Source organism: Lithobates pipiens, unplaced genomic scaffold (genome assembly GCF_037356315.1).
Source record: "Lithobates pipiens isolate NorthernLeopardFrog02 unplaced genomic scaffold, aLitPip1_a1.2 Scaffold_8, whole genome shotgun sequence".
Classification (NCBI taxonomy): domain Eukaryota; kingdom Metazoa; phylum Chordata; class Amphibia; order Anura; family Ranidae; genus Lithobates; species Lithobates pipiens.
In genome coordinates, this window is record NW_027507903.1 from 684,788,594 (window position 1) to 684,860,682 (window position 72,089).

General features: G+C 48.3%; 1 protein-coding gene across 1 annotated transcript; it reads right to left on the bottom strand.

The window, feature by feature from the left end:
- Positions 1–27,020: 27,020 nt before the first annotated feature.
- On the bottom strand, positions 27,021–58,272 carry LOC143962166 (phospholipid scramblase 3-like). The gene is made up of 6 exons (XM_077471495.1): positions 58,181–58,272; positions 50,185–50,212; positions 49,480–49,664; positions 39,062–39,223; positions 34,555–34,716; positions 27,021–31,769 (listed from the first exon to the last, which is right to left on the bottom strand). Exons 1-6 carry the CDS (start codon positions 58,241–58,243, stop codon positions 31,728–31,730), a joined length of 642 nt encoding a protein of 213 aa, XP_077327621.1. The 5' UTR covers positions 58,244–58,272; the 3' UTR covers positions 27,021–31,727.
- Between the last annotated feature and the right edge of the window lie 13,817 nt (positions 58,273–72,089).

Below are 72,089 nucleotides of genomic sequence, written 5' to 3' on the forward strand. Positions count from 1 at the left end.
GCGTGAGCTCCCAGAGAAAGAGTTGCGGGTACCAATCCAACAGCGCCTGCAAGAAAAGGAAGGGTTGAAGATGTGTTGGTGACTTCTGATATGAGGTCATTCTTTCAGCCGACCCATCGACAGGTCTCATCCAGATCCAGCATCAGGGAACGCCTAGACCGACAGGTGTCCAACTACATCAGGTTAACGGCCGATGTGGACTCTCTGAGAAGTGATAAACCCCTGGACTACTGGGTGGGCAGGCTTGACCTCTGGCCAGAGCTTGCCCAATTTGCAATGGAACTGTTGGCTTGCCCCTCGTCCAGTGTCCTGTCCGAAAGGACGTTCAGCGCAGCAGGGGGGTTCGTGACTGATAAGCGCACTCGCCTAGCACACGACAGTGTTAACTACCTCACATTTATAAAAATGAATGAGGCATGGATCTCGAGCACACGGACCTTTTTTCTACCTTTGACTCACTTCCTTGTACAAAAAAAGCACACCGTACTATATGCCTGTTCCCTCCTGTTTGAAGAGGTTGAGCGGTGTCATATTTTTGGGTCCCGCAGCGAGTTGCTGGTATCAGTGCTGCTGTCAGTGCTCTCTATCTCAGTGCTGGTGTCAGTGCTCTCTCTCTCTATCTCGGTGCTGGAGTCAGTGCTCTCTCTCTATCTCGGTGCTGGTGTGGTGTCAGTGCTCTCTATCTCGGTGCTGGTGTCAGTGCTCTCTATCACGGTGCTGGTGTCAGTGCTCTCTATCACGGTGCTGGTGTGGTGTCAGTGCTCTCTATCACGGTGCTGGTGTGGTGTCAGTGCTCTCTATCTTGGTGCTGGTGTCAGTGCTCTCTATCTTGGTGCTGGTGTCAGTGCTCTCTCTCTTGTTGCTGGTGTCAGTGCTCTCTCTCTTGTTGCTGGTGTCAGTGCTCTCTCTCTTGTTGCTGGTGTCAGTGCTCTCTATCATGGTGCTGGTATCCGTGCTCTCTATCTCGGTGCTGGGGTCAGTGCGCAGACTTTATTGCGGTGCTGGTGTCAGTGTTGTATCTCAGTGCTGGTGTCAGTGAGGGAGATGGCAGCATAGAAGCCAATCAGCAGGCAGTTCCAGCACCATGGCTGAGGATCAGCACTGGACTGGCACCTCCGTACCACCGCAGTGGAGCCCTGAATAGGTGGGGGTAAGGGCCGGGCAGAGAGAGGGGCTCAAGCACAGGTTGGCACACTGGGACATTGGCACAGGACTGCACTACCCTGACTGTGGCACTGATCATCTCCTGCACCCCCTTCATAGCCTGACCTGACCTTGCCTCTCCTCCATGGCCTTCATGCGCTCCTGAATTGTCAAAATTTCACAGATAAAAAAAGAATGCTTGTCGTTGTCGATCCCAGATTCACTTAATACTTTTGTAATGTCAGTGTCCATGTGTGCACAGCTAGTAAGTATTTTGTGGCTGAAAATATGACCTGGAGGTTTTTAAGGTTCGCCTGCCATTGAAGTCAATGGGGCCCGCCACAAACTTTGCGGTTCACGAACTTTTTCCCGCGTTCGCGGTTCACGTTCGCGAAACGTCCCGTCTGAAGTTCGTCCATCTCTATTCTCCACCACCAGGGGGTCGTCCACTCCTTTACTTCTTTAGCACAATGATGTGAACACAGATAACAAGTGAAACGTCCCGTCGGAAGTTCATCCATCACTATACCAGTGTCCATCACCTGAAGGTGCCTATATACCCACACCACATAGTAATTACTATGGTGCTCTGTGTCCCATGATGTATGTAGTGGTGGCACCTGAAGAGCATGCGCTATGCGGTTTTTCTAAAATTAAAGTTGCCTAAACTGGAGTTTGGTTTGGGTGTAATTATCTAAATTGGGTCTCGGTATCAGTCTGACTGGACTGTGAGATGTTCGGCCTGGCCACAGGGGGCACTGTCTCTTCTGGCAGGCATGGAACTGTGGTCTGGTGAGGTGCCTAAGTTACTCTCTCTTGGAGCCCCCCCATTGGGAGGGGCGCTCTCGCTGTGCTTTCTGTAAGAGGGTACTTAAGATGCAGAGGTCACGTGGTTTGGGGGTTCCGGTCCAGTATAATGTGCTGACTACATGGTCCAGGTCCTCCTGACCAGCCCCCAGGAAGGCTAAAGCCTAGGGTGCGGATCCACCCGACTTTAATGTTTTGGGGCTGGCTAGCCCAAGGCAAGGAAACTAAAGGAGGATTCTGAGGTGGATGGGTGCCGTCCCCAGTCCGGGAGAGACCCAGTGTACTTCAAGCATTCCAGGGAAGGACTCTTCAGAAGAACACCACGTACGGGTTGGTTTTCTTAGCAAGAGCCTGGAAGGTCTGAAGTAACCGAGAGAATCCGGTCTTGTGGATATCGCCAAGCAGGCTGAAAGATCCAGGTATCCTACAAGTGTTATAAAGCTTAGTTTCCACTACGGGTTTTACAACAATGTCTGTGTGGCAGAGACTTTGTTCTTGAGTAAGCACCAAGTTGGCTGCTAGGCCTTGTGAGAGAGGGACTGTCCAACCAGAGTGATCATCCAGCTGCGAATGGCTATTCTCTGGATGCAGTCAAAGTAAGCAAGTTCTTCAATGTGTTTTGGACTTTGATACTAAGAGTACCTGAATTTCCCTTCCAACCCTCTGATCCCAAGTTGAAAGTGGATCTATTATCAGTAGGGATGCACCGAAATTTCGGCCGCCGAAACATATCGGCCGAAAATGGGCCTTTCGGCAATTTGCCGAAAGGAAAAATCGGCCGATAATTGAGCCGAAAATGGGGCGGGGCCTGGGCAGGGCAGAGCTCCGCCCCTGCCCCTGGTGCCGCCCATCACGGGAGGTGTATAGCGCAGGAAAGCCACCTCTGCCGTCTGGATCAATAGAGCGCCGGGAACATCACAGCTTTAATTTTAATAGCTGTGTGTTCCCCCGTCGCTCGCTGTCGCATACAGCCCCTCCCCCTCATTCGGGGAACTGTGATAGACAGATCACCTGTCCAGATTGGACGGGGGTTCTGTCTATCACAGATCCCCGGACAAGGGGGAGGGGCTGTATGCGACGGCGCGCAACGGGGGAACACACAGCTATTGAAATTAAAGCTGTGATGTTCCCGGCGCTCTATTGATCCAGACGGCAGAGGCGGCTCTCCTCTCTTTCTGCATCACTGACTGCACAGGGGACAACACACGCTGCATGAGGGGACACAAACACTGGCTGCACGAGGGGACACAAACACTGGCTGCACGAGGGGACACAAACACTGGCTGCACGAGGGGACACAAACACTGGCTGCACGAGGGGACACAAACACTGGCTGCACGAGGGGACACAAACACTGGCTGCACGAGGGGACACATACACTGGCTGCATGAGGGGACACAAACACTGGCTGCACGAGGGGACACAAACACTGGCTGCACGAGAGGACACAAACACTACTGGCTGCACAAGGGGACACAAACACTACTGGCTGCATGAGGGGACACCACACTTATCTCTTTTATCATGTCGCCAGTCTCTGACCACCTCCTGTACCATGTCACCAGTCTCTAACCACCTCCTGTACCATGTCGCCAGTCTCTGACCACCTCATGTACCATGTAGCCAGTCTCTGGCCACCTCCTGAACCATGTCGCCAGTCTCTGGCCACCTCCTGAACCATGTCGCCAGTCTCTGGCCACCTCCTGAACCATGTCGCCAGTCTCTGGCCACCTCCTGAACCATGTCGCCAGTCTCTGGCCACCTCCTGAACCATGTCCACCTCCTGAACCATGTGGCCAGTCTCTGGCCACCTCCTGAACCATGTCGCCAGTCTGGCCACCTCCTGAACCATGTCGCCAGTGTCTAGCCACCTCCTGTACCATGTCCACAGTCTCTGACCACCTCCTGAACCATGTCCCCAGTCTCTGACCACCTCCTGAACCATGTCCCCAGTCTCTGACCACCTCCTGAACCATGTCCCCAGTCTCTGACCACCTCCTGAACCATGTCCCCAGTCTCTGACCACCTCCTGAACCATGTCCCCAGTCTCTGACCACCTCCTGAACCATGTCTCCAGTCTCTGACCACCTCCTGAACCATGTCCCCAGTCTCTGACCACCTCCTGTATAAAAATATTTTTTTAAAACAGTCATTTTCGGTATCGGTGCTGTTTCGGTATCGGTTTCGGTTTTCGGCCTAGTGTATTTTTCATTTTCAGTATCGGTTTCGGCACCAAAAAAACCCATTCGGTGCATCCCTAATTAAATCAGTTACTGGGCCACCTACCACGGGACATCCTCCTAGACGTGCAACAAGAAGAACGGAGGGTAACAATAAGCTCAAAACTAACCAGCAGCTCCTTCCGGGGTTAGTGCTACATGTTCAATAAAGAAATATATCTTTTTTTCTAAATAGTTTTTTTTTTGCAGTGGTGATCAAATACCAACGAGAAGAAAGCTTTATTTGTGGGAAAAAAATTATATATTGAATTTATGTACAGTGTTGCATGACTGCGCAATTGTCAGTTAAAGTAACACAGTGTGGTAACATAAATAAAGGCCTGTCATGAAGGGGGTAAATCTTCCGGAGGTCAAGTGGTTATATAACCAATTTCCTTTTCATCATGATGTACTCATCTCCACTTTTCATGTCATTGCACTTAGTGCTCCGCATGTCTTCTCCACATCCGTCTTTCCCTCTTTCTCTCTTCTAATGTTGGGAGGTATAATTCTCATTACTACTGCAAAACGAATCTCCTCCCTTCTGTACTCTGATCTCCGTGTCCTATAATATTCATCCAGCCTCACCCTGTGTAGGAGGACGTCACCCCTCCCCCATCCACATTCCTCTCCGGTGTCAGAGACTTTCAGTCTTGTTTCACTTCCCCTGTCAGCGATGGCGTCTGGTGATCTGAGAGCCGAGCTGAAATGTTCCGTCTGTCTGAACATTTATACCGATCCTGTAATGCTGAGATGTGGTCACAACTTCTGCCGGGTCTGTATTGATCGTGCGCTGGATACACAGGAGGGGTCTGGAGATTTCTTCTGTCCTGTATGCAGAAAAAGGTTCAGGAGTCGTCCTGCACTGCAGAGGAATATAGCACTACGTAACATAGCAGAGACTTTCCTGTCTCCTCATCAAGATCGGGAGGAGTCCGGGGTCTTCTGTACTTACTGTGTGGACTTTCCTGTACCTGCTGTTAGATCCTGTCTGCTCTGTGAGGTTTCTCTGTGTGATAAACACCTGAAAGTGCACAAAAATTCCCCAGAACACGTCTTATGTGACCCCACCTTGTCCATGGAGAGCAGGAAATGCTCCGTCCATAAGGAAGTTTTGAAGTATTTCTGCACTGAGGATGAGACCTGTATCTGTATTTCTTGTTGTATGATTGGAGAACATAAAGGACATGAGATGATATCACTGGATGAGGCTTCTGAGAAGAAGAAGGAGACACTGAGGAATGTTCTGCAGAAACTTCTGACAAAGAGAGAGAAGACGGAGGAAAGAGTCCAGAGTCTGCAGGAACATCGGAGGAAAGTAGTAGAAGAAACATCCGGTGACACCGAGAGAGTCACTGCCCTGTTTAGAGATCTCAGGAGACGTCTGGAAGACCTGGAGAAGAGAGCCCTGAGGGACATCTCCGGGAGGGCAGAGCGGATCTCCATCTCCATCCGGGATCTGGAAATACAGAAGGAGGAGCTGTCCAGGAAGTTGCGTCACATTGAGGAGCTGTGTAACGTGACGGATCCACTGACTGTCTTACAGGAATCAGACACAGGTGACTTGTGTGATACTGAGGATGGAGATAATGAGGACAGAGAGAGACATGAGGAGCTCCTCCATGATGGAGGGGGTCTGGATGTGGCGGGGGTCTTACAGAAAGGTTTATCTGATGTAATAACAGAGGTAAATGTATACTATATACAGGGGGCTGCAGACATATTACTGGATGTAAACACAGCTCATAATGATCTACAGATATCAGATGACAGGAAAACTGTATCCAGGTCAGATATAAAGCAGAATTACCCAGAAAGACCAGAGAGATTCCAGGATTGTTCTTCTCAGGTGATGAGCAGTCGGAGTTTCTCCTCAGGGAGACATTACTGGGAAGTGGATGTCGGGGGGTCAGATTGGTTTACAGTCGGGATGTGTTACCCCAGTATGGAGAGGAAAGGGAAGGTGTCAGAGATTGGATTTAATAAGAAGTCCTGGGGATTGGACAAGGATGATGATGATGATGAGTATTCGGAGATTCATGACAGTAAATGGACCTTCTTATCCCCCAATCCCTCCAGTAACAGAGTCAGGATATATCTGGATTATGAGGCCGGGCGGATCTCCTTTTATGATCTGTGTGACCCGATCCGACACCTCCACACCTTCACCACCACCTTCACTGAGCCCCTCCATGCTGTGATAGGTGTATGGAGAGGTTGTATAAAGATATGTGGGGGGGAGGCGGGAGATGTGAGAACTCCGCCCACAGTCTAGTGATGTCAGACGAAGGAGGGGAATTCATTTAATATTCATCCAATAGTATATAGCAGTGGGCGGGGCTTCCTGCAAGTTTTTCTACTATAAATAAATGCGAGATTGCTTACTGACCGTTGTGATTGGGTAGAATATCTGTCCAATTATTGGAGTAACAATAACATGTTCCTATGGCAGAGTGGGTCAGGATTAGATCCCCTGTCAGGTTTTTTCTTCACACCTATGCAGGTTGCTTTCCAGCCTTTCTGCTGAGCTTTCCGCAGGATTTTTTTACCATGATTTGTGTTTTGTGGGGTTTTTTTTTTTTTATGCATTTTTTTTTTTTGGTTGGGGGGTTTGTGTTTTCTTTTTTTTATGCATTTTTTCGTTGCCTGGCAAATTTGATCAAAGATTGTATGGCTCAGAGCAGTGGGAAACAAAGTCTTACTTTGGAAGTTTGCAGTCAGGGTGTCCAAGCTGAGGTGTCCTCCAACACACCGACAGACAAACGGTCATCGAATAAAAGCAGCCGATAACGCCGTAACATCTAGCATATTTATTTTCAAGCCTTCACAGTGAGTACGGTCAGCAGCAGACGAGTTTTGTTCAACAAGGCTTATCCCCGAAACTCGTCTCCCACTGACGGTACTCGCTGTGAAGGCTTGAAAATTAATACGCTTGATGTTACGGAGTTGCCGGCTGCATTTATTCGATGACCGCTGGGCAGATTTAACCTCTTGGTGCCCACACTATAGCCGAACGCACTGTCTTAAAATGCCGGGAGGGCGTCCATGTACATCCTCCCGTTCTCACACTGCCCGCCCCCCTTGGGATTCCGCTGATCGGGTAAAGGGCCAATCACAGCGAGCCCTTTACCACATGATCGGATATCAGCCAATGACAGCTGATCCATTGGATGACTTTTCTAATGGATCCTAATATAATGTATCATTGTGATGTTGTATCTTATAATCACTAGATGTGTCCTGGTGATGAGGGAGGAATTAGGAAAAGAAATGTTAATGTGAAATAAAGATTCTTCTGTATGTTATTATTATTCTTCTTATTATTATTATTCTGGGTTTATACAGAGCCAACATTTTCCGCAACGCTTTACAACATAGGGGCAGACATTCCATATAGAATGTAATACAGGAGGAATCAGAGGGTCCTGATCATTAGAGCTTGCAATCTAGAAGGGAGGGTCAAGAGATGCAAAAGATAATAACTGTGGGGGATGGGCTGATGGAGAAAATAAATGTCCAGCTGTTAGGTGGGGGCAGGATAGGTCTCTCTGAAGAGATGAGTCTTCTGAGATCGTCTGAAAGTGAACAGAGTAGGAGATAGTCAGACAGATTAGGGGTACTGAGTTCCAGAGGATGGGAGAGGCTCTGGAGAAGTCGTGGAGGAAAGCATAGGAGGTGGTGATAAGGGAACTAGAGAGCAGGAGGTCTTGGGAGTAAGCATGAGCCGAACACACCACCCCCGCTTTGGTTCGCAACCAGAACCTGCGAACAGACCTAAACTTCGTGTGAACTTTAGAACCCTATTAAAGTCTATGGGACTCAAACATTCAAAATCTACAGTGCTAATTTTAAAGGCTAATATGCAGGTTATTGTCCTAAAAAGTGTTTGGGGACCCGGGTCCTGCCCCAGGGGACATGGATCAATGCAAAAAAAAGTTTTAGGGGGGCGCATGTTTCCCATGCTTAGAACTGTCCCTGCACAAAGTGTCATTTCTGCAGGAAAAAAAGTCATTTAAAAATCACTCGAGGCTATAATGAATTGTCGGCTCCCCGTAATACAGAGAACACTCATTGAAAGTCATTGATTAAAAAAAAAAAAAGCGTGGGGTTTCCCCAAATTCAATTACCAGGCCCTTCAGATCTGGTATGGATATTAAGGGGAACCCCGTGTCATTTAAAAAAAAAAAAAAATGATGTGGGGTTCCCCCTAAAAATCCATACCAGACTCTATATCCGAGCACGTATTTCACAAAGAAACTGTAAAAAATAGTTAAAAAAGACACACACATCGTTGCAAAAGTCCTTTATTAACCACTTAAGGACTGCCGTATTGCCAATGTACGTCATCACAATGGCACAGGCAGGCACAAGCACGTACATGTATGTGCCTGCCTTCCAGCGGGTGGGGGGTCCGATCGGACCCCCTCCCGCTGGATACGGCGGTCCGGTTCGCTCCAGGAGCGATCCGTGATGAGGGGATGGCCGTTGGTTTCTGGCCACCCCCTCTGGATCGCTCCTGGCCAAGGAGAAGCTTCCTCCCACTGTGTATTGTTTACACAGGAAGGAGGAAGTGATGTCATTCTCTTCGGGGCGGTCTTTTTGACCGGACTACGAGGAGAAGACACAAAGTAAGTGTGCACCAACACTACACTGACATTTAGGTACACACAGGCACACAAACCCCCCCCCCGATCCCCCCCCCCCGATCGCCCCCCGATCCCCCCCCCCCAGTCACAGTGTCACTGATTGCATTGATCATTTCTTTACTGATCACTGCATTCAGTGTCAGTTGTAAAAGTAAAAACTGTCAGGGCAGTTAGTGTTAGGTCCAGGGTAGCCCCCTATCACCCCCCAATAAAGATTTAACCCCCTGATTGCCCCTAGAGTTAACCCTTTCACCCCCTTTTGCCAGTGTCACTAAGCGATCATTTTTCTGATCGCTGCATTAGTGTCGCTACTGTCGCTAGGTAGCTAGTTATTTTTTTAGGTTCACCGCCAGGTTTTTATATCGCTAGGTACCCCGATATACTACCCAATAATGGTTTTAACCCCCTGATTGCCCCTAGTTAACCCTTTCATCCCCTTTTGCCAGTGTCACTAAGCGATCATTTTTCTGATCGCTGCATTAGTGTCGCTATTGTCGCTAGGTAGCTAGTTATTTTTTTAGGTTCACCGCCTGGTTTTTATAGCGCTAGGTACCCCGATATACTACCCAATAATGGTTTTAACCCCCTGATTGCCCCTAGTTAACCCTTTAACCCCCTTTTGCCAGTGTCACTAAGCGATCATTTTTCTGATCGCTGCATTAGTGTCGCTAGTGTCGCTAGGTAGCTAGTTTTTTTTTTTAGGTTCACCGCCAGGTTTTTATAGCGCTAGGTACCCCGATATACTACCCAATAATGGTTTTAACCCCCTGATTGGCCCTAGTTAACCCTTTCATCCCCTTTTGCCAGTGTCACTAAGCGATCATTTTTCTGATCGCTGCATTAGTGTCGCTAGGTAACTAGTTTTTTTTTTAGGTTCACCGCCAGGTTTTTATAGCGCTAGGTACCCCGATATACTACCCAATAATGGTTTTAACCCCCTGATTGCCCCTAGTTAACCCTTTCACCCCCTTTTGCCAGTGTCACTAAGCGATCGTTTTTCTGATCGCTGCATTAGTGTCACTAGTGCCGCTAGGTAGCTAGTTATTTTTTTAGGTTCACCGCCAGGTTTTTATAGCGCTAGGTACCCCGATATACTACCCAATAATGGTTTTAACCCCCTGATTGCCCCTAGTTAACCCTTTCACCCCTTTTGCCAGTGTCACTAAGCGATCGTTTTTCTGATCGCTGCATTAGTGTCACTAGTGTCGTTAGGTAGCCCCTAGTTAACCCTTTCACCAGCGATCACAGTATAAGTGTCACTGGTGACGCTGGTTAGCCAGTTAGTTATTTAGGTTCCCCGTCAGGTTTTTATATAGCGCCAGGGACCCCCATATACTACCTAATAAAAATTTGAACCCCCTGATTGCCCCTAGTTAACCCTTTCACCACTGATCACTGTATAAGTGTTATGGATGACTGTGATTAGTTTGCTTTTTATAGCATCAGGGCAATAAAGGTTTAACCCCCTGATCACCCGGCGGGTGATATCAATTAGGTTTTAGGGTCAGGGTCTGCGTCGCCCCAGGCAGCGCTAGGTTAGTGCCAGTACCGCTAACACCCACACGCAAAGCATAAACCTCCCGTAGTGGTATAGAATCTGAACAGATCAATATCTGATCTGATCAGATCTATACTAGCGTCCCCAGCAGTTTAGGGTTCCAAAAAAATGCATTGTTAGCGGGATCAGCCCAGATACCTGCTAGCACCTGCGTTTTGCCCCTCTGCCCAGCCCACCCAAGTGCAGTATCGATCGATCACTGTCACTTACAAAACACTAAACACATAACTGCAGCGATCACAGTGTCAGGCCTGATCCCTGCGATCGCTAACAGTTTTTTTGGTAGCATTTTATATTTAAATCCGGAAGGCAGTGCTTGGTTTTCGGGGTCCCGTACGTGGCTAGGCTCCCAAAAAGTCCCCCACATGTAGTATCCCCATACTCGGGAGAAGCAGCAGAATTTATTTTGGGGTGTAATTTGACTTATGCCCATAGCATTTAGTGACAACTTTGTGCAAAAAAAAAAAAGTTTGTAATATTCCCGCAATTTGTGGCAAAATATAAAATATTCCATGGACTCAACATGCCTCTCAGTAAATAGCTTGGGGTGTCTACTTTCCAAAATGGGGTCATTTGGGGGGTTTTGTGCTATTTTGGCATTTTATGGCCTTCGAAACTGTGATAGGTAGTGAGGAGTGAAATCAAAAATTTGCACCCTTAGAAATCCTGAAGGTGGTGATTGGTTTTCGGGGTGCCGTGCGCGACTAGACTCCCAAAAAGTCCCACACATGTGGTATCCCCATACTCGGGAGAAGTAGCGGAATATATTTTGGGGTGTAATTCCACATATAACCATGGCATGTGTGAGCAATATATCATTTAGTGACAACTTTTTGTAAAAAAAAAAAAAAATTTTTTATTTTTTGTCATTATTCAATCCCTTGGGACAAAAAAAAATATTCAATGGTCTCAACATGGCCCTCAGCAAATAGCTTGGGGTGTCTACTTTCCAAAATGGGGTAATTTGGGGGGGTTTTGTGCCATCTTGGCATTTTATGGCCTTCAAAACTGTGATAGGTAGTGATAGGTAGTGAGGAGTAAAAGAAAAAATGTATGCCCTTAGAAATCCTGAAGGCGTTGCTTGGATTTCGGGGTCCCGTACGCGGCTAGGCTCCCAAAAAGTCCCACACATGTGGTATCCCTGTACTCAGGAGAAGCGGCAGAATGTATTTTGGGGTGTCATTTCACATATGCCCATAGCATGTGTGAGCAATATATCATTTAGTGACAACTTTGTGCAAAAAAAAAAGTTTGTAATATTCCCGCAACTTGTGGCAAAATATAAAATATTCCATGGACTCAACATGCCTCTCAGTAAATAGCTTGGGGTGTCTACTTTCCAAAATGGGGTCATTTTGGGGGGGTTTTGTGCTATTTTGACATTTTATGGCCTTCGAAACTGTGATAGGTAGTGAGGAGTGAAATCAAAAATTTGCACCCTTAGAAATCCTGAAGGTGGTGATTGGTTTTCGGGGTGCCGTGCGCGACTAGACTCCAAAAAAGTCCCACACATGTGGTATCCCCATACTCGAGAGAAGTAGCGGAATATATTTTGGGGTGCAATTACACATATAACCATGGCATGTGTGAGCAATATATCATTTAGTGACAACTTTTTGTAAAATTTTTATTTTATTTTTTTTGTCATTATTCAATCCCTTAGGACAAAAAAAAAAAATATTCAATGGACTCAACATACCCATCAGCAATTTCCTTGGGGTGTCTACTTTCCAAAATGGGGTCATTTGGGGGGTTTGTACTGCCCTGCCATTTTAGCACCTCAAGAAATGAGATAGGCAGTCATAAATTAAAAGCTGTGTAAATTCCAGAAAATGTACTCTAGTTTGTAGACGCTATAACTTTTGCGCAAACCAAAAAATATACGCTTATTGACATTTTTTTTGCTAAAGACATGTGGCTGAATAAATTTTGCCCTCAATGTATGACTAAAATTTAGTTTATTCGATTTTTCTTATAACAAAAAGAAGAAAATATATTTTTTTTCAATATTTTCGCTCTTTTTCCATTTATATCGCAGAAAATAAAAATCGCAGAGGCAATCAAATACCATCAAAAGAAAGCTCTATTTGTGGGAAGAAAAGGACGCAAATTTCTTTTGGGTGCAATATTGCATGACCGCGCAATTACCAGTTAAAGCAGCGCAGTGCGAAATTGGAAAAAGACCTCTGGTCCTTAAGGTGTTTATTGGTCCGGGGCTGTAGTGGATAAGAACAAGGAGGTCCCCTTAGTCTGCCTGTAAAGTAGTGCATCTTCCCCATATTTATAACAGCAAAATGACATTTCTAAAGGAAAAAAATGTCATCAAAAACTGCTTGCGGCTGTAATGTATTGTCTGATTCTGGCAGTCCATTACTAGGCCCTTTGGGTCTGGTATGGATATTAAGGGGAACGCCATGGCAAAATTAAAAAAAAAAAATGTCATGGGGTCCCCCAAAATCCATGCCAGGCCCTTCAGATCTGGTATGGATTTTAATGGGAACTCTGCACCAAATAAAAAAAAAATGCTGTGGTAGCCCCCCCCCCAAAAAAAAAATCCATACCAGTCCCTTATCCAAGCATGCAACTTGGCAGGCCGCAGGAAAAAGGGGAGGTGACCTCGCTCCCTCTGATGTCACATGACATCAGAAGGGGGGCGGGGTCACCTGGTTACATCACCGGGTGGCACCGCCCTTGGCTATATAACCGCTGTCAATGCGAAAAGACGGCAGTTGGTGGGGCGCCTCCTATGGAGGCAGAGCTTTTCCGAGGTTTTTTTTTTCTCTGGGTCGTTGGTGCCGTGATTGACGATGGATTTACATTGCAGAAAACTTTTTTTTTTTTTTTACAAGGAATTGGCAAAAACTGTCTGCTGTCGTTTTTTATGTTTTTGACACTTTTTTGGTGAATGGGTAGGTGTACAATGTACCCGATACCCATTCACATGGGGTCGGCGGGATCTGGGGGCTCCCTTGTTAAAGGGTGCTTCCAGATTCCGATCAGCCTCCTGCCTGCAGACCCTCACAACCACCGAGCAAGGGTTGTGGGGATGAGACCCTTGTTCCCAATCAACATAGGGACAAGGGGCTTTGGGGGGGGAAAGGATATGGAAAATTTCAGCCCAAAATGATGTGGCTAGTGGGCAGCTCCAACAAATATAGAGATGTGTGTCATTGTCAGGGCAACCACAAAAACAAGCAGAAGAGTAGGATGAATCATTTGCCCTTACTCAAGATGGCTGCTGCTAGAAATGCTAGCGGGGTATTTGATCAAAGTGTTTAATAAAGAACAGAGACATTGATGGATGGTGGAGATTGCTTTGAATATTAAAAATTAATGAAAAATAATTTTGGATTTGTGGTGCTCAGATACAGTGTAGGGCCGATTCAAACTTTAGCAATCCCATAGTTGCCAACGGTCCCGATTTTTCCCGGGACAATCCCGATTTTGGGACCCTGATTGGAGGCCGTCCCGATTCGGGATTTTGCCTTTTGCCAATGGAAAAACTGGAATGTTTGGCTCTACAGCAGTTTCCGGCTCCTGGCTCCAACAAAATGGCTGCCAGCGCAGCCCGCGAGAGCTTTCCCCTCCTGATCAGCTACATCTCCTCTCGTTCCTCATGTTCGGTGGAGAGGGGAGGGGCCAATCCGTGCAGCCAATGAATCGGCTTCTCTCTTCTCAATTCTCCAGCCAGGGTTAGCTGCACGGATCGGCCCCTCCCCTCTCCACTGAACAGATGTAGCTAGACTGCAGCCAACACTGGGGGCACTGGTTTAAGAGGCACTCCACTGCGGGGACTGATTTAAGAGGCACTCCGCTGGGGGCACTGATTTAAGAGGCACTCCGCTGGGGGCACTGATTTAAGAGGCACTCCGCTGGGGACACTGACTGCTGGGGACACCTGATGTAAGAAGCACTCCGCTGGGGACACTTGATGTAAGGAGGGACTCTGCTGGAGAGACCTGATGTAAGGAGGGACTCTGCTGGAGGCACCTGATGGCATCTGGTGGCAGGCGTTTTGGCAGGTGACATGCTCAGGGGTCCCACTGATTCTGGATTATGGTGAGTTGAATGATTTCATTCTATATTACAATGTAATAATAGTAATAATGCACTTCAATCATCCTGACACCACAACAACCATGGTTCTGGGATGATTGAAGCGCTAACACCAGGTGTTTGAAGTATCTTTATCTGCTGATTTGTTAAACTCTGGAATACACATATTTCTATTGTGGTGTAGGATCTGGGCCTGCTGTCCCTCCATCCCTCTTTTCTTCCTTCTCTCTCCTTCCCTCCTTCTCTTCTTCTCTCCTTCTTTCTCCTTCCCTCCCTCCCTCTTTTCCCCTTTCTTTCTCCATCTCTCATTCATCTCAGACTCTAACCACACCCCATTTGAACCACACCCATATAAGCCACGCCTACAATTTTTCACATACACCACGCCAATTTTTGAGCGCTGTGCGCACCACATTCTTCTTTTTTTTGCCCCAAATCCCCCCAATCTCCTTGCAGCCGCCCCACCTCACATGATACCACAGTGTTCAGGGCAGACACCCCTTCTGCTCACCCCTTGTAACGGCCCTGGTGGTGCTTGGGTGGGGGGGGAAATTCACCCTGACAAGGTTGGTTAAGAAGGCTGAACTGTGCCAGGATCCATTTTTGGGGGGACACCAGGCTTTTTTTTCTAATTTTTTTTTTGCATGGGTTTCCCCCTAAATCTAGACATGTGCACACTGAAATATTTCATTTCGGAATTTTGCCTTCATCCGAAAAAATTAATTACTTTAGTTACTCCCGAAATTCGATTTTATTTATTTTGTTTCGTTAAAAAAGGCATTCGTACGAAAATACGAAATAATTAAAGTCGAATCTGTCATTGAGGCTTATGGTTAGGGTTGCCACCTGTCCGGGATTCACCCGGACAGTACGGGTTTTGAAACGTGTGCCCGAGTCTCTGACCACCTGAGACCCGGCCACATTATTCATTTCAGACCAGTCCAGTGGCTCCCTGCGTGGCCGAGTCTCCTCAATTTATGAGTCCGCAGCGGCGTGCGGCTGCTTAAATTCAGCTCCTGTTTAGCTGTCTGAGTGCAGGATGGGAGGCGGGACACAGAGGCAGAGGAGGAGCCTCCATGGTGCTCTCCTCCAATCCTCTGGCTGGCTGCAGAAGGGACAAGGAGGTGGGCGGAGCCTCCCCATTCCTTGCTGCTCTGGAATGTGTGCAGAGATCACTGGGACTGCAGCCAACCAAGCTTGTAAGGTAAGTACTCTCACCTCCCTCCCCCACCTACACTAACACACACCCCTCCCCCCACCATACACCCCCTCCCCCACCATACACTATACATACACCCTCCCCCCACCATACACTCCTCCCCCACCATACACTATACATACACCACTCCCCCCACCATACACCCCTCCCCCCACCATACAAATACATAACCCCCCCCACCATTACACCCCTCCCCCACCATACACTATACATACACCCCCCTCCCCCACCAGACACTATATACACCCCCCTCCCCCACCATACACTATAGACACCCCCCTCCCCCACCATACAGCCCCCTCCCCCACTATACATACACCTCCCCACCATACACATACACACCCCCCTCCCCCACATACAGCCCCCTACCCCACTAACATACACCCCCTCCCCCACCATACAACCCCCCCACCATACACTATACATACACCCCCCATCATACAACCCCCTCCCCCCACCATCCACTATATACACCCCCCTCCCCACCATACAACCCCTCCCCCACCATACACTATATACACCCCCCTCCCCCACCATACAGCCCCCTCCCCCACTATACACTATACATACACCCCTCCCCCACCATACACTATACATACACCCCCCTCCCCCACCATACACTATATACACCCCCCTCCCCCACCATACAGCCCCCTCCCCCACTATACACTATACATACACCCCTCCCCCACCATACAACCCCCTCCCCCCACCATACACATACACACACCCCTACCCCCACCATACACCCCCTCCCCCCACCATACACTATACATACACCCCTCCCCCCACCATACACTCCTCCCCCCACCAGACACTATACATACACCCCTCCCCCCCACCATACACCCCTCCCCCACCATACACTATACATACACCCCCCTCCCCCCACCATACAACCCCTCCCCCACCATACACTATACATACACCCCCCATCATACAACCCCTCCCCCACTATACACTATACATACACCCACTCCCCCACCATAACACCCTCCCCACCATACACTATACATACACCCCCCCTCCCCCACCATACACTATATACACCCCCTCCCCCACCATACAACCCCTCCCCCCACCATACAGCCCCCTCCCCCACTATACACTATACATACACCCCCTCCCCCACCATACACCCCTCCCCCACCATACACCCCTCCCCCACCATACACTATACATACACCCCCCCCCCCACCATACACTATATACACCCCCCTCCCCCACCATACAGCCCCCTCCCCCACTATACACTATACATACACCCCTCCCCACCATACAACCCCCTCCCCCCCACCATACACTATATACACACACCCCTACCCCACCATACACCCCCTCCCCCCACCATACACTATACACACACCCCTACCCCCACCATACACCCCCTCCCCCACCATACACTATACATACACCCCTCCCCCCACCATACACTCCTCCCCCCACCATACACTATACATACACCACTCCCCCCACCATACACCCCTCCCCACCAGACACTATACATACACCCCCTCCCCCCACCATACACTCCTCCCCCCACCATACACTATACAGTACACCACTCCCCCCACCATACACCCCTCCCCACCATTACACCCTCCCCCACCATACACTATACATACACCCCCCTCCCCCACCATACACTATATACACCCCTCCCCACCATACACTATACATACATCCCCCTCCCCCACCATACACTATACTACACCCCCTCCCCCCACCATACACTATACATACACCACTCCCCACCATACACCCCGTCCCCCACCAGACACTACACATACACCCCCCTCCCCACCATACAACCCGCCCCCCACCATACACTATATACACCCCCTCCCCCACCTTACACTATACACACACCCCTCCCCCCATCATACACCCCTCCCCCACCATACACTCCCTCCCCCACCATACACTATACATACACCCCCCTCCCCCACCATACACTATATACACCCCCCTCCCCACCATACACTATACACACACCCCTCCCCCCACCATACACCCCCTCCCCCCACCATACACTCCTCCCCCACCATACACTATACATACACCCCCTCCCCCACCATACACTATATACACCCCCCTCCCCACCATACACTATACACACCCCTCCCCCCACCATACACTATACATACACCCCCCTCCCCCACCATACACTATATACACCCCCCTCCCCCACCATACACTATACACACACCCTCCCCCCACCATACACCCCCTCCCCCACCATACACTCCTCCCCCACCATACACTTTACATACACCACTCCCCCACCATACACCCTCCCCCACCATACACCCCTCCCCCACCATACACTATATACACCCCCCTCCCCCCACCATACACCCCCTCCCCCCACCATACACTCCTCCCCCACCATACACTATACATACACCCCCCTCCCCCACCATACACTATATACACCCCCTCCCCCACCATACACTATACATACACCCCCCTCCCCCACCATACACTATATACACCCCCCTCCCCCACCATACACTATATACACCCCCCTCCCCCCACCATACACCCCCTCCCCCCACCATACACTATACATACACCCCTCCCCCCACCATGACACTATACATACACCCCTCCCCCCACCATACACTCCTCCCCCACCATACACTATATACAACCCCCTCCCCCACCATACAACCCCGCCCCCACCATACACTATGTACACCCCCTCCCCCACCATACACTATACATACACCCCTCCCCCACCATACAACCCCCTCCCCATCATACACTATATACACCCCTCCCCCACCATACACTATACATACACCCCCCTTCCCCACCATACACTATATACACCCCCCTCCCCCACCATACACTATATACACCCCCTCCCCCACCATACAACCCTCTCCCCACCATAACTATATACACCCCCTCCCCCACCATACACTATACACACACCCCCCCACCATACACTATACACACCCCCTCTCCCCCCACTATACACACACCCCTCCCCACCATACACCTACACATACACCCCTCCCCCACCATACACCCCTCCCCCACCATACACTATACATACACCCCTCCCCCCACCATACACTATAAATACACCCCCTCCCCCCACCATACACTATATACACCCCCCTCCCCCACTATACACACACTCCTCCCCCACCATACACTATACACACCCTCCCCCACCATACACTATACACACACCCCTCCCCCCCACCATACACCCCTCCCCCACCATACACTATATACACCCCCCTCCCCCCACCATACACCCCTCCCCACCATACACTATATACACCCCCCTCCCCCCACCATACACCCCTCCCCCACCATACACTATACACACACCCCTCCCCCCACCATACACCCCCTCCCCCCACCATACACTCCTCCCCCACCATACACTATACTTACACCCCCCTCCCCCACCATACACTCCCTCCCCCCACCATACACTATACACACACCCCTCCCCCCACCATACACCCCTCCCCCACCATACACTATACACACACCCCTCCCCCCACCATACACCACCTTCCCCCACCCATACACTATATACACCACCCTCCCCCACCATACACTATACACACACCCCTCCCCCCACCATACCAACCCCCTTCCCCCACCATACACTATACACACACCCCTCCCCCCACCATACACTATACATACACCCCCTCCCCCACCATACACTATACATACACCCCCCTCCCCCCACCATACACTATACACACACCCCCTCCCCCCACCATACACCCCTCCCCCACCATACACTATATACACCCCCCTCCCCCCACCATACACATATACACCCCCCTCCCCCACCATACACTATACATACACCCCCTCTCCCCACCATACACCCCCTCCACCCACCATACAATATACACACACCCCTCCCCCACCATACACTATACACACACCCCTCCCCCACTATACACACACCTCTCCCCCCACCATACACTATATACACCCCCCTCCCCCACCATACACCCCTCCCCCACCATTAACTATATACACCCCCTCCCCCACCATACAACCCCCTCCTCACCATACACTATATACACCCCCTCCCCACCATACATACACCTCTCCCCCCACCATACATACACTATACACACACCCCCACCATACACTATACACACCCCCCCTCCCCCCACTATACACACACCCCTCCCCACCATACATACACTATACACACACCCCCCACCATACACTATACACACCCCCCTCCCCCCACTATACACACACCCCTCCCCCACCATACACTACACATACACCCCTCCCCCACAATACACCCCTCCCCCACCATACACTATACATACACCCCTCCCCCCACCATACACTATATACACCCCCCTCCCCCACTATACACACACTCCTCCCCCACCATACACTATACACACCCTCCCCCACCATACACTATACACACACCCCTCCCCCCACCATACACCCCTCCCCCACCATACACTATATACACCCCCCTCCCCCCATCATACACCCCTCCCCCACCATACACTATATACACCCCTCTCCCCCCACCATACACCCCTCCCCCACCATACACTATACACACACCCCTCCCCCCACCATACACCCCCTCCCCCCACCATACACTCCTCCCCCACCATACACTATACATACACCCCCCTCCCCCACCATACACTATATACACCCCCCTCCCCCCACCATACACCCCCTCCCCCCCACCATACACTGTCCACTGCCCTACTGACACCGTCCACTGCCCTACTGACACCATTTACTGCTCTACTGACACTGTCCACTGCCCTACTGACACTGCCCACTGCTCTACTGACACCATTTACTGCCCTACTGACACTGCCCACTGCTCTGCTAACACCATCCACTGCTCTACTGACACCATTTACTGCCCTACTGACACTGTCCACTGCCCTACTGACACCGTTTACTGCTCTACTGACACTGTCTACTGCTCTGCTGACACCATTTACTGCCCTACTGACACTGTCCACTGCTCTACTGACACCATTTACTGCCCTACTGACACTGTACACTGCCCTACTGACACCATTTACTGCTCTACTGACACTGCCCACTGCTCTACTGACACCATCCACTGCTCTACTGACACCATTTACTGCCCTACTGACACTGTACACTGCCCTACTGACACCATTTACTGCTCTACTGACACTGTCCACTGCCCTACTGACACCATTTACTGCTCTACTGACACTGTCCACTGCCCTACTGACACCATTTACTGCTCTACTGACACCATTTGCTGCTCTACTGACACTGTCCACTGCCCCTACTGACACCATTTACTGCCCTACTGACACTGTACACTGCCCTACTGACACCATTTACTGCTCTACTGACACCATCCACTGCCCTACTGACACTGCCCACTGCTCTACTGACACTGCCCACTGCCCTACTGACACTGTACACTGCCCTACTGACATCATTTACTGATCTACTGACACTTCCCACTGCTCTACTGACACCATCCTCTGCTCTACTGACATTGTACACAGCCCTACTGACACTGCCCACTGCTCTACTGACACCATTTACTGCTCTACTGACACTGTCCACTGCTCTACTGACACTGTCCACTGCTCTACTGACACTGTCCACTGCCCTACTGACACCATTTACTGCCCTACTGACACCATTTACTGCTCTACTGACACTGTCCACTGCCCTACTGATACCATTTACTGCTCTACTGACACCGTCCACTGCCCTACTGACACCGTCCTCTGCCCTACTGACACCGTCCTCTGCCCTACTGACACCATTTACTGCTCCACTGACACCATTTACTGCCCTACTGGCACCGTCCACTGCCCTACCGACACCGTCCTCTGCCCTACTGACACCATTTACTGCTCTTCTGACACCATTTACTGCCCTACTGACACCGTCCTCTGCCCTACTGACACCATTTACTGCTCTATTGACAGCGTCCACTGCCCTACTGACACCGTCCACTGCTCTACTGGCTGACAGTGTCCACTTTTAAGGTAGGCTATTTTCACTGACATTTCTTTTATTAATCAAATCATATTTTATGGGTACACTAAATGCTTTTGTTTTATTTAATCAGCCCCTTTAAGTCCCCCCACTGTTAATGCAATTTGGCTATAGCAAATGTTCACTGTAGCACACTTCATTACTACTCTTTTTAGGTAACCCAAGGTATTTTATAATCCTATAGCGCGTACTACAAAAAAATTGCTGTGCGCCGTGAAAATGTTCGGGTTTGGCTTGAAGAAAAGGTGGCAACCCTACTTATGGTGTCTGTCGTGTGTTCTAAGAAGATTCGGCGGAGCAGCTAAACTGTACGACGCCGCAATCGTACGTTTCCGGTCGAATGTTCCACCTACAAGCTATAGTAGAATTCTAATGTTGTATGACACTAGTAATAATTATATTTATTCATTATTATTACTAGTCAACCAACATTAGAATTCTTCTATAGCCTATGGGCGGAGCATTTGACCATGAATCTCCTGTCGCGGCGACTGCTTTGTCGAATCTTCATGTCGAATCTTATCTCTCATGTCCCTTTAAAAAATATATATATATATTTTTAAATTTCCCTCCCTATGTGCACTGGTATCCTGGTCCCGGGCGCAGTGCAATATGGGAAGTGCCACGTCTATGCAATCACAAGATTGCAGACAAGGCGCTTCATTTGCCCAAAAAAAGAGCGCTCTGTGGCACCCGGCGCAATGGACTGCCCATTCGAGTGCATAGACTTGCACTTTGTCACATGGGCGGTGCTTCCGACGTCACTCAAGGAAGTGACGTTCGTTGGCACTGCACTGCAGTCTATTCTTTGTCCCGCCTGAGAGGATCAGGTAAGGCTGCCACATGACCATGCTTACAAATTCATTATTTATTCAGCGCCGGTACCCCCTCCACATCCACAGGGTTACTATTGGTGGTCGGCACTCGGCAGCATACCCCAAACCCCCCCCCACCCCTCTGCTAAACAAGATTTAAAAAAAAAGGGTTATTTTCGGTGGTCGGCAGCATACACCCCCCCCCCCAACAAGCTTTAAAAAAAAGTTATTAATAATAAGCCTTTTTTTTTTAAATCTTGTTGGGGGGGGGGGGGGTGTATGCTGCCGACCACCGATAATAACCCTTTTTTTTTAAAAATCTTTTTGGGAGGGTATGCTGCCGACCACCGATATGAACTTATTATCGGTGGTCGGCAACATACACCCCCCCAACAAGATTTAAAAAAAGGGTTATTATCGGGGGTCGGCAGCATGCCCCCCCCCCCGCTAAACAAGATAAAAAAAAGGGTTATTATCGGTGGTCGGCAGCATACCAATAAGCCCCCCCCCGCTCAACAAAATTAAAAAGATATATGCTTTTTTAGTTTACAACCCCCAACACCCCCCCCCCCCCTGAATGTAGATATGTGCGATTTACAGTTTGCAGAATGCAGATATGTGCGATTTACAGGTTGTAGATATGTGCGATTTACAGAATGCTATTTACAGAATGCAGATTTGTGCAATTTAAAGGTTGCAGAATGCAGTTATGTGCGATTTACAGAATGCAGATATGTGCGATTTACAGGTTGCAGAAAAGGTGCCTGATGTGGTTAGAATTGTCATGGAAACCACCATGACTTAGCCTGGAGACCAGCCTCCTTCCCACTGACCATGGACCCTGGACTAAGGAGACCCTCTATTGAGTTTACAAGGAACCTTTTCCTCAAGGGTTATATCACTTCCCTGTGTACCTGACTGGCCATGAATATACTAGCGACACTTTCCATGCCATTAGGGCTGGAGGGACTGCTCCTGGGACCCCCTGGCATACTGTGAATAGTTCTAACCTAATATACTGGTCCTGTCTGGTAATTAGGAATGAGCCGAACACCCCCCGGTTCGGTTCGCACCAGAACCTGCAAACAGACCTAAACTTCGTGTGAATTTTAGAACCCAATAAAGTCTATGGGACTCGACCGTTCAAAATCTAAAGTGCTAATTTTAAAGGCTAATATGCAAGTTATTGTCATAAAAAGTGTTTGGGGACCTGGGTCCTGTCCCAGGGGACATGGATCAATGCAAAAAAAAGTTTTAAAAACAGATGTTTTTTTCAGGAGCAGTGATTTTAATAATGCTTAAAGTGAAACAATAAAAGTGTAATATTCCTTTAAATTTCGTAGCTGGGGGGTGTGTATAGTATGCCTGTGAAGGGGCGCATGTTTCCCGTGCTTAGAACTGTCCCTGCACAAAGTGTCATTTCTGCAGGAAAAAAAGTCATTTAAAATCACTCGCGGCTGTAATGAATTGTTGGCTCCAATAATACAGAGAACACTTATTGAAAGTCATTGATAAAAAAAAAGAAAAAGCGTGGGGTTCCCCCCAAATTCAATTACCAGGCCCTTCAGGTCTGGTATGGATATTAAGGGGAACCCCGTGTCAAATTTTTTATAAAAATGACGTGGGGTTCCCCCAAATATCCATACCAGACCCTTGGGCAGGACCCGGGCCCCATAGACTTTAATAGGGTTCTAAAGTTCACACGAAGTTTAGGTCTGTTCGCAGGTTCTGGTGCGAACCGAACAGGGGGGGGGGGGGGTGTTCGGCTCATCCTTAATGCTCGGTAACAGGTTCAGTAACAATCAGTAACAGGTGCAGTAGCAATCAGTAACAGGTTCAGTAACGCTCGGTAACAGATTCAGTAACAGGTGCAGTACCACTCAGTAACAGGCTCAGAAACACTTTGGTAACAGGTGCAGTAACACCCAGAAACAGGTTCAGTAACAATCAATAACAGGTGCAGTAATGCTCGGTAACAGGTGTGGTAACACTCAGTAACAGGTGCAGTAACACTGTGGTAACAGGTGCGGTAACACTCAGTAACAGTTTCAGTAACGCTCGGTAACAGGTGCAGTAACAGGCTCAGAAACACTTTGGTAACAGGTGCAGTAACACCCAGTAACAGGTGAAGGCTCTGTAACACTCAGTAATGCCGCATACACACGATCGGAGGTTCGGCCAGCAAAATACAGATGAGAGCTTTTGGTCAGAAAATCCAACCATGTATGCTGGACTTGGACTTTTGCTGGCCGAATTCCCTCCAGCAAAATATTGAGAGTATGTTCTCAATTTTTTGGTCGGAAAAAGTTCAGATCCGAAATTCCGATTGTCAGTCTGTAGCAATTCTGATGCGCAAAATTTCTACACATGCTCGGAAAAACAATTTGACGCATACTCGGAAGCATTGAACTTAATTTTCTCGGCTCGTCGTAGTGTTGTTGTACGTTACCACGTTCTGTACGGTCGAAAGTTCCGAGAACTTTTGTGTGGCCGTGTGTGTGCAAGCCAAGCTTGAGCGAAATTCTGTTGGAAAAACCATCCAAGATTTTTCCACCGGAAAATCACTCGTGTGTACGCAGAATAACAGGTGCAGGCTCTTTTATGCCCCGTACACACGGTCGGATTTTCTGATGGAAAAAAAATGTTCAAAGGGAGCTTGTTGTCGGAAATTCCAACCGTGTGTAGGCTCCATCGGACATTTTCCATCTGAATGATGGATCTGGATCTCAAACTTTCCAACAACAAAATCCGTTGGCGTAAATTCCGATCGTGTGTACACAATTCCGACGCACAAAGTTGCACGCATGCTCGGAATCAAGCAGAAGAGCCGCACTGGGCTATTGAACATCATTTTTCTCAGCATCGTCGTACGCGTTGTACGTCGCCGCGTTCTTGACGTTCGGAATTTCCGACAAGATTTGTGTGACCGTGTGTATGTGAGACAAGTTTGAGCCAACATCCGTCGGAAAAAAAATCTGTGGATTTTGTTGTCGGAATGTCCGATCGTGTTTACAGGGCATAACAGGTGAGGTAACACTTTGGTAACAGGTTCAGTAACACTCAGCCAGAATTGTCCAGGTTTGTGGCAGGGTCACTTTAAGCAGTAATGGAAAGATTGCCCACCTTATATCGAAGAGTGGATGAGTATGAGAGGGGGGTGGGGCCCCCCTATATAACAGCTTTATTCTCTGAAACAGGCAAACCCCCCATCCCCCCGCTGTGTCCAGAGTTCCTGCACCAATCTCTGCATCTACACATACCAGAAAGAAAGATCTCTGCAAGACCTGATAATGCACGACAGAGGTCTAAAATCTAGACTGTCTCTGCCAAATCGGGACTGTATCCTCTGTGTTTTGGTCTAAAAAAATGTGTAGCAGCAATTGTACATATTTTTTATATTTCATTCAGAACTGACAAAAGAATACAAATTCTTTATCAGGTAAATATGAAATATTGTAGATGAAAAGTTTGGTTTTATTTTACATCAGCAGGTGGAGCTCTAGTCTCCTTTTCACCCCTAAGCCTTCCATCATTCTCAGCTGTGCTGAAAGAAGCCTGTTATTTAACCGACTCGATTTCTCATTGCAGCAGTGACTCCGCCCCTATCAGACAGCCCAATAGGAAGTTTTAGTATTAAGCTAACTCATGGTGCTCTGGGAGTCCGTGGTCAGGGACGATGTGTTTATTTGTCAAACAAAGTGTGTATTCAGTATACTGCATATGTATTTGTCAGACGATGACTGTATACAGTATATGGTTCACAGATATAATAAAATGAACCCCAAATCATTCGAGTTAACCTTGAAGTTTTGAAACACTTGCAATTTTTATTTATTCGTTTAAAAATGTAAAGCAGCCGATCTTCAGCCTGATCATTATAGGTATGGAATGTACAGAACACGTCTATCTCTATACAATGGATAAATCATTTGATTTGTTCTTGAGTGTTTGGTCCCTGAGGGTGGCTGTATAGGAAAGCCAAGAGCAAAAAGGACAAAAAGGAAAAATAGAGGAGGGCTGGGCATGACAGGGTTAACAGGGTACAGACAGGGGAAAGGTCTTACCCGATTGGGGGGAGCCTGGGGAAGGAGGGGTCAGAGGAGTAAAAAGGAGCTGGCCCTTCCCCCCAGCATCAGAGCAGTGTGGAGGAACAAGATGATGGATGGATGGAGGCCTGCAGGGAGGGGGCTCCGGGGACACCGGGGTGTCTTGTCAAATAACGTCCTCCATCGGATAGTGTCCGCTGTGTACTGCGCATGCGCAGTACACAGCAACACAGATTCCGAAAATTGCCGAGGATGAACGGCGCCTGCCCCGTGAGTCCAGGTTCAATCCCCACTATCCAAGTGGACATAGAGTAGGAATAAAAAAGAGCCGAGAGCAGCGAGGCCGAGGCCTCTAATATTCACAACCCTATGTCTGCTTGGATGGTGGGGCTACCAGTTCCACTCACGGCGCAGGCGCCGTTCAGCTTCGGAGATTTTCCGAAGCTTCGTCTCCTCCGTACTGCGCATGCACTATGACACTATTTGATGGCCGGACACTATACGGCAGAACACCGGGACAGAGTTTGCAGCCCTCACTACCGCAGTACGGAGCACGCGGGCTCTGCCCCCTTGAAGGTGAGATGGTGGGGGGAACTGTCCAGCAATGGCCGCTGGGCCTACGGGCGCAGAGGCTACAAGGCATCGGGGGACTGAGGTGGCACTCCCCCCTCCCTGGACGGAAAGCGGCTGGTGGGTGCTCCGGTTGGGTGTTCCCCTGGGAGGGCTTTTGCTTGCTGGGGACTGTAGGTCGGGGCACGGTCAGTGTCGGAAGAGGAGGAGGAGCCCCAGAGACAGTCGGCGGTGATGGAGGCATGACCTGCGACTGGTGGGAGCCGACCCATCCTAGGCAGCCGGGTAAGTCCATTTAAAAATTTTTCTATTTCTGGGCAGTCTGCGGGTTAGCGGAGGTGGTTGGGGTGGGCCTAGGCCATAGCGGGAGGGGATGGATACGTGGTCATGTTTGCCCGCGGGGGGTTCCCCCGGTGCTTTCAGCCCACAGTCACGCCACTAGCAGGGCAATACGGGAGTGCAGAGGTTGCCGGGTTGGGTGTAAGGCAGTGGGGCTCGTCAGCAGCTTGGCTGGCGCAGGTGGGGTGGACATGGCTGGGGATGATGGGGGGAGGCTGCTGGCACACAAGCCGCCATTAGTTAGCCGACTCGTACTCAATGGGAGGTGTATGGGTTTTGAGAGGCCTCTAGGGGTGCACCTTACACCGGGGTCCATTGGGACAGCTGTGCAAGGTGGGTCTGGGGTACTGTTCTCCCGGCTGCCATGGACAAGTGACAAGCCAGCTGAGGCCAAGAGAGCATAGAGCACAATGGGGGGTGAGGCGGTACGGCCTGATCTGGCAGAATTTTTCTAGGATTAGTTAAGGTTGTTTTTTTTTCGATATTATGGTGGGAGTGAGTGGGGGAAAGAATCCCGGACATTGTTCAGCGCTTCGGTTAACGGAAGCGGTGGATGGAGCTCACAGGGGAGTCTATGGGGACATGGCCTGGTGGAGGGGCATGAGCATTTCTGGCTGAGGAGGGTGCTACGGGTACTTGCGGTGAGATTGCAGGGACAGTGGTTGGAGGAGGCGGCTTCTGTACTAGGCGAGGGCCGAATTGGTTTTGTTTAAGTTCAAAAGGGGACGGCAGATTTTCTCCCCTGGGACCGGGGCGGGGGCCACATGGATAAAGGGAGGGACGGCGCAGCGGAGGCATGGGTGTCCCGTCCTACCGGTGGAAAATAGTGGGTTGGGCGCATCTGAGGTATGGGTGTCCCTTCCTACCTGTGGGACACTGTGGTTTGGGTCCATCTGGGGTAGGAGAGTCCCTTCTTAACTGGGGGAAAATGGTGGGACGGGCCCATCTGAGGTATGGGTGTCCCTTCCTAACGAGGGGAAAAAACGGTAGGTTGGGCTCAGCTTAGGGATGGGTGGCCCTTCCTAACTGCGGATGATAGTAGGTGGGGCCCACCTGGGGTCTAGGTGCCCCTGGCCTGACTGGGAATTTGGTGGGTTGGGCCCATCTGAGGTATGGATATCCCTTCCTAACTGTGGATAGCTGGGCCCATCTGTGGTATGGGTGTCCACTTCCTAACTGTGGATAATGGTGGGTTGGGCACATCGGAGTTATGGGTGTCCCTTCTTGACTGTACAAAAAATGGTGGGTTGGGCCCATCAGAGGTATGGGTGTCCCTTCCTAACTGGATAATGGTGGGTTGGGCCCATCGGAGGTATGGGGGTCCCTTCCTGACTGGATAACAGTGGGTTGAGGCCATCGGAGCTATGGGTGTCCCTTCCTGACTGTACAAAAAATTGGGGATTGGGCCCATCAGAGGTATGGGTGTCCCTTCCTGACTGTACTAACAACTGTGGGTTGGGCCCATCTGAGGTATGGGGGTCCCTTCCTAACTGTGGATAACGGTGGGTTGGGCCCGTCTGAGGTATGGGGTCCCTTCCTGACTTTAAATAACTGTGGGTTTGGCCCATCTGAGGTGTGGGTGCCCCTTCCTGACATTATGGGGGTATTATTGGGGTATCAATTAGGTTGTATCTGGTAGTATGTAAGTGGTTAATTGTCCCTGAGCCGGGGGTATTGGCGGCTGGGGGCCTTTGATTGGAGGGAGAATACAACCGGTAAATTATAAGTATGTAGGTCTTTGAAGACATTAGGCAGGGCATATGCTGAGGTGGGTTTATTGGTTAGGCATTAATGGTATGCTGGCCTTAAACGTGTTTTCTTGTGAATGGGGGATCTAAGGGGTTTGTGGAGAAAGGTTGATGTGGCCATTCTATTCCAACGGAAAATAAGCAGGAGTTGTGAGGGTGACATTTTTTTTTCCTGGTTTCTTTATCGGAACGGGTATTGGGGGTCAGAGCAGGCTAGTGGCTGTGATTGGGCAAATTATGTGCATGCAGCCGGCTCGACAGGTTGTGGGGCTTCCTTCCAAGGCCGGTGGAGTATGGTGCCCTGACACATTCGGCAGGCAGCTGGCTTTATAATTTGTGTTCACGGATATTGTTTATGGTGGTGCTGGCCGTGCAGGGAGGGGTGACTCGGTTGGGGTGCTGTCAGGAGCTTTCACAGGGACTTTATGGGGGTGATACAGGTCACAGCACTGCGGAAGTCATGTCTACCTGTGGGTAGGCTTCTCTGTCATTTGGGGTGTAGAGGTCTGAAGTTAGGGGTTTATCGGTGCCATTCACCTCCCGGGGGTGGGAACGTCATAGCAACAGCTTGGTCTGGCTTACGGTGGGGATGTACCCCGGGAGTTGTTAGGCGGCACCAGAGTAACTGGGGGGTTCGTTGTCCCAGATGTCGGCGGTGACCCGGAATTGGCCTTTTTCGGTAACTCACAGGGTGGATGGTACTTCTTTATAAGTTAGGACGAGCACTGATAGGGTATCGGCTATCTCGTAAGCGCAAGGGTCACACTGTGTTGTTGGAGATTCGGTGGCAGGTTTTCACCCGTTGGGGGTTGTAGGTTCACCAGTCTGGGAAGTTTTTTTTTTGCTAACGGCTTTTTGCTAACGGCTTTTAGCCGAAGTACGGGGGGGGGGGGGGGGGCAAGGCTCTGTAGGTCACCTGCAAGGATATTTGGGAATCCCAGGTGCTTGGCTGGAGATCTGTATATTTAGAAGGTGGGGGGGGGCATGGTGGCTACATTAGGACTTGTCTCCGATGTTCAGAGTTCAAGTCCGTGGGCTGAAAGGGTTTAACGGTCTTAGGTTTTGGGGGCAATGGTTTTCGTCTTATTTATTCGATGTGGAGCCGGCCAGGTGGGGGTCGGTTAAGAGCAGGTTAAGCACATTTTCAAAGGTAACTGCGTAAATTCCAGTGGTATGGTCTCGCCCACCTGTTGCAGGATTATAGGAGGGATTATGCTAGGAGGGTTTTTGTTGGGGGGTATGCGGGTTTTTTCATGCCTGTTGTGGTTACGCCTGGTGGGTTCTCTCTTCTCTTGCAGGTGGACCACAAGGCCTGGGCTAAATATTGGGCCTCATCTGGGTTGAGGGGGACAAGAGGTGCAGGCAGTAGGTATGAGGGGACAAACTGGGGCATTGCTAGATGAGTAACAGGTGTTCATTAGTTAGGAGTACTGGGCATGCTAGGGAGCAGGATGGTGTCGGGAGGGCATAGCGTTGCACGACTGGATGAGGCCTCTGGACGTTGTGGTGCTACATGTCGATGGTGATTATTTGAGCTTACAGTCCATGTGGGAGATAACGAGGGGTATGCAGGTAGATTTAGGCACCCTGAAGGGCTTTCCCGGGTATGCTGATTGTGAGGTCCGACATTATCGCTCGGACGATTTGGAGATTGGACCACTCGGTGGAGAGGGGGGAAATATCTCATAAAAATGGTTAAAGGGGGTGTCAGCAGATGGTGGGTTAGGAATGGATAATTGGTGGTGTTTCGGGGTGACGGGGTTCACTTCTGTGCTGGGGGGATTAAGATGTGGGCCCTGGGGTTGCCGGATGGCATCCAGAGAGCGTTGAGGGTGGTAGGGGCACCCAAGCGTAAGGTTTTCCCCCTGGGCGCTGTGGCGGGTGTTGGTCTTTGCAGGTGAATAAAGAAACCTCGGAATAAGGACAGTTTGGGACCCATTGGTGATATGGACCCGATGGTGGTATTAAATCTAATGGTGGTTTAGCTTGAATTTGGCTAATGGGTGCACTGCGGTCAGCTGACTGTCTCCGAGCAGTATTTCGGCTATTATCATATATAAAAGGTACTGCAGTGCATTTACTAAACAGATGGTATGTGGAGGGTATGCAAAGACCAACGCGAAGATCAGATGTTTTTTTTTATGGTTATGTTCATTTAAATTTATTGGTTAATAAAGAGGCTGCTACGGACAATATTTACTCCAACTTGGTGTGGTTTCTATTAATTGGAAATGGTATGGGGGTTGGAGTAGGGGTTGGTCAGGCAGTATGGGAGGTATAGTACATCTGTTATTCAATGGTCATGCTATAAGCAGATCTCTGGGGTGTGATTGGCTGGCCTGGGATAGCACTGCCCCCTGGAGGACTGAACTAAATTACTGTGGAATCAGGACCAGCAAAGAGGTGATCCAGATAGAAAAGTGGGGGTGTCCTCTGATTGGCTCATCTCTCCAATATATACACGGTGTGATGTCATCGACTCCACTCCACATTGGTGAGGACGCTAGTCAAACCCCTTACTGGTGCACACATCAGGAGTTATTTTTGCGCCTGCGCTCTTCTTCCAGAAAGTCCTGAAAAACAAAGTTCTGGTTACAACAAATGACCATTCCTTGACCAACAAACTGTTACAACAAATAACCATTCCCTGGCTTCTAAAAAGCAAGGCCCGGATCGAGAGAAAATAAAATAAAAGATAGTACAGGACAGGCATGACGGTGTGAGAAGGGGAAGCAACTATGGGGTTAAGGACTGTAGGTGGAGAATGGGGGCGAGGTGGATTGGTTGGAGCAACAGGATGAGGAGGGGCTTGTGGTAGTTAGTTAAGGGATAGCTGGGGTCTCCTGGACAGCAGAGAAGGGACAGGTGACAAGAAGGCAGTTTCCCACCCACCCTCCCTGTGTTTTGTTTGGTTGGTTTGCTTTATCTCCTTGCAGGTGCAATATGAGCAAAGGACGTCATGACAGCTGATCGTGTGGTGGTGGTTGGTCTTTTGGAGGTGGAAGAAAATACGGCTGAGATGGAAGTGTGGGGGGCTCATCGGTGGTATGTGCCTCTCTGGCGTATTCCAGTTATTAAGGTTAGCTGGAATACGGTAATGGTTGCGCTGGGTTGTCTCCGAGCTGGTGTGTCATGGTCGGAGGCCAGGTATGGTAAAAGGTCCTGCAGTGTTACAAGTGGAACAAGTTGGAATTCTGGGTGCCGTCGTAAGACCAAACAGGCTGATAAGTTGTTTTTGTTACTAAAAAGGCTGCTATGGCCATTTGTACTCCAATTCATGTGTGGTCTCATTATTTAGTTAATAGCAAGGGGGGGGAGGTGGTGAGTACTCATGGGCGGGCAGACACAAAACAAGGTGGGACACCTTATCTACACTGGTCATGAGCTAAAAGGTACACTTCATTACCAAAAGTATTGGGACACCTGCCTTTACATGGCATCCCAGTCTTAATCCGTAAGGTTCAATATTGAGTTGGCCCACCCTTTACAGCTATAACAGCTTTGAGGTCAGGCCAGTTAAGTTCCTCCACCCCAAACTTGCTTATCCATGTCTTTATGGACCTTTTTTTGTGCACTGGTCCAAATTATTTGGTGTAGGGGGGATTATGGTGTCGGGGGTTGTTTTTTTAGGGGTTGAGTTTGGCCCCTTCGTTCCAGTGAAGGGAACTCTTAAGGCATCAGCATACTAAGACATTTTGGACAATTTCATGCTCCCAACTTTGTGGGAAGGGTTTGGGGACGGCCCCTTCCTGTTCCAACATGACTGCTCACCAATGCACAAAGCAAGGTCCATAAAGACATGGATGAGCGAGTTTGGGGTGGAGAAACTTGACTGGCCTGAACGGAGTCTTGACCTCAATCCCATAGAACACCTTTTGGGATTAATTAGAGCGGAGACTGCGAGCCAGGCCTTCTAGTCCAACGTCAGTGCCTGACCTCACAAATGCTCTTCTGGAAGAATGGTCAAACATTCCCATAGACACACTCCTAAACCTTGTGGACGGCCTTCCCAGAAGAGTTGAAGCTGTTATAGCTGCAAAGGGCGGAGCCAACTCAATATTGAATAAAAATAATTCTGTTCCCTTAAACCCAAAGAGAGACACTGCGCTATCCGTCTATCAAGAGAAAGCTGCTAACGCACTAAAACTGGATATTTTAGTAGAAAATGTACAAATATTGTGAAAAGTGTAGCGCTTAAACAATTATATTAGAAACTAAAAAAAACATTAAAAAAAAATATATATAACGTCCATGCGTTTGACCACACAGATTTATGTGTAATATATAGTAAGTGAAAATAATACAATAAATATACACCAAAGCCTTGTGCTTATATGTGAAAAAAGAATATAAAGTCTCTATAAATCCAAAGAGATATTAAAATCCAGCGTATACAGTGACACTTCAAACACGTCCTCCGATCCGATGGAGGATTGGCATGCAAACACCCGTGTGATGATACCACCACCCAGGGCTTACCAGATATACATGACCCAAAAGAACATATATTCTGAGGGTCTTGCAAGCTTTCTAGTTTCCATGGACTTACTCTGGGGTCGTTACTCTGGGGTCGATGTCTATGAAGACGAAACACGTTGGGAGGACTCCACTGCCTCCTATTTTTATGAAAAGCGCTTATTAAACTACAGAAATGTGAGTTTATTATTAATAAATCTTATTTTAATGGAATTACACTATATGGTCCCATGTTTTTTCCTCTATGTGACTGTTACTTTGAACCGGGTCTTCACATGTTTGGAGAAAATCTACTGTAGTTGGAAAGATTATTTGGAAGATCGCTTGGCATTCTAACCATTTGCTGGTTTGCGGTTCTGGCATTTCAACACTGGTCAGTCTGAGTTTCCACGGAAACCAGAAAGCTTGCAAGACCCTCAGAATATATGTTCTTTTGGGTCATGTATATCTGGTAAGCCCTCATCTGTTAAGGTGGTGGTATTATCACACGGGTGTTTGCATGCCAATCCTCCATCGGATCTGAGGACGTATTTGAAGTGTCACTGTGTACGCTGGATTTATATATCTCTTTGGATTTATAGAGACTTTATATTCTTTTTTCACACACAAGCACAAGGCTTTGGTGTATATTTATTGTATCATTTTCACTTACTATATATTACACATAAATCTGTGTGGTCACACGCATGGAGTTCATGTGCGTGTGAAGGCAGGTGTCCCAATACTATTGGTAAAATAGTGTATCTAAGGGCAAAATAGAAATATACATTGCAGTGTTCCCTCCATGATCACACACATTGCAGTGTTCCTTCCATCTTCACACACATTGCAACATTCCCTCCATGATCACACACATTGCTGTGTTCTCAGGCTCAGACTCACAATGAACAATGTGCAGGCCATCAGCATGGCTTTCATGGAGACATTGAGGTCCATCGGGAAATTGATAGTATAGTTGTCTTTCATGCTGAACATCTCCTTGCGTAACCCTCGCCACACACGTGTGATGACCCCGACTTGTGTTGTTTTGTCAGAAGATAGAACCTGGAGGTAGAAGAGAGGGGATCATGGTGACCACCAAAGTGTCTACATGGAGAACATCAATTATAGAAAAAAGTCATATTACATATTTATAGTTGAAAAGGAAGGAATTTTAACAGTTCCTCCTTAGATTATTGAGACCCTGTTTTAGGTGACATGTTCAGTGTTATAGTTCCAAAGGTCTAATGCCGTGCACACACCGACCGGACTTTCCGGCAGACTAGGCCCGACGGTCTTCCCGACTGACGTTTCAGCGGAGTTCCGATGGACTTTCCGAATGAACAGACTTGGCCACACACAATCACACCAAAGTCTGACGGATTCGAGCGGGATGACGTAAGACCGGACTAGAATAAGGAAGTTCATAGCCAGTAGCTAATAGCTGCCCTGGTGTCGGTTTTCCTCCATCGGACTAGCATACAGTCAAATGGATTTTTCCACCGGACTTGAGTCCGTCGGAAAGATTTGAAACATGTTCTAAATCTAAAGTCCGTCTGATTTTTTTCGACAGCAAAGGTCCGATGAAGCCCACACACGGTCGAATTGTCAGACGGATTCCTTCCGTCGGACCTTTGCTGTCGAAAAGTCCGGCCGTGTGTACACGGCATAAGGGTTGAAACCTTTCCACATTCGCCATCAAAAATTAAATAATAACACTTTGTCTTGCAACTTTAGAAACTAGTGGAGAACCTGCTACGTTGATGTGAAATTGCCATTGACACGTATGTTACAATTATTACAATTTGTCCAAATGTTTGAATCCTGAAGAACGGAGGTGACCAGTGAGAGAACCACAAAGAGGACCCCAAAGTGCAACATGGCAGTTTATTATAATTCTACCTTAAGGCCAAATGTCTGTGGACCCTTGACCATCACACCTATATGAGCCTGCTGGACATTCCATTCCAAAACCATGGCCATAATATGGAATTGCCCCATTTGTAGTTATAACATCCTCCACTCTTATAGGAAGGCTTTCCATATGATTTTCAAGGGGGTCTGTAGGAATTTGTGCCCATTTGTGAGGTCAGGTACTGAAGTTGGATGAAAAGACCTGGCTCACAGTCGGCATTCCAATACATCCCAAAGGGGTTCCGTTGGGGAAAGGTCAGAGCTCTGTGCAGGACACTCGAGTTCTTCCACGCCAAACTGGTCATGCCATGTCTTTATGGAGCTGACTTTGTACATGGGGGGGTGGAGGGCACAATCATGCTGGAACAGAAAAGGATCTTCACCAAACTGTTACCACATGGTTGGTGGGTAGGGATGAGCTTCGTGTTCGAGTCGAACATACGTTCGACTCGAACATCGGCTGTTCGTCCGATGCCTGTGGCCAATCATAGCTCAGGCTGTGTAGTGCACGCCCCACACTATATAAGGCCGCCAGCGCGGCGGCCTTGTGTAGTGTGTTGGCGTCTGAAGCAGTGGGTGTTCTGTGTACCTTCAACACAGTACACACCAATCGTTTTCGGCCGATTTTCGATCTTGCTGTTGTGTAGTGGTTGTTGTCTGCGTGCCCTGACCGCAGTATACACCGCTATATTCACCTCACCTATATAGCTAGTGAGAGCCACCTATCAGTGGTACCTATCAGTGCCCCTTAGTGCCACCCATCTGTGCCACCCATCCGTGCCATCTTATCTGTGCGCGTCTTTGCCCATCAGTGCCGCCTTATCTGTGCCCATCGGTGCCGCCTTATCTGTGCCTATTAGTGCCGCCTTAACTATGCCTATCAGTGCCTATCAGTGACCACCAGTGCAGCCTATCAGTGCCCACCAATGCAGCCTATCAGTGCCCACCAGTGCAGCCTATCAGTGCCGCCTCATCAGCGCACTTCAATGAAGGAGAAAAATGACCTGTTTGCAAAATTTTATAACAAACTATTAAACATGATTTTTTTTTTTTGCATCTTTTTTTGTTTGTTTAGCAAAAAATAAAACTCCCAGCTGTGATTAAATACCACCAAAAGAAAGCTCTATTTGTGGGAAAAAAATGATAAAAATTTCATTTGGGTACAGTGTTGTATGCCTGCGCAATTGTCATTCAAAGTGCATCAGCGCTGAAAGCTGAAAATTGGTCTGGGACTGAGGGGGGTTTAAGTGCCCAGTAAGCAAGTGGTTAAAAACGTACCAGTTGAAAATTACAAACAGATTCAACTTAACACAACAAACCTACACAGTCCCTGTCTTGTTTGCACTGCCTGTATACTGCTGTTCTGAGTATATAGGGCCTGGGGGCCACACGCATTTCCTTTTTTTAATATGGGTACGGGGTTCCCCTTGATATGCGTACAAGACCCAAATAGGCTGGTAATGGGCAGGGAGGGCTACCCATGCCATGTTTCTTAATGGTTTTCAACCATATTGCAGGAACCAGATATAACATTAAAACCGCAAGCAGTTTTCAATGATGTTATTTCTGTTTAATGTCATTTTGTGCAGGGACTGTTCTAAACACGGGAAACACGTGGCACTTCACAGGCATACTACAGACACCCCCCAGGCACCATATTTAAAGCAATATTTCACTTTTTTTTCCACTTTAATCGTCATTAAAATCAGTGCTCCCGCCAAAACGGCCGTTTTTAAAACTTTTTTTTGCATTGATACATGTCCCCTGAGGCAGGAGCCAGGTCCCCAAACCCTTTTTAGGACAGTATCTTGCATATTAGCCATTAAAATTAGCACTTTTAATTTCAAACGTTCGAGTCTCATAGACTTCAATGGGGTTCTAACGTTCGTACGAATTTGGGGTCCGTTCGAAAGTTCTGGTGCAAACCGAACCGGGGGGTGTTCGGCTCATCCCTATTGGTGGGGCACAATTGTCTACAATGTCATATGCTGTAGAATTACCAGTACTCTAGTTCTCCATTTATGCAGCAGAGAGAACACCAAGACTGGAGGAGAGATGGCTATGTCATCTTGACAGGGCATATGAACAGACTACCCTTCCAGCTTTTTTTTTTTTCAAAACCCCATTCAAGTTATTAAAAGGGTGATTTGTGTGCAAAATAAATAGTGAAGATGTTTTTCTTCCTCTTCATGAATAGGGAATGGGATGAGCCGAACACCCCCCAGTTCGGTTCGCATCGGAAACATGCGAAAAGCCAATAAATTTGTTCGAACATCCGAACACCGTTAAAGTCTATGGGACTCGAACATGAAAAATCGAAAGTGCTAATTTTAAAGGCTAATATGCAAGTTATTGTCATAAAAGGTGTTTGGGGACCCGGGTCCTGCCCCAGGGGACATGTATCAATGCAAAAAAAAGTTTTAAAAACTGCAGTTTTTTTTCGGAAGCAGTGATTTTAATAATGCTTAAAGTGAAACTATAAAAGTGTAATATTCCTTTAAATTTCATACCTGCGGGGTGTCTATAGTATGCCTGTGAAGGGGTGCATGTTTCCCGTGCTTAGAACTGTCCCTGCACAAAGTGTCATTTCTGAAGGAAAAAAAGTCATTTAAAAGGGCTCACGGCTATAATGAATTGTCAGCTTCCCGTAATACAGAGAACAGTCATTGATAAAAATAAAAGAAAAAGCGTGGGGTTCCCCCCAAATTCAATTACCAGGCCCTTCAGGTCTGGTATGTATATTAAGGGGAACCCCGCGTCAAATAAAAAAAAATGACGTGGGATTCCCCCCAAATATCCATGCCAGATCCTTCAGGTCTGATATGGATTTTAAGGGGAACTTCATGCCACATTAAAAAAAAAAAAATGGCGTGGAGTTCCCACCTAAAAATCCATACCAGACCCTTTATCCGAGCACGCAATCTGGCAGGCCGCAGGAAAAGAGGGGGGAAAAGAGCGCCCCCCCTTCCTGCACTGTACCAGGCCACATGCCTCAGCTTAGGGAGGATGCTTTGGGGGGCTGTGACCCCTCAAAGCAACATGTCTCCATGTTGATGGGGACTAATCCCCACAACCCTTGCCCGGGCTTCCCCAGTGACGTGCGGGTGACCCCGCCCCCCTCTGATGTAACAGAAACCTGCGTTAAATCAGAGGTGGGCGGGGACACCCACACCTCACTGGGGAAGCCCGGGTTTCCCCTTGTCTCAGAGGGGGGCGGTGTCACGTGACGGTTGGCCCTTTGAATCTTCCGCGAACACCCCAAATTGTTCGCTGTTCGGCGAACGGGCGAACAGGCAATGTTTGAGTTGAACATGAGTTCGACTCGAACTCGAAGCTCATCCCTATTCATGAACAACAAACCAATAGAAGCCCACAGCGGGCAGGAAGCATGACAGATATTCTCACCTAAACCACCATGCAGAGGCAAACTGATGACATTTTCTACAAAGTATTATTTCTAAGGAATGAAATATTTGGTGTTTCTTGATAGACTGACCTTAAACTCCTGGTCAGACATAAAGCCTTCCCCCCATCCTGGACCTTTCACTTTAAGACAAACAAGTCCCGATGGATCCAAGATGTCAAATTTTATGGAAAAACTTGTCCATTCTTTGTATATGTAGCCGAGGAGCTCCCCAGTGGAACAGAAGACCTGCAACTATAGTAATAAAAAATTGTTACAAGAGGTTGTCTAATGAGCTTGGTCGTTCATACCTAGAATGGTGCCTGGACTGTCCAATGATAACATCTGAATTTATTCCCTGGCTTTAATTAAGGCAGAAACATATAACTAACCAGCTGACCAAATATTGTATCCACCTGGATCTACAGTTTTATATTTCATCAGTCCCTTTAGTCCACAAAGCTGTGCTTTTGTTCTCACCAGTCCTAGAGGACCATATTTTGTATCACGCCACTCCTACAGGCTTGCATCTTGTATTTCACTCTCCAGTCCGTACAGTCTTTCTTACCAGTCCTAGAAACCCCCTGTAAATGTGTGCCTTATATCTAACCAGTCCTACAAGACCAAGGATTTTATCATAGTGTTTCAGGTCTTTTCTCACCAGCTGTTGAGCAGACATGTACTGGCCATCGGGGACTACAGGGAGTTTCCCGGTGGGCCGATGGCTCAGTGGGCCGGTCAGGTGCAGTCCTGGAGCCGCTCTTCTCTGACAGTGAGTGATCGTGATTTCACTCCTGTTGGGCGGAGCAGCTGCCGTCACTTGCTGGAGAGAGCATTAGGCATTCTGCTCCCTCCAGCCTGCAGGGGGCGATAGACTGCTGGCAAACGTTCCATCCTCTCTCCTCTTATCACTTGTCACTTATCACATGACTGGAGAGAGGAATGAGAAGCTGCCTTAAAAACTGTGAGTACACGTGAGAGGGGGAGGAGAGGGAGGACACTCTGATGTACGGGGAAGTGCTGATGAAGACACTCAAAATTAAAGTGGGCCGGTCATGATGAAGTCCAGGGCCAAATGTTTGTCCCAGTCCAGCCCTGCTGTTGAGGATCACCTAAATAGTTAACCCTATGTAGTGCTCACCCCCGTAAAGGGGCGCTGATTTGCCCGAGGTTCTTTTTGGAGTTTAGTGCAACAGCAGCCAGGCACACAGCAACAGACACTCCTCTTGCTCAATGAACAGTCTAGAGGTTGCCTTGTTTAACTTTATTGCTAAAAACCTTGGCTCAAGGTGCTGTAGGATCAGGGCTCAAGTCCTGCGGGAACGCATGGGAACGGAGTTCCTGTACTTTTTCCACAACAGGAACTCAGTTCCCATTAGCAGCTGCGTCCTGCAAGACTTTGAAGTATGTGAGCTGTATGGCAGGTGCTACACCAGCAGCTGCCGACACAGCTCGCAATAGTAAGTGCCGCACACCTGACCATTCAGGCATTGCCAGTAGGGGGCCTCATGACAGCTTCAGCTTCGATCTACCTGTCAATCACAGCTAGCTGATGGGTAGAGCAGGTCTAGGTCTAGCTGACGGGTAGATCAGCTATTCTGCTCACAGGACATGCAGGGAGAGAGGTGAGCTGAGGGAGGAACATCAGTTTGGGGTGGTAAGCTGGGAACAATACCTGGCGAAGTTTAATGCCAGGAGGGAAGTTTATGTGGAAATATATGAAGGGTTGGAATAGCAGCAAGTGTGTGTTGGAGCCCCTGCAGAGTTTGCAGCCCCCCCCAAGCTAACATACATCTCCTAAGCAGGAACACATCACTATCTCCCCAAGCATTCTGTCCAGATAATGTGCAATTCATTTATGACCTTTCTATTTAACCCTGTGTTATCCAAACTCTGTTCAATGAAAATCTTGGGTGGGAGTTCCCACACTTTTTTCCCCAGGACTTGACCCCTGTGTAGGATACTCGATAAAAACACATTCTCTATTTTGTCCTTACTTTATAGGATTATCTGCTTAGTCAATGACCAGAGAAATGAACAGCACCAAGACACCAGCAGAAATGTCTCCAGCTAGGCAATCACTAATATTATCGCACAAGGGGCTAGTAGCAGCAACAGTCACCAGGATCCTACACTCAGGTGTGTACTCACAATGGACCTGGATACTTGGAACCCTCCTTCCAATGTCAGTCAGACATTCTCCCAGTGAACGCTCCAGACCAGATCCTCATTGAAATCCCTTGATCAGCTCCAAAGATGGTGGGAAAGAGGCCCCACAGGTATGCCACAGCTAGGACCTCTATGAACACAGGTAGAGCTAGAGTTGGCTGCCAAGAAAGGCAACATCCCTTAAGGCTGGCAACTTTTCCTACTAAACATTGGACAAGAACCCAGCTGCCTCAGGCCCTAAACTATTTGTGCACTCTCCCAGCCACCATCTTGGCTTCCTCCCCCAGGGTTTGACTGAAGATATATCAATATTCAGGCTTCTGATCTGCCTCCCCCCATCCATTATATTCTGGAATCCTCCATAACTCTGGGGGGAGCAATCAAACCTGCAGCCCAGAATAGCCCAAAGCAATCACAAACTGCTCCACTGATTACAGTGGACCCAAAATGAACAAAATGTTACCTTGCTTTCCTAGGAACCTATCTAGGAGGGTGCTACACCTACAATAGACCTAACTAGTCCTAGAGGACAATCGCTATCTAACAGCGGTGAGAGGGGATCACATGCCTTGCATTTATCAGTCTCACCAGTTTTAGAGGACCACACCTTGTATCTCACTAGTCCTTAAAGATTATGACTTGTATCTTACTATTTCTAGAGAACCATTCCTTGCATCTCACCAGTACTAGAGAACCATATCTTGTATGCCACCAGTCCTAGAGGATCATGCTTTGTATCTCACCAGTCCTAGTAGTCCATGTTTTTTTTTTTCAGCTCTAGGGGACCGTGTCTTGTATGTCTCCAGTGCAAGAGGTATCTCATCAGTTCTTGAAATCCACATTTTGAACATTCGGACACTAACTAACACTTTGTGGGAAACAGTGACACTCATAGCCCTTGTACACATGGCCGGAGATTCCGACGGAATGTTTCCTATCGTTTTGTCGGCTATTCCGACTGTGTGTGGTCTGCATCGGACTGTTTCCGTCTGAATATCCGAAGGACCACGTTTTCCAACTTGCCAGTAAAATTTTCCGACAAAATGCCCCTATCGGACATACTCCGATCATGTGTAGCCTACTCCGATGGAAAAAGTGCCATGCATGCTCAGATCAAATTCCTAGACCAAAGCTATTGGCTACTAGCCTGAACGTAGTCCCGTCGTAACGAAATAACGTCATCACCTTATGTACAATCGGATTTTCCGACAATTTAGTCCGACCGTGTGTATACAACATCACTTCCGGAATTAATCCATCGGAATTACTCCGACGGATTTGGTTGTCAGAATCTCCGACCGTGTGTACAAGGGCTTACAGTAATCAGTGCTAAAAATATGCACTGTCACCATACTAAGGTTTCATTAGTTAAAAAGGTGCGATGTTACGGAGATGACGTTTACAAGCTTTTGATAACAATTGGATTTTGGCTCTGAAAGGACAGGTCAGAGTCTAGGATTAGACCTAACACCCCGGTGTGAGGGGAGGGATTGATGGTTGCATAATTGACCTTGATGGGAAAGTCATGGAGGGGGCATGGGCGGGGGATATTATTAGCTCGGGTTTAGAGAGATTTAGCTTAAGGGTGTGGTGTGACATCCATGCTGATATGTCAGTTAGTAAGTTAGTAATAGGAGAGGAGACTGAAGGAGTGAGGAGAGGAGGGTCATACGGTCAGCAAGCGGTTAAAAGCCCTTCAGAAACATACAAGTGTTACTACTGTGAAGAGACAAGAGTTTGTGCGCCAACTGAATGAAAGGAGACTTCTTGTATAGTTTCAGTTTCCTGATTTACATCACTTGTAGTAACACAATGAGATGACACAAGAGATGTATAACAAGTAAACAGCTTAGGACTGTGACTGCAAAAGAAGTTCATCCACAGAAGAGTGAAGGGAATTCGGTGCATTGCATTATTTTATAAGATATTGGTTACTTTTGAGATACTTTTGGAAAAGACTATAAATGGTTACATCACTTTTCAATTCTCAGTATAAAGTTACATAGTATACTTGTCCTCCTAGTTATAGTTACATAGTAGGTGAGGTCGAAAAAAGACTCAAGTCCATCAAGTCCAACCTATGCGTGTGATTATATGTCAGTATTACATGTATGTTGCAGTCGTTCAGGTGCTTATCTAATAGTTTCTTGAAACTATCGATGCCCCCCACTGAGACCTGTAGAAGGGAATTCCACATCCTTGCTGCTCTAAGCCCCCTTTAACACCACACCGCCCATTGCGTCGGCGGTAAAAAGGCCATTATTTTTAGTGGCGTTTTACCGCCGGATTTGCGGCGCATTTCGGCCGCTAGCGGGGCGCTTTTACCCCCGCTATCGGTCGCGAAAAAGTTAAAACCGCCGGCAATGCGCCGCAATAGCGGTGTTTTGCCGGTGGTATTAGAGCGCTGTCCCATTCATTTCCATGGGGCAGCATCGGTGGAGGAGAGGTAAACACACCGCTCCTTCACCACTCCAAAGAAGCTGCTGGCAGGACTTTTTTCTGATGTCCTGCCAGCGCACCGCTGTAGTGTGAAAGCCCTCGGGGCTTTCACACAACACACAATAGTGCAGCTTCTTTAGGGCGGATTGCTATTTCTAACGCTATAACGCCTGCAAAATGCCCTGGTGTGAAAGGGGTCTTACAGTAAAGAACCCTCTACGTAGTTTAAGATTAAACATCTTTTCTTATAATTTTAATGAGTGGCCACGAGTCTTGTTAAACTCCCTTCTGCGAAAAAGTTTTCACCCTATTTTGGGGATCACCAATCCGGTATTTGTATATTGTGGGGTCACCAGTCCGGTATTTATATATTGTGGGGTCACCAGTCTGGCATTTGTATATTGTGGGGTCACCAGTCTGGCATTTGTATATTGTGGGGTCACCAGTCTGGCATTTGTATATTGTGGGGTCACCAGTCCGGTATTTGCATATTGTGGGGTCACCAGTACGGTATTTATATATTGTGTGGTCACCAGTACGGTATTTATATATTGTGGGGTCACCAGTCCGGTATTTGTATATTGTGGGGTCACCAGTCTTGTATTTATATATTGTGGGGTCACCAGTCCGGCATTTGTATATTGTGGGGTCACCAGTCCGGTATTTGTATATTGTGGGGTCACCAGTCCGGTATTTGTATATTGTGGGGTCACCAGTCCGGTATTTGTATATTGTGGGGTCACCAGTCCGGTATTTGTATATTGTGGGGTCACCAGTACGGTATTTATATATTGTGGGGTCACCAGTACGGTATTTATATATTGTGGGGTCACCAGTCCGGTATTTTTATATTGTGGGGTCACCAGTCCGGTATTTATATATTGTGGTGTCACCAGTACGGTATTTATATAATGAAATCATATCCCCTCTCAAGCGTCTTTTCTCCAGAGAGAATAAGTTCAGAGCTCGCAACCTTTCCTCATAACTAAAAGAAGAGAACAGGCACCTCCAGGTTAGAACTAGTAGCATTTAATGAATTACAGGTGCAATTACCCACTTACATCAAAGTTATGTGAAGTCCGGCACATGTCCTATCCTGATTTTCCAATGAAAAGCTCTCATCAGTCTTTTTCTGTCCGGAATTCCAATTGTGTGTACACGGCATAAGATGTAAGTATAAGATTTTTAGTACATCCTCTAAATCAGGGCGTCTCAAACTGGTGGCCCTCCAGCTGTTGCAGAACTACAATTCCCATGAGGCATTGCAAGGCTGACAGTTACAAGCATGACTCCCACAGGCAGAGGCATGATGGGACCTGTAGTTTTGCAACAGCTGGACGGCCGCCAGTTGGAGACCACTGCACTAGATGGCAGCAAACGAATGCACATACTGTATATGTCCCGTAAGCTTGAGAAAGTAGCGCAGCTGTCTTGTTAGTCAGAGCGCATGCTCCGAAACTTCATCGCGACCAAAAGTGAAGCCACCGCGCCCCAATGCTGCATTCCGCCACCGACGGACAGCTTCAACCAAGCCTCGGGCACAGCCCTCCCGGAAACCCTGCTGGACAGGATTCTCCTCTCATGGAAAAGCTGCAGCAACGCTAAAGCGCCGGACGGCTGCCACATCAGTGTGGATAGGACAGATGCTGGACTTCCATAACTTTTATGTAAGTCTAGTTCTAACCTAGAGGCGCCCGTTCTCTTCTTTTCTTTTGCATATCCTGGAGTTTGCTCTCAACTTATCTCTGAAGGCTTGCCCTGTTGTATGGACTTTTTGCAAACAATATACAGGTCTTTTTTTTCCCTTTCTCTACCCCAACCCCCTTCATTTCAGTCTCAGCCCCTCTCCATTAATATCAAGAACTCCATAACAAGGACTAAATTGATGGACTTCTTTATCATGCATATCACGTGACAGCGCCACTATCCCCTATAGTTTTCCTCATAACTAATATCCTCCAGACCCTTTATTAGCTTTGTTGCCCTTCTTTGTAGTCGCTCCATTTCCAGTACATCCTTCCTGAGGACTGGTGCCCAGAACTAGACAGCATACTCCAGGTGCGGCCGGACCAGAGTCTTGTAGAGGGGAGAATTATCATTTTATCTCTGGAGTTGATCCCCTTTTAATGCCAATATTCTGTTTGCTTTGTTAGCAGCAGCTTGGCATTGCTGAGCCCATCACCTACTAGGACCCCCAGGTCCTTTTCCATCCTAGATCCCCCCAGAGGTTCCTTCGCAGTCTATAAATTGCATTCAGATTTTTGCCACCCAAGGTTTCCGTTACATCAGAGGGGGGTGGGGTCACCTGCACGTCATTGGGGAAGCCAGGCTTTCCCATTACGTCACAGGGGGGTGGGGTCAGGTGACGGGTGGTCCCGCCCTCCTCATATAAGAAGTGTCAGGCTGCCGGGATCCCTGCAGTGTCTCCGGTGGAGACAGAGGGTGGATGGATGCGCTACGCTGGAGGGAGAGATCACCGGTCGCTGGATCAGATCAGCCATCGCTGGACCCCGGAGAGATGATCATCCGTCGCTGGATAGCAAGAGTGGATTACCACCGCTGGAATCTTTTTTTAATTTTTTTTTTATTTTTAATAAAGGAATTTTGCAACGGTGTGTGTGTGTTTTATTAACTATTTTTTACACTTTCTTTCTGAAATGGTAGGGGTACTTTTGTACCCCCTTACCATTTCAAACAGGGGGGAGTGGGATCTGGGGGTCACCATGTTAAAGGGGGCTTCCAGATTCTGATAAGCCCCCCCGCCCACAGACCCCCACAACCACCGGCCATGGTTGTGGGGATGTCCTCATCAACATGGGGACATCTTCCCAATGTTGAGGGCATGTGGCCTGGTATGGTTCAGGGGGAGGGGGGCGTTCTCTCGCCCTCCCTCTTTTTCTGTGGCCTTCCAGATTGTGTGCTCGGACAAAGGGTCTGGTATGGATTTTTAGGGGGAACTCCACTCCATTTTTTTGGGGCTTGGAGTTCCCCTTAATATCCATACCAGACCTGAAGGGCCTGGTAATTGAATTTGGGGGGAACTGCTTTTTTCTTTTTTTTTTTTTATCAATGACTGTTCTCTGTATTACGGGGAGCCGACAATTCATTATAGCCGCGAGTGATTTTAAATGACTGCACGGAGAAAAGTCTGTTCATTTTGAGTACCGCGCGGCTCCCCCATCCCAAATAGCACCTTGTCCCCATGTTGATGAGGACAAGGGCCTCTTCCCGACAACCCTGGCCGTTGGTTGTCGGGGGTTTGCGGGAGGGGGGCTTATCGGAATCTGGGGGCCCCCTTATTAAATCCCGGCCCCCACCCTATGTGAATGAGTTTGGGGTACAATGTACCCCTATCCATTCACCTGTGAAAAAAATGTAAATAAAACACAACACACAAGGGTTTAAAATAATTTATTGCACAGCTCCGGGGGTCTTCTTCCATCTTGGGGGGTCTTCTCGCCAGACTCCTCCGCTATCTTCTGCTCTTTTACTAGCTCTTTTACTAGCGGAGGAGCCCAGCTTTCTTCTTTGTCACCGCCATCCGGGGGTCTTCTTCCAACTTGGGGGGTCTTGCCCCCCTCTTCGGGGGTCTTGTCCCCCTCTTTGGTTCTTCTTGCCAGGCCTTCGCGCCTTCTTCCAGCTCTTTTACAAGCAGTGGCCCAGTCTTCTATCGCCGCCGCCTTCTCTTCTTCTTGTTCTTCTTCCTTGAGATGTTGACTCGACGCGCTCTCTGGCCGCAATGACAGGGATGCGGCAAGAGGATGCTGGGACTGTGACATCATAATGGGCGGGGACATCACCCGGTGACCCCGCCCATTGTCCCTATATAAGTCGCGGTGCAACACGTCCCTGTTATTACGGCCAGAGACAGCGATGAGTCAACTTCTCAAGAAGAGAAGAACAGAAGGCGGCGCAGACAGTGGCGACAGCGGCGACAGAAGACCAGGCCACCTCCAGTAAAAGAGCTAGAAGAAGGAGCGGAGGACCGGCAAGAAGAACTGAAGAGGGGGTCAAGACCCCCGAAGTCGGAAGAAGACCCCGGGCGGCGGTGAAGAAGAAAGCCGGGCTCCTCCGCTAGTAAAGGAGCTAGCAGAAGATAGCGGAGGAGTCCAGCGAGAAGACCCCCCCAAGATGGAAGAAGACCCCCGGAGCTGTGCAATAAATTATTTTTAACCCTTGTGTGTTGTGTTTTAGTTACATTTTTTTCACAGGTGAATGGGTAGGGGAACATTGTAACCCATACTCATTCACATAGGGTGGGGGGCCGGTATCCAGGGGCCCCCTTATTAATGGGGGGCTTCCGGATTCCGATAAGCCCCCCGCCCGCAGACCCTGAAACAAACGGCCAGGGTTGTCGGGAAGAGGCCCTTGTCCTCATCAACATGGGGACGAGGTGCTTTGGAGTGGGGGGCCCCCTTCCCCAAAGCACCCCCTCATGTTGAGGGCACGCGGCCTGGTACGGCTCAGGAGGTGGGGGGCGCTTGCTCGTCCCCACCCTTTCCTGACCGGCTGGGTTGCGTGCTCGGATAAGGGTCTTATATGGACCTTGGGCGGACCCCCACGCTGTTTTTTTGGCGTAGGTCTTCCCCTTTAAGTCCATACCAGGTGACGGGACCAGTGGCGTGTCACTCTCCCCACCGAAGGTGGCGACATGGACTTTTTTTTGCTAGTCCCGGCTAACCGGAGCCGCGTTAAAAATGAACAGACTTTCCTCCGTTGTGTGGGCAAGTCCGTTCATTTCAAAAGTACATGAACTTTAATGGCATCCCAGTCTTAGTCCGTAGGGTTCAATATTGAGTTGGCCCACCGTCTGCAGCTACAACAGCTTCAACTCTTCTGGGAAGGCCGTCCACAAGGTTTAGGAGTGTGTCTATGGGAATGTTTGACCATTCTTCCATTAGAGCATTTGTGAGGTCAGGCACTATGTTGGACGAGAAGGCCTGGCTCACAGTCTCTGCTCTAATTCATCCCAAAGGTGTTCTATTGGGTTGAGGTCAGGACTATGTGCAGGCCAGTCAAGTTTCTCCACCCCAAACTCGCTCATCCATGTCTTTATGGATCTTGCTTTGTGCACTGGTGGGCAGTCATGTTGGAACAGGAAAGGACCGTCCTCAAAGTGTTCCCACAAAGTTGGGAGCATGAAGTTGTCCAAAATGTCTTGGTATGCCGATGCCTTAAGAGTTCCCTTCATTGGAACGAACTAAGGGGCCAAGCCCAACCCCTGAAAAACAGCCCCCACAGCCTATAATAAGGCTTACCTATAGGTACAAACAATCCATGGAAGTTTACTTCCTCTTTAAGAGTTCCCTTCACTGGAACTAAGGGGCCAAGCCCAACTCTTGAAAATCAACCCCACACCATAACCCCCCCTCCACCAAATGATTTTGGACCAGTGCACAAAGCAAGGTCCATAAAGACATGGATGAGCGAGTTTGGGGTGGAGGAACCTGACTGGCCTCCACAAAATCCTGACCTCAACCTGATAGAACACCCTTGGAATGAATTAGAGCGGAGACTGCGAGCCAAGACTTCTAGTCCAACATCAGTGCCTGACCTCACAAATGCGCTTCTGGAAGAATGGTCAAACATCCCCATAGACACCCTCCTAAACCTTGTGGACGGCCTTCCCAGAAGAGTTGAAGCTGTTATAGCTGCAAAGGGCGGGCCAACTCAATATACCAAGCCCAACCCCTGAAAAACAACCCCCACAGCCTACAATAAGGCTTACCTATAGGTACAAACAATCCATGGAAGTTGACTTCCTCTTTAAGAGTTCCCTTCACTGGAACTAAGGGGCCAAGCCCAACTCGTGAAAAACAACCCCCACACCATAATTACCCCTCCACCAAATAATTTGGAACAGTGCAAAGGTCCCTATTGTATGGCTAATCAATCTTTCATACCTTGGTGTCCCAGTCACAGAAGTTTGAAGGTAGGAAAAGGTTGAGGACATTATTTCCTTGGGCGTTGTTCACCTTTAAATCCATCCGAGGACCACAACACTCCCGCTGCTCGGTGGCTTGGTACGCAAGTTGGCCATCGGTGCCAAACAAATCATACGTAGTATAGCTCTGGAATGTGCTCACCCCTGAAATGACAGAATTATAGGAAGAATTTAGTGAAGAAAGTCAAATGTCTATGGGGCGGGGGGGGGGGGGGTTTCTACAATAATAGATGACATTTTGCTACATCCATCCGCCTTCCGATGGTAAATTCACATCTACTGTTTGTGTAATCCAAATATATGAAGATTTCCAGATTAAAAACAAATGTTATGTCCTTTTTTTTCGTAAACCCTCCTACTGGTGGGAGAAGCTAATCAAGAAATGGGGACCAGAGCTCCACCTGGTGGCTGGGTATGAAAATATTAAATGTGAAATATGTCTGGAGTTCTAGTCAGCTCTGCCAATAAGAGCAGCAGGAAAGGTTCATTGATAAATCTATCATTTCATTGACAAGGAAACAAATCTTGATACATTTGTAGAACGAACAATCCTGCGAAGATGAAGACGGAATGTTAGAGGATCCCGATAATCAGTAGAAGATTAATAGAGACCTGGAGGGATGGGGGAGCTTTAAAAAAAATAAAAGAAATAAATAAAACTTACTTGTTTGTTTCATGAGGAGTCCATTGACCTATTGAACAGAAGAAAGACGCGTCAGTAAAGTACGCCCTGGTTACCATTTCCACCACAACCAACACCAACATTCTCATAACCGGAGGGAGTCGCGGGGAGTCTGGAGAAGTCTTGTTTGGGATTTACACATCTCCCAGGCTTCCTTCATGTACGTTTCTGGACCTCTGGCCTTCTGTCCCCTCCGGGTTTTGCACCCCTTCCTTCCAGGCAATATAACCGCTTTGCCTACTGGACACTTTCACCCCCTTCCTGCCCAGACCAATTTTCAGCTTTCAGCGCTGTCACACTTTGAATGACAATTGTGCGGTCATGCTACACTGTACCCAAATTACATTTTTATAATTTTTTTCACACAAATAGAGCTTTCTTTTGGTGGTATTTAATCACCAATGGGGGTTTTATTTTTTGCCAAACAAACAAAAAAAGACTGAAAATTTTGAAAAATAAAACAAAACAGTTTTCATAGTTTGTTATAAAATTTTGCAAACAGGTAATTGTTCTCCTTCGTTGATGTGTGCCGATAAGGCTGCCCTGATGGGCACTGATGGACACTGATAGGCTGCACTGATGGACACTGATTGGCTGCACTGATGGACACTGATTGGCTGCACTGATAGGCACTGATAAGGCGGCACTGATGGGCACTGATGAGGTGGCACTGGTGGGCACTGATAGGTGGCATTGAGAGAGGGCACTGATTGGAAGCACTAGTAGGTAACACTGATAGGTGGCACTGGTGGACATTGATAGGTGGCACTGGTGGGCACTGATAGGCTGCACTGATAAGGTGGCACTGATGAGGCCGCACTGGTGGGCACTGATAGGCTGCACTGATAAGGTGGCACTGATGGACACTGACAGGCTGCACTGATAGGCACTGATAAGGCGGCACTGATGAGGTGGCACTGGTGGACCCTGATAGGTGGCATTGATAGAAGGCACTGGTAGGCAACACTGATTGACAGCACTGATAGGTGGCACTGGTGGATATTGATAGGTGGCGCTGGTGGGCACTGATAGGCTGCACTGATAAGGCAGCACTGGTGGGCACTGATAGGTGGCATTGATAGGTGGCATTAATGGGTGGCACTGATGGGCACTGGTAGGTAACACTGATTGGCATTGATACGTGGCACCGGTGGACATTGATAGGTGGCACTGGTGGGCACTGATCAGCACTCAGCAGTAATGTTGTGCACTTGTAGATGGCACTGGTGGGCACAGATGAGGTGACGGTGGCTCTCTGTGTGAGGGAATGATGTCCCTCTGACAGAAGCCGGTGATTGGGGTTTTTATTAGACGATTACGGCTCTATTTACATCACGTGATTGGCTGACAGCTGATCACATGGTCAGAGGTTGGGATCGGCCCCTTACTTTGATCTGTGATCAGCCGAGGTTTCTTGACGCGCTGATCACAGAGTGCAGGCCGCTCGAGCACGGGAGGATGTACATGGATGCCCTCCAGGCAATTTAGGCCCGTGCTGTAGCCGTCTTTCGGGGTTAAATCGGAGTTCCACTCTAAAGTGGAACTTCCGCTCACCCACCTGATTCCTCCCTCCTCCGGTGCCACAATTGGCAGATATCCTTTCCCACTTGCGGGAGCCTCAGCCGCGCATATTGATGTGGCTGAGGCTCTTTCCTCCTCCCTACCCTGGCTGCCAGGCCAGTAGGAAAGAGGATTGAGGTCAGGAATCAGGATCGCCTCATGTGTAGATGATATGACCAGGTAAAGGGACAAGGGGTGATTAGTAGTAAATATCAAGGCAATGTTTGTAAAAACAAAGTCTATATAATAGAATACAGCGGAACCTTGGATTACGAGAATAATCCGTTCCAGGAGAATGCTCGTAATCCAAAGTACTCGCATATCAAAGCAAGTTTTCCCATTGAAGCCAATGGAAACGAAAATAATTTGTTCCACATTGACTTCAATGGGATGCAATACCGCATGCGGCCAGAGGCGGGGGGCGCCAGAGAGCCTCGGAAATGGACGAAAAAGGCCCGAGCACACTTCGGCTGACCTCGGCGAACCTCGGAAAGATTCACGAGCCTTTTCGAGGTTTGCCAAGGTCAGTCGAAGTGTGCTCGGGCCTTTCCGTGCATTTCGCTGTTCGGCTCCGGCGCCCCCCCCCCACCTCAGGCTAAAAGCGGTACTGCACACAGCTTTTGGCCTGAATCCTGCTCGTTTGGCGAGACAACACTCGCAAAACCGAGTTAGGATTTTTAGAAATACAGTGCTCGTTTCGCAAAAACGCTCGTTAACCGCGTTACTCGCAAACTGAGGTTCCACTGTATAATGAATCCAATAGAGGGGATACACTGTTATGCCCCGTAGACACGGTCGGACTTTCTAATGGCAAATGTGAGATCGGATCACGTTGGCGGAAATGCCGACCGTGTGTGGGCTCCATCTGACTTTTTCCATCGGAAATTTCTGACGCACAAATTTTGAGACCTGGATCTCAAATTTTACTACAACAAAATCCGTTGTCGTAAATTCCGATCTCGTGTACACAATTTCCGACGCACAAAGTTCCACGCATGCTCGGAATCAAGCACTAGCTATTGAACTTAATTTTTCTCGGCTCCTCGTATGTGTTGTACGTCGCCGCGTTCTTGACTTTTTCGCAATTTCCGACCAACTTTGTGTGGCCGTGTGTATGCAAGACAAGTTTGAGCCAACATCCGTCGGAAAAAAAACGTAGATTTTGTTGTCGGAATGTGCGACCGCGTGTATGCGGCATTACAATACACTGTTACAATAGGGAAAACGCTGTTACAGTGTCCAGCAGACTCTCCTTCAAACGAGATCTGGAGTTTTCCCAGAAATAGTCATGTAAAAATAAAAAGACAGAAGCGGGAGAGAGAGCGCTACTGTCTAAGTGTAGTAGTGTTAGGAAAATCAATAAAAATCTAGATGATAAGTATTGCACTCACATATACAAGGATAAAACGAAGTATAGTATTATTTATTAAAGCTGGATTAAACCCGCTGACTTTTTTTTTTTTACACCTGTAAGAGAAAAGGCATAATGAGCTAGTATGCACCGCATACTAGCTCATTATGAAATACTTACCTAAGAACGAGGCGCCGGCATCTCACTCGGTCCACGCCGATGGAGCTGACGTGTTCTGAGAGTGGCCGGAGCTGCGATGTCATCGCTCCTGCGCATGCACACAAGGGTTTTTCTTCCCGGCAAGGTCTGGCGTCTGCCGAACTTGCAGCCGGGAATCCCCGGTGCGCATGCGCCGCTGAAGTCAGCGGCTCATTGCGAGGGATATAACTTCTAAACCGTACAGGTGTAGGAGATATTCTTTTTACCTACAGGTAAGTCTTATCATAGGCTTACCTGTAGGTCAAAGTCAAAAGTTTGACTATAAAACCGCTTTAAATTAAAAAGATAAATTATAAAAATGCACTCACATGTAGTAAGTAAAGCAACAGGCAATATGCCAAAAACTGGTGGCATTATATCATGGGTTCTAATGTTTCATCAGTCCTGGATGGTTATAGGTGGATAAGTATGCCAAGAAGCACTATAGTTTCTCATAGAATAAAAACCATAAGGAACCCACACTGGTGCGTATGATTGGAGGCCAGCAGGAACCTGGGAACTTGCTATAGCTTGCTATAGTGCTTCTTGGCATATGTATCCACCTATGGCAATCCAGGACTGGCTATCCATTGGAACCCACGATATAATGCCACTTGCTGGAAGTGTTTGGTGTATTGCCTGATGCTTTAAATTACTACATGTGAGTGCATTTTTATAGTGCTTCTTGGCATATGTATCCACCTATAGCAATCCAGGACTGGCTATCCATTGGAACCCACGATATAATGCCACTTGCTGGAAGTGTTCGGTGTATTTCCTGATACTTTAATTACTACATGTGAGTGCATTTTTATAATGTATCTTTTTATTTAATAAATAATACTACACTCCGCTTTTGGTTTTTGTTTCTTATTTTCTGCTACCATATTTTTAAATGCACTAATGGGATCATCCCCCAGGAGCAGTTCCCTATCCATCCTCCATACCTCTCCATTGGGGACTGTAATATTCTATGAAAATTGATATCATTGCTGTTTGGACACATTCTAAAATAGGGCTTCCCTCTAGGGGCACACTGCAAAAGGACATTTGCACATCTAGCCAACCATAAAGAGGATTAGATAAATGTATGCACACTTGACTAGTAACACCCCTGCTCCCAAACCTGGACAGTATGGGTTACGGAATGGACCCGGACTTTCTGCCGGACTGCCGGACTTTCAGCCGAGAATCCCCGGTGTGCATGCACCGCTGAAGTCAGTGGCTCATTGCGAGGGATATATCTTCTAAACCATACAGGTTTAGGAGATATTCTTTTTACCTACAGGTAAGCCTTATTATAGGCTTACCTGTAGGTCAAAGTCAAAAATTTGACTATACAACCGCTTTAAATTAAAAAGATAAATTATAAAAATGCACTCACATGTAGTAAGTAAAGCAACAGGCAATATGCCAAAAACTGGTGGCATTATATCATGGGTTGTAATGTTTCATCAGTCCTGGATGGTTATAGGTGCATAAGTATGCCAAGAAGCACTATAGTTTCTCATAGAATAAAAACCACAAGGAACCCACACTGGTGCGTATGATTGGAGGCCAGCAGGAACCTGGGAACTTGCTATAGCTTGCTATAGTGCTTCTTGGCATATGTATCCACCTATGGCAATCCAGGACTGGCTATCCATTGGAACCCACGATATAACGCCACTTGTTTGACGTGTTTGGTGTATTGCCTGATACTTTAATTACTACATGTGAGTGCATTTTTATAATGTATCTTTTTATTTAATAAATAATACTACACTCCGCTTTTGGTTTTTGTTTCTTATTTTTTGCTGCCATATTTTTAAATGCACTGATAGGATCATCCCCCGGGAGCAGTTCCCCTATCCACCCTCCATACATCTCCATTGGGGACTGTAATATTCTATGAAAATTGATATCATTGCTGTTTGGACACGTTCTAAAATAGGGCTTCCCTCTAGGGGCACACTGCAAAAGGACATTTGCACATCTAGCCAACCATAAAGAGGGTTAGATAAATGCATGCACACTTGACTAGTAGCACCCCTGTCCCCCAAACCTGGACAGTATGGGTTAGGGAATGGACATTTTGAATGCCAGGACCCCTGGCAGGGGTTTACTGCCCAGATCTGGCCAAAATGGCAGCTTACGTCCTGGGCTGGGAACTCCTGGGGACAGCTGACGTGGTGATCAGGAAGTCAACTGTAAGCCTGGGACAGGAATACACGTTTATGACCTTTTGTTTAAGATATCTTCACTGACTGCAATTGCCAACCCTTCAACTGTGTGTCAAGTCTGGACAAAAAGAGCCCTTGGCATGAGAGATTCAGAGCGAATGCTTGTATGTGGGTGTTAGACCAGTGAAGACCCCCTTCTTCCCCTGTTACCAAATTTTCCCTTTTCCCTCTCTCCTTATTTATAACTGTAATGTATTGGTATCCCTATTGTGGGTAAAGCCAAACATTATTTTAAGAAAGAGTCCTTTATTGGAAGCTGGACACCCCAAACAGAGCACATTTTTACAGGGACCATTAGAAGGGCGCCACCTGCTGGACACATTGGGTAATGCTTGTGTTACACTACCTTCATGTGAGTGTATTTCCTAATAAATTTTTTGCACATTGCCCTTTATGAATACTACACTGAGAGTGGTGGGCTTCCCCTTTCTCCCCTTTCTTATTATTTCGTATACATCTAAGTAATCTTCAGAAGCTGAACATATTAATACGCTGTGTTTTATCCATGTATATATGAGTGAAATACTTATCATCCAGTTTTTTTTATTGATTTTCCTAACACTACTACGCTTGGACAGTGATGCTCTCTCTCCCAATCATGGATGATGGGAAAAAATACATGGAGTGAGTAGATGAATGTCATGGATGGGTGCCATAGGGTGAAGGGATGGATATCTGGGGTGAATAGATGGATGTATGGGATGAGGGCATTGGTACATGGGGTGAGGGAATAGGTGTCTGGGGTGAGTAGAGGGATGCCAGAGATAGATACAGAAAGGGAAGGCATGGGTGTCTGGGGTGAGTAGAGGGATGTTGGGGCATGAGGGGTTCGGTACATGGGGTGAGGGAATAGGTGTCTGGGGTGAGTAGGGGGATGTTAGCGATGAGGGGTTTGGTACATGGGGTGAAGGGATAGGTGTCTGGGGTGAGTAGAGGGATGCCAGAGATAGGTACAGAAAGTGAAGGGATGGGTGTCTGGGGTGAGTAGAGGGATGTTGGCGATGAGGGGTTTGGTACATGGGGTGAAGGGATAGGTGTCTGGGGTGAGTAGGGGGATGTTGGCGATGAGGGGTTTGGTACATGGGGTGAAGGGATAGGTGTCTGGGGTGAGTAGAGGGATGCCAGAGATAGGTACAGAAAGTGAAGGGATGGGTGTCTGGGGTGAGTAGAGGGATGTTGGCGATGAGGGGTTTGGTACATGGGGTGAAGGGATAGGTGTCTGGGGTGAGTAGGGGGATGTTGGCGATGAGGGGTTTGGTACATGGGGTGAAGGGATAGGTGTCTGGGGTGAGTAGAGGGATGCCAGAGATAGGTACAGAAAGTGAAGGGATGGGTGTCTGGGGTGAGTAGAGGGATGTTGGCGATGAGGGGTTTGGTACATGGGGTGAAGGGATAGGTGTCTGGGGTGAGTAGGGGGATGTTGGCGATGAGGGGTTTGGTACATGGGGTGAAGGGATAGGTGTCTGGGGTGAGTAGAGGGATGCCAGAGATAGGTACAGAAAGTGAAGGGATGGGTGTCTGGGGTGAGTAGAGGGATGTTGGCGATGAGGGGTTTGGTACATGGGGTGAAGGGATAGGTGTCTGGGGTGAGTAGGGGGATGTTGGCGATAAGGGGTTTGGTACATGGGGTGAAGGGATAGGTGTCTGGGGTGAGTAGAGGGATGCCAGAGATAGGTACAGAAAGTGAAAGGATGGGTGTCTGGGGTGAGTAGAGGGATGTTGGCGATGAGGGGTTTGGTACATGGGGTGAAGGGATAGGTGTCTGGGGTGAGTAGAGGGATGCCAGATGCTCCACTGCCTGTGGAAGGGAATTCCACATCCGCGCTGCTCTTACCGTAAAGAACCCTCTATGTAGTTTAAGGTTAAACCTCCTTTCTTCTAATTTTAATGAGCGGCCACGAGTTTTGCTAAACTCCCTTCTGCGAGAAGGTTTTCTCCCTATTGTGGGGTCACCAGTACGGTATTTGTATATTGAAATCCTATCCCCCTCTCAGGCGTCTCTTCTCCAGAGAGAATAAGTTCCGTGCTCGCAAACCTTTCCTCATAACTAATATCCTCCAGACCCTTTTTTTAACCTTAAGCTACGTAGAGGGTTCTTTACTGTAAGAGCGGTAAGGATGTGGAATTCCCTTCCACAGGCGGTGGTCTCAGCGGGGAGCATCGATGGTTTCAAGAAACTATTAGAGAAGCACCTGAATGACCGCAACATACATGATATACAATGTAATACTGACATATAATCACACACCTCTAGGGAGTTCAGCATTCCTACACCCTAGAATGGCAAGATTCAATATCTCAGATGGTAGGATGCCCTCCTGACAGGTGCTCTTTACATTGATCAACTGTACCAAAAAAGTGGCAACCACCCCAACCCATAACTGGCCTTTGCAGCAAGGTACACATGGAAGGGCAATGCAAATCACAAAAATACAAAAGATTTCCCCAAACACTTATCGACCAGCCTGCAAAACAACCAATTTTTTAAAACAGAGGTTTTTTTTTCCCCCCTAACATATTTTCAAATATATGCGGAAGCCGGAGTGCCCGCGCCAAGGGACCTCTGTATATACTGTGGTCCTATGTCTACATTTCCAGAGCCTCCATTACTCTTTACATTGTCACGCTGGAATAAAATATACCTCACCCGAAGAAGATATTCCAGTCCGGGTGGAGCAACAGGAACTCTGGCCATAATATCCTGCAACATATAAAAATACTGAACATTATTATAGGTAACGCTGGCAGGAATGTATGATTTGAGGAGCTCAGCTATAGGTAATGGTGGAGCTCCTCTCTGGTTGAGGGAGAATCTCAGCTATGGGGGGGGGGGGGGGGGGGGCTGAGTTTACCTATAGGAGGTGGAGGAGCTCAGCTATAGGGGGTGGAAGAGCTCAGCTATAGGGGGTGGAAGAGCTCAGCTATGGGGGGTGGAAGAGCTCAGCTATGGGGGATAGAGGACCTCAGCTATGAGGAATGTAGGAACTCAGCTATCGGGCATGTAGAAGTTCAGCTGAGGGAGATGTAGGAGCTCAACTCTGGAGGATGGAGGAGATCAGATATGGTGGGCGGAGGAGCCTAGCTATTGAGGACGAAGGAGCTTAGCTTAGGGGGACAGAGGAGCTCAGTTTAAGGGCATGGAGGATCTCAGTTTAGGGGGAGGGAGAAGCTCAGCTTAGGGGGACGGAGGAGCTCAGCTTAGGGGGATGGAGGAGCTCAGCTTAGGGGGACGGAGGAGCTCAGCTTAGGGGGACGGAGGAGCTCAGCTTAGGGGGATGGAGGAGCTCAGTTTAGGGGGATAAAGGAGCTCAGTTTAGGGGGATAAAGGAGCTCAGCTTAGGGGGATGGAGGAGCTCAGCTTAGGGGGACGGAGGAGCTCAGCTTAGGGGGACGGAGGAGCTCAGCTTAGGGGGATAAAGGAGCTCAGCTTAGGGGGACGGAGGAGCTCAGCTTAGGGGGATAAAGGAGCTCAGTTTAGGGGGATAAAGGAGCTCAGCTATGGGGGACGGAGGAGCTCAGATTAGGGGGATGGAGGAGCTCAGCTTAGGGGGACGGAGGAGCTCAGTTTAGGGGGATAAAGGATCTCACTTTAGGGGGACGGAGGAGCTCAGCTTAGGGGGATGGAGGAGCTCAGTTTAGGGGGATAAAGGAGCTCAGTTTAGGGGGATAAAGGAGCTCAGCTTAGGGGGATGGAGGAGCTCAGCTTAGGGGGATGGAGGAGCTCAGCTTAGGGGGACGGAGGAGCTCAGCTTAGGGGGACGGAGGAGCTCAGCTTAGGGGGATAAAGGAGCTCAGCTTAGGGGGATGGAGGAGCTCAGCTTAGGGGGACAGAGGAGCTCAGCTTAGGGGGACAGAGGAGCTCAAATTAGGGGGACGGAGGAGCTCAGATTAGGGGGATGGAGGAGCTCAGATTAGGGGGATGGAGGAGCTCAGATTAGGGGGACGGAGGAGCTCAGCTTAGGGGGAGGGAGGAGCTCAGATTAGGGGGACAGAGGAGCTCAGTTTAGGGGGACGGAGGAGTTCAGTTTAGGGGGATGGAGGAGCTCAGCTTAAGGGCATGGAGGAGCTCAGCTTAAGGGCATGGAGGAGCTTAGTTTATGGGGAGGGAGGAGCTCACTTTAGGGGGAGGAAGGAACTCAGCTTAGGGGAAAGGAGGAGCTCAGCTTAAGGGGAAGGAGGCACTCAGTTTAAGGGGAGGGAACAGCTCAGCTTAGGGGGACAGAGGAGCTCAGCTTAAGGGGAGGGAGGTGCTCAGTTTAAGGGGAGGAAGGAGCTCAGCCTAGGGGGAAGGAGGAGCTCAGTTTAAGGGGAGGGAGGAGCTCAGCCTAGGGGGAAGGAGGAGCTCAGTTTAAGGGGAGGGAGGTGCGTTTAGCTTAAGAGAAGAGATGAGCTCAGTTTAGGGGAGGGAGGAGCTGAGCTTAAGGGAAGGGAGGAGCTGAGCTTAGGGGGACGGAGCAGCTCAGTTTAGGGGGATCGAGGAGCTCAGTTTAGGGGAGGGAGGAGCTCAGCTTAAGGGGAGGGAGGAGCTGAGCTTAGGGGGAGGGAGGAGCTCAGCTTAGGGGGAGGGAGGAGCTCAGCTTAGGGGGAGGGAGGAGCTCAGCTTAGGGGGATGGAGCAGCTCAGTTTAGGGGGATCGAGGAGCTCAGCTTAGGGGGACTATGGAGAAGAGGCAATAAGAGGAGGTATGATTACAACATACAAATATACAAAGGTGACTCCAGTAACTGTAATAAACTGTTTGCTGTAAAGTCCTTTGTAGAGGACACACAATTTGAGGTTAGAAGAAAGAAGGTTTAAAATTAGATTGAGGAATAGGTTCTTTACTGTTAGAGCAGTAAAATGTGAAACTCGCTCCACCAAGAAGAGGTACTAGCTGAGAAAATACTTTTCAATGTCTTCAGGAAGTAGAATATACAAGGCTATGAGAAATGTTAGAGAATATAAATCACACATACTGTACATAGGTTGGACTGAATGGACCTGTGTCTCCTGGGATATGTGATGAGATTACCCCAGGGGGCTGCTGGAGCATGACTAGGCCAGAATAGGGAGTGGGGGTAAAAGTAAAAAAAAGGAAAAGGAGAGAGAGAAGTGAGAGAGTGGCTGATACTGTTGTTTTATGCATGGAGATGTCCCAGTTCTTGCTGGTGTACATGACATCCTTATAAAGGTCATGATTGTAAGGAAATGTAGAGTTACTCTTTAGATATTGTGAGGAAAGGTAGAGTTACTCCTTAGAATCTGTTTTAGAAGATAATGTTTTAGAAAATGATTTCATCTCATGCTAAGCTTGTGCTAAATTTTACCAGACATGCTAAGGCGAAGTGTGAAGCAGGATGCGTCTGCGGTTAGAGTTGATATTTAGCTATTGCACGCTAAGAACATATATTGTGATCTTGCAGATCTGAGCCATGGAGGCTTGGTGATACACTGCCCAAGAAGCACCAACTGCTCTAGTCGAGTGCGCTTTATCCTGAAAATGAGGAACTTCATCATTATCAGACTGCTCATCCGATAAGCAACCCACAGCAGAGGCAGGGGATCTATCACGTTTTCTGCTACTCTCGAAGGAAGTTGTGATTAAAGTAGCAATCCTTCATCTAAACCAGTGATTCTCAACCAGGGTTCCTCCAGAGGTTGCTAGGGGTTCCTTCAGAATTGGGAAATTTCTACCCCTCAGATAAGTTCCCACCGACCCCATTGATCTTTGTAGCTATCTGCAAGGAGGTAATTCTTCCCAATGACTACAAGTGTAAGGACCATTCTTCCCAATGACCACAAGTGTAAGGACCATTCTTCCCACTGACCACAAGTGTAAGGACCATTCTTCCCAATGACCACAAGTGTAAGGACCATTCTTCCCAATGACCACAAGTGTGAGGACCATTCTTCCCAACGACCACAAGTGTGAGGACCATTCTTCCCACTGACCACAAGTGTGAGGACCATTCTTCCCAATGACCACAAGTGTGAGGACCATTCTTCCCAATGACCACAAGTGTGAGGACCATTATTCCTACTGACCACAAGTGTGAGGACCATTCTTCCCAATGACTACAAGTGTAAGGACCATTCTTCCCAATGACTACAAGTGTAAGGACCATTCTTCCCAATGACCACAAGTGTAAGGACCATTCTTCCCAATGACCACAAGTGTGAGGACCATTCTTCCCAATGACCACAAGTGTGAGGACCATTCTTCCCAATGACCACAAGTGTGAGGACCATTCTTCCCACTGACCACAAGTGTGAGAACCATTCTTCCCACTGACCACAAGTGTGAGGACCATTCTTCCCACTGACCACAAGTGTGAGGACCATTCTTCCCAATGACTACAAGTGTAAGAACCATTCTTCCCAATGACCACAAGTGTGAGGACCATTCTTCCCAATGACTACAAGTGTAAGGACCATTCTTCCCAATGACTACAAGTGTAAGGACCATTCTTCCCAATGACCACAAGTGTAAGGACCATTCTTCCCAATGACCACAAGTGTGAGGACCATTCTTCCCAATGACCACAAGTGTGAGGACCATTCTTCCCAATGACCACAAGTGTGAGGACCATTCTTCCCACTGACCACAAGTGTGAGGACCATTCTTCCCACTGACCACAAGTGTGAGGACCATTCTTCCCACTGACCACAAGTGTGAGGACCATTCTTCCCAATGACTACAAGTGTAAGAACCATTCTTCCCAATGACCACAAGTGTGAGGACCATTCTTCCCAATGACTACAAGTGTAAGGACCATTCTTCCCAATGACCACAAGTGTAAGGACCATTCTTCCCACTGACCACAAGTGTAAGGACCATTCTTCCCAATGACTACAAGTGTAAGGACCATTCTTCCCAATGACCACAAGTGTGAGGACCATTCTTCCCACTGACCACAAGGACATTAATGGTAACATTGGTTCATACCAAAATATAAAAGTCATGAACATACCTGTAGAAGTCAAAGGCTGGATACCCATATATATATATATATATATATATATATATATATATATATCAGGCATGTACTGTCCATAGGGACTATAGGGAGTTTCCCTGTGGGCCGATGGCTCAGTGGGCCGGTTTCAGTGGCAGCCAGTGGCATCGCTGGGGGGGGACTTTTGGGGCTATAGCCCCGAATCTGGGGCCCATAGCCCCAAGTCAGTCAAGGAGTCCCCAACCACAGGGTCCCAGCCCAATACCTGCCCTCTTTTTGGAGACCCTGATGTAAGGAGGAGCTCTCTGGGGACCCTAATGTAAGCCGGAGGCTCTATGGGGAACCTGATGTAAGAGAGAGGCTCTCTGTGGACCCGGATGTAAGGGGGGGGCTCTGCGGGGACCCGGATGTAAGGGGTTGGCTCTCTAGGGACCCTGATGTAAGGCGGATGATTTCTGGGGACTCTGATGTAAGAGGGGCTCTCTGGGGACCCTGATGTAAGGGGAAGGCTCTCTGGGGACCCAGATGTAAGTGGGGGGCTCTCTGGGGACCCAGATGTAAGGAGGGGCTCTCTGGGGACCCTGATGTAAGGGAGGCTCTCTAGGGGCTTTTTTGCCCAATTACATACACTGTACTGTACTGTTTTTTGCGTGTTTGCAAAATTAAAGTGGGCCGGTCTGGATGAAATCCAGGGCCAAATTTTTGTCCCAGGCCAGCCCTGATATATATATATATAAAAGGACACTCAAATATCATAATACCTTACACAGGTTCCTGGGTTCCTCATCATGTGGAGAAGAGACCCTGGTCTTCATCAGCGTGGGGACCAAAGGTGCTTTGGCAATGGGGTCTTCCCTATGTTAAGGGCATGTAGCCTTCTATAGTTCGAGAGGGGCACATTTTAACTGGTACATATTTCCCAGCTCAGGTCCCTCCCCTCACTATTATTTTTCTACCTGTTAGGCCTAAAGAGGGACATTTTTTTTTTGTTTCTCAGATTTGGGGCTCCCGTTTGATTTAAAAGTTGTTTCAGAACCCAAACCTCTGCTGGACTGAACCCGGACAGATCAGCTCATCACTACTTCTCACCTTCAGATAGCATATTGTATGCTTTCCAACACTGGAGACCTGCTTAGAGGGAGGAGCTTACACCCAGGATCCCGCCTATGTTCTTGGGAGATATAGAGGAGAAAAAACAATCAGACGTCTCTTCCATCATACCTCTGTGATTTCCTCGACTGTCCCCTCTCTCCTCCGCTCTCTGCTGTCTCTCCACCAGGAGACATCAGACCACAGAGGAGAGACAGCAGAGAGCGGAGGAGACTCCACCAGGAGACATCAGACCACAGAGGAGAGACAGCAGAGAGCGGAGGAGACTCCACCAGGAGACATCAGACCACAGAGGAGAGACAGCAGAGAGGGGAGGAGACTCCACCAGGAGACATCAGACCACAGAGGAGAGACAGCAGAGAGCGGAGGAGACTCCACCAGGAGACATCAGACCACAGAGGAGAGACAGTAGAGAGCGGAGGAGACTCCACCAGGAGACATCAGACCACAGAGGAGAGACAGCAGAGAGAGGAGGAGACTCCACCAGGAGACATCAGACCACAGAGGAGAGACAGCAGAGAGCGGAGGAGACTCCACCAGGAGACATCAGACCACAGAGGAGAGACAGTAGAGAGCGGAGGAGACTCCACCAGGAGACATCAGACCACAGAGGAGAGACAGCAGAGAGGGGAGGAGACTCCACCAGGAGACATCAGACCACAGAGGAGAGACAGCAGAGAGCGGAGGAGACTCCACCAGGAGACATCAGACCACAGAGGAGAGACAGTAGAGAGCGGAGGAGACTCCACCAGGAGACATCAGACCACAGAGGAGAGAAAGCAGAGAGCGGAGGAGACTTCACCAGGAGACATCAGACCACAGAGGAGAGACAGCAGAGAGCGGAGGAATTATTTTATTTTATGTTATATTGTTTTCTATTCTATTCCTTTATTTTGTATTCTATTTTATTACGTTTTTTTCGTTGCTATTCTATTTTGTTCTGTTTTACTCTATTCTCTATTCTATGCCTTTTTTTCCCTATTCTATTTTTTTCTGTTCTGTTTTACTCTATTATATTTTATTCTTTTATTTTCTATTATATTATTTTCTATTCCATCCCTTTATTTTCTATTTTATTTTATTCTGTGCTTTTACTTTCTATTCTATTTTATTTTTTTATATTTTATTCTGTTCTGTTTTACTCTATTATATTATATTCTTTTATTTTCTACTATATTCTTTTCTATTATATTCCTTTATTTTCTATTTTATTTTATTCTGTGCTTTTATTTTCTATTCTATTTTGCTCTGTTTTACTCTATTCTTTTGTTTTCTATTCTATGCCTTTTTTCTATTCTTTTATTTTCTATTTTGCTCTGTTTTACTCTATTATATAATTTTTTTTACATTATTTTCTATTATATTATTTTTTATTCTATTCCTTTATTTTCTATTATATTTTATTATCCTTGGAAATTTGAATATGATTAACCATTTGCCGCCCTGCGGCTGTCATATGATGGCCAGGTGGCGTGGTGATCAAATACCACCAAAAGAAAGCTGAAAAAAAAAAGTAAAGTAAAAAAAAAAAAATTGGATATTTATTATAGCAAAAAGTAAAACATATTGTGTTTTTTTTTTTTTTTTTTCAAACTTGTTGCTCTTCTTTTGTTTAAAGCGCGAAAAATAAAAAATGCAGAGGTGATCAAATACCACCAAAAGAAAGGTGAAAAAAAAAGTAAAAAGTAAAGTTAAAAAAAAAATTGGATATTTATTATAGCAAAAAGTAAAAAATATCGTGTGTTTTTTTTTCAAACTTGTTGCTCTTCTTTTGTTTAAAGCGCAAAAAAATGGAAAATTTATATCAAATACTTACCGTAATTTTCCTTTCCTGATGGACTCCATGGCAGCCTACGTATGGGTTAACCCCGCCTCTCCTACCTCATAGGACTCCACTCCCATAAATCTTTGCTTCTGGTCAGAGACCACGTTCCGTAACTTAGCCAACTCCAGCAAATGGGAGGGAACTCCTGCTGCCATGGAGTCCATCAGGAAAGGAAAATTACGGTAAGTATTTGATATAAATTTTCCATTTTCCTGACAGACTCCATGGCAGCCTACGTATGGGAAATGACTAGCCATACACACCCGGGTGGGCAATTGCTGGATAAAGAAAAGAAGGTTTAATTGGCACCGTCAACAGATAAAACATTCACACCAAAATTAACTGAGGATAAGGAAGCCGGGTCCACACAATAGTGTGTCATAAAAGTATTAATTGACGACCAAGAGGCCGCTTTACAGATCACTTCCGGGGAAACGTGACGGGAAGCTGCCCATGATGTAGAAACACTCCTGGTAGAATGAGCAGTAACCGCTTCCGGGGGAGCCAGACCCTTAGCCTTATATGCCCTTTGGATAGCTTGGACAATCCAAGACGCTATAGTTCTTGAAGAAGCACGTAGACCTCTGTTCTTCCCATAAAAGTAGATGAATAAGTGGTCGGAATTCCGGAAAGGAGCTGTGGCTTCCAGGTATTGCTTTAAGACTTCTCCGACGTCCAGAGGATGAATATTGGAGTCTTCATCTGCCTGGAAGATTGGAAGGACAATTTCCTGATTTTCGTGAAAAATAGTTGTTACTTTCGGATTTGAACCTAACATAGGAATCAGGACTGCCCGATCTGGGAAAAAGGTGAGAAATGGCTCCTTGCAGCCTAGGGAACTAATCTCAGAGACCCTTTTGGCCGATGTTATGGCCACGAGGAAGGCAGTCTTAAGAGAGAGATCTTTTTTTTTTTTTTTTAACAAAGAATTTTTATTTATGTTTCAAACAAAAAAAGAAAAAAACAGAAAACAGACATGCGTCATCAAGGTACATACATAGTTTTAAGTAGACAGATAATCAAATGTATCACATATAAGCACAGATAGTTCTTAGCAATGTGTAGAGTCACTCATCATTGCAGCATAGAATGTAAAACCTCCCCGAGACCTCCCCCCACCACACAAAAAACCACATGAATTACAAAAAAAAAAAAAAAAGGGAGGGAGGGATAACCCCCCCCCCTCCCCCCACCCTCCACTCCCCCTAGCCTAAGCAATAGTCAAATGCTTCGCCTCAACCCATGCCGCCCAAATCTTCCCAAATTTCCCAGGGCAGTTCCTGCCCAGATATGTAAGTTTGTAGAGCGGTAAAGCCGCGTTCACCAGGGACTGCCACATTTGTTTAGTAGGAGGGAGAGGTTGATTCCATTGCAGTAGTATGGCTTTCCTCGCATAGAGTGTAGTGTAAAAAATAAACAGTTTCTTCCCCCAGGAGATATCCAGAAAATCACAGATACCCAGCAGGAGAGGTATCGGGCTAAGTGGAATCGTAAGCTCCCCCACTGCATTAATATCGGCCAGGACCCCTCTCCAAAATCCCACTACCCCAGGGCAGGACCAAACCATGTGGAAAAAGTCAGCATCATCTTCTTTGCATCTGGGGCAGGTAGTCGATCGGTCAGGGTAAATCCTTGCCAGGCGTGCCGGTGAAAAATATACCCGGTGGAGGAACTTCAATTGTATAAACCTGTCCCTTGCAGAAATCGCAAGGGTCAGGTATTGCTGTAAACCCTCCTCCCAGTCCTCCTCAGTAAGCTCCGGAATGTCACCTTGCCAGAGCTCAAACAAATGGGAGATCCTAGTCTCCTCCGATACGGTCAGCGCGGCATACACCATGGACAGTGTGCGCGTCCCTCCCCCCTCAGGACCAAGCGCCTCCTCCACCGCCGACACCCCAAGAGTCGCTCTAGATGGGAATTGAGAACGGAAGGCGTGTCGCAACTGCAGGAATCTGAAAAACATATGGTTCGGGAGGTCCCTGGCCTGTTTAATAGCATCGAAGGAGAGTAGCTGCCCCTGGGACACTATGTCCCCCAGTGTTGTAACTCCATGCCTGGCCCAAACAATCGGATCCGGGATGGATTGAAAGTGGGGCAGGCGGGGGTTCCCCCAAAGGGGAGTCCCCGGGGCCCACACCCCTGCGCCCACCAACCTTTTGTTCACCAGATCCCATATTTTAAGCGTCGTACGCATCGGGAGGGTTATCCCAGGGTTAGATCGTGGTCCCCTATAAATCAGGTTCCTGAGTTCCGCATAAGAGCCCAACAACGCCGCCTCCAACGAGGACGCAGGGTTGACCGGGCCCTCGGAGAGCCACCACCTGACAGTCACTAGGACTGCCGCCCAGTAGTATTTCAGAAAACAGGGCAGTGCCAGACCGCCCCTCACAAGGGGCCGTTGGAGGGTTGTTTTAGCTATTCTAGGGGGCCTACCATTCCAGACGAAGGACGAAACAATGCCATCTAATTTCTTAAAAAATCTAAGCGGGATGTGGACTGGGGTCTGACGGAAGAGATAGGTAAACCGAGGAAGGACCGACATTTTAATTAAATTGACCCGTCCCACTGGCGAAAGTGGCAAGGACCTCCACCCAGTACACCTCTGGGTCAACTGGGTAACCACCGGACTCAGGTTAAGGGTAATAAATTGTTTCAAGTCTCTGTGTATTTCCACCCCAAGATATTTAAATTGAGAAACCCTCTGCAGTTGCCCATCTACTCGGGAACCACCCTCACCATCATGTAGTGGGAATAGAATTGATTTCGCCCAGTTTATACGGATACCCGAGAACTGTCCAAACCGGTCTATATGCGACAATGCCGCCTGTAGGGAGGCTCCGTCGTCCTTGAGATACAACAGGGTATCATCAGCGTATAACGAAACTTTTTCCTGCAAAGGACCCCGGACAATACCCCGAACCTCAGGAGAGGAGCGGAGAACAGCCGCCATAGGTTCAATTGCCAGTGCAAAAAGCCCCGGGGACAGTGGGCACCCCTGCCTGGTTCCCCTATGGAGGGGAAAGAGCGGGGAGAGGACCGCACCCGTACGCACTCTGGCCGTGGGAGCTCTGTACACCGCCCTGACCCAGGAGATAAAGGCTGGACCGAATCCAAATCTATGGAGGACTGCCCACAAATAGTCCCACTCCACAGAATCAAAGGCCTTCTCCGCGTCTAGGGAGACCACAACCTCCTCCCCACATTTTGCATCCCCCGAGGCCAAAACAGTAAAGAGCCTGCGAATATTAATATCTGTCCCCTTCCCTGGCATAAAGCCAGACTGATCCTCATGGATCAAGGTAAGTATAACCTCGTTCAGTCGCCTGGCAAGGATTTTGGTCAGCACTTTCGCGTCCGAGTTGAGTAGGGAAATGGGTCGGTATGACGAGCACAACTGGGGGTCCTTCCCAGGTTTAGGGATCACCACTATGATGGCTTGTGCCATGGATGGAGGAAGTTCCCCCTCCCGAAGGGACACAGTGAGCATATCATGCATTCTAACTGACATCTCCTCTAGATAATACTTATAAAATTCCGGGGGTATCCCATCCTCCCCAGGGGTCTTCCCCGTCTGCATGGACCCCAGCGCCACCCGGACTTCCGCCAGAGTGATCGGGGAGTCCAGACCGTCCCTGGCCTCAGAGGTAAGGGCAGGGAGTGTCACCCCCTCTAAAAAAGCACTTAACTCCTGCGCTGAGTATTGCACCCTAGATGAATAAAGGGCGGAGTAGAACTCTGCAAAGCAAGCGTTGATGGCAAGGGGATCCGTCACCATTGTCCCAGCACTATTCTGTATTCGAGGGATAGTGGAGATTGGGGCCTGCTCCCTCGAGATCCAGGCCAACAATCTCCCCGTCTTTTCGCCCTGTTCAAAAATCCTCTGCGTCTGAGCCAGTTGACGTTTGCTTGTTTTAGCCACCCTAAGGAGCACCACCTCTCTATACGCTACTTTCATATCCTGAGCCGTGAGCGGGTTACCCGTGAGGGTGAACCGGGTCTCCAGTTCCTGGGCCCTGGCCTCTGCCTCCTCTACCGTGATCTTATCATTCCTGCGCTCCCGACCAATGGAGGAGATGTAGCACCCCCTCATATAGGCCTTGAAGGCATCCCAGACCATCCCCCCAGAAGCCGTGCCAACATTTGAGGCCCAAAATCCCCGGATTTCACCGCCCATCTCAAAAGCAATGGTGGGATGCTCAATCCAGTACCTAGACAAACGCCATAGTCTATCCCTCTGAGGGGTAGAGGTTTGCAATGTACACAGCAGTGGGGAGTGGTCAGAGATGCCCCGAGGAAGTAACTCTATTCCAAGGACCCTGGGAAGCATGGGGGCACCAGCATAGACTAGGTCAATACGGGAGAGTGTGTTGTGGGAGGAGGAATGGCACGTAAACTGGCGATCTGATGGGTGTTTCCACCTCCAGACATCCTCCAGCCCAAACACCTGTGCCCAGCGAGAAACTGGAGAGTCTGTGGCCCGGTCAGGCGTCAACCTATCCAGGGAGGGGTTAGGAGGAATATTAAAGTCCCCTGCTATAACCACATTGTCAGTCTGGAATTGGGCTATCAGGGCAGTCAGTTTATGTAGTAGAGACAGATCCGCAGGAGGAGGCATATAAAGACCCACCAGCACCATTTCTATCATGTCTATTGTGGCATGGACCAGTACGTATCTCCCGTCCTTATCTGTGACAATATCAAGAGGCTCAAAATTAAGGGACTTATGGATCAGGACGCTAACCCCCCGGGCATAGCCGGAATGTGTGGCATGATAGTGGTATCCGACCCAGGGCCTCTTCAAACCCATAATCCTTCCCCCCACTAGGTGCGTCTCCTGAAGAATACAGATATGCGGAGCATATTTTTTCATGTAGTCAAAAACAAGAGAGCGTTTAATCTTCTGGTTAAGCCCCCTAACGTTCCAGGAGAGGATCTTCAACGGAGCCATAATCTGGAAGGGCAGGGGGGACCAACGGATACGACCACCCGGCCAGGGTCGGGGCACAAATATCTCATCTTAAGTAATGCAATGATATACCTTGTACATTCATTATAGTAGCGCTGTCTATACCAGAAAACATGAAAGCATGTAACAAAAAGACAACAAAAAAAACAGAAAAAAAACCAGAACTCCCCTCCCTTCCCACCCCACACTCCAGAAAAACAGCCCCAGGGTGTTTGAGAACCCAAACCAAACATAATCAAACCCATTTAAAGGAGAAATCTCCCGTGGGGGCGGTGCGTATCAACCAGCACACCTAGGACAGAGTCTCCTGCGCAGAGTAGACAACTCCAGCGCAGCCGCTTCCTGGAGGCAAAGGAAAAAAAAAACAAGACAAAAGGGAACAAATCGTAATGCATGTGGCGCCTCAGATGGAAGTGCAAGATTCTCTTGGAATGTTCCAAGGGCCCATTCTTAGTAGCAACTCATCCAACAGGACGACAACATCGGAGTAGCGGGGTCCAGCATCAACAGTACAGTGTATTCACATCCAGAAGTAATCACGCAAACCCCCCCGGGTATAAACTAGGGAGGGGGTAGGGCCCTAAGGCCCGTTAGACAGAAATATGAAGACATGAACCCGTAGACCCCCCCTAAGGAGCATCAGAATATCAGGTCGGCTCCTCGCCCCCTGCCCAAAACCAGTAGTGAAAAGGAGAGGGGCACTCCGACCTGCCCTCCAAGTTCCGAGATGGAGGGACAGAGCTGGGGGGGGGGGGGGGGAAATCCGATCCGCGTGACACTGGGCAAAACTTGTGATGCTTGTGGACCCCAGTCGGGTAATCACCATCAAAAAATTATCTCTGCTGGGGAAGGGAATCAATCCATCTGGAGGCCTCACTCGGGGCGGTAAAGAAACGAACGGATTCTCCGTCAATCACTCTGAGTTTCGCGGGGAACATCATGTTGTACTTGAGACCTTTGGTGCGCAGCTGGGCCTTGACTTGGTCGAATGTCCTGCGTTGCCTCTGCGTCTCCACAGAATAATCAGGAAAGAGCATTAATTTAGCATTTTCAAAGCGCAGGTCCCCCACCTTCCTCGCCTCCCGAAGAGCCAGATCTCTGTCTCTAAAGTTCAAAAGGCGGAAAATAAACGTGCGTGGCGGGGCGCCCGGTGGGCCACGAACCGACGGCATTCTGTGCGCTCGTTCCACGACAAAATGAGGGGAGAACTCAGCGAGCGGGAGAAGTGTACGTAGCAAACGTTCGGTAAAGGCTTCGGTGTCACGGCCCTCCGACCCCTCCGGGAGGCCCACCAACCTCAGGTTGTTCCTCCTATTCCTGTTCTCGTGGTCCTCGGCCCTGGATTCCAGCGCCTTCACCCGCACCTGCAGGGTACGGAGGGAGGCATCATGGTCGCGGGTAACATCTTCCACGTCTCCAACCCTCCGCTCCACCTCGGCAAGCCGCTCCCGGTGTTTATCCATATCTCGCCGGATAAGCCCCATGTCGAGCTGTATCTGCTCTATCTTAGTGGTTAGGGTAGTCTGGCAACCAGTGATCGCTTGCATAAGAGCTTGAAATTGATCATCACCCATCGGTGGCGTGTCAGCGTGGTCCGTTTGAGACGCCATGTTGGTGTAGGCCTGCCCGCGTGCCGCGCGGGTCTGTAGCGGAGTTCCCGGCGGGGTTCCCGGGACCGTGTGCTTCTTCCTATGGGAACCGGAGCTACCCCTGCGCATCC

Bases quoted from the DNA above. Each gene is read 5' to 3' on its own strand.
- LOC143962166 (XM_077471495.1), bottom strand. From the start codon at position 58,243: ATGTTGCAGGATATTATGGCCAGAGTTCCTGTTGCTCCACCCGGACTG. The intron at 34,717-39,061 runs GTCAGTCTATCA...TTCTACCTCCAG, and splicing joins TGTCTGACCAGGAGTTTAAG to GTTCTATCTTCTGACAAAAC. The intron at 31,770-34,554 runs GTGAGTCTGAGC...TTTGTTTTTCAG, and splicing joins TGGCCTGCACATTGTTCATT to GACTTTCTGGAAGAAGAGCG.